The sequence below is a fragment of the Stegostoma tigrinum genome, chromosome 39 (genome assembly GCF_030684315.1).
Source record: "Stegostoma tigrinum isolate sSteTig4 chromosome 39, sSteTig4.hap1, whole genome shotgun sequence".
Taxonomy (NCBI): Eukaryota; Metazoa; Chordata; class Chondrichthyes; order Orectolobiformes; family Stegostomatidae; genus Stegostoma; species Stegostoma tigrinum.
The window spans coordinates 14,686,342-14,743,981 of NC_081392.1; the positions used below are offsets into that span (position 1 = coordinate 14,686,342).

The 57,640-nt window shown below is 44.5% G+C and overlaps 2 protein-coding genes across 5 annotated transcripts; one reads left to right on the plus strand and one right to left on the minus strand.

Annotated features, from left to right (window-relative positions):
• Nucleotides 1–4,072: 4,072 nt before the first annotated feature.
• Nucleotides 4,073–11,075, plus strand: opa3 (outer mitochondrial membrane lipid metabolism regulator OPA3). Its single transcript, XM_048522435.2, has 2 exons — nucleotides 4,073–4,243; nucleotides 8,739–11,075. Exons 1-2 carry the CDS (start codon nucleotides 4,102–4,104, stop codon nucleotides 9,062–9,064), a joined length of 468 nt encoding a protein of 155 aa, XP_048378392.1. The 5' UTR covers nucleotides 4,073–4,101; the 3' UTR covers nucleotides 9,065–11,075.
• On the minus strand, nucleotides 11,007–48,934 carry ccdc61 (coiled-coil domain containing 61). Of its 4 annotated transcripts, none has more exons than XM_048522431.2 (14): nucleotides 48,814–48,934; nucleotides 46,967–47,208; nucleotides 43,885–43,967; nucleotides 41,387–41,547; nucleotides 39,092–39,244; nucleotides 34,513–34,729; nucleotides 31,611–31,693; nucleotides 30,323–30,612; nucleotides 25,524–25,602; nucleotides 24,100–24,236; nucleotides 22,190–22,268; nucleotides 19,861–19,924; nucleotides 17,476–17,548; nucleotides 11,007–14,859 (listed from the first exon to the last, which is right to left on the minus strand). In XM_048522431.2, the coding sequence occupies exons 2-14, from the start codon at nucleotides 47,112–47,114 to the stop codon at nucleotides 14,708–14,710; spliced, it is 1,719 nt and encodes a 572-aa protein (XP_048378388.1). In that variant the 5' UTR covers nucleotides 47,115–47,208; nucleotides 48,814–48,934; the 3' UTR covers nucleotides 11,007–14,707. The 4 variants fall into 4 exon arrangements, with proteins under 4 accessions (XP_048378388.1, XP_048378389.1, XP_048378391.1 ...); XM_048522432.2 differs by having other exon boundaries at nucleotides 48,810–48,934; XM_048522433.2 differs by having other exon boundaries at nucleotides 11,010–14,646.
• Between the last annotated feature and the right edge of the window lie 8,706 nt (nucleotides 48,935–57,640).

Here is a 57,640-nt window from a genome sequence, read left to right on the forward strand (position 1 = left end):
GATCAGGAAGAACGACAAACTGATTGTTCAAAATGGTGTAACACCGCGTGGAGCTGGAGGAACACAGCAGGTCAGGCAGCATCAGAAGAGCAGGAAAGTTGACGTTTTTCTGAAGAAGGATCCTGACCTGAAACGTCAGCTTTCCTGCTCCACTGATGCTACCCGGCCTGCTGTGTTCCTCCAGCTCCATGCACTCTGTTATCTCTGACTCCAGCCTCGGCAGTTCTTATCATCTGTTCAAAATGGTAGCCACTCATTCATCAAACTGCGTCATGCTTTGTGCCCCAACATCTAAATGATAAGGTCGAGCACTAGAGAGGGAAAGGAAATGAAGCAAACCCCACTCTCCAGGCCCCTGCACCTCGTAGGATGTGTTGTCTTATGTTCCCAAATTCCATCAGTCAAGAATCAGACCAAACAGGCAGTAACTCGCAACCTTGGGTAAGAGGTCATTTTCAAACTGAGGGACAGCCGGTGATGAGTCAGAGGATGATGCAGGACAGAAGGAGGCCCTTAGGCCCATCGTGTCTGTATTGGCCCCTCTCCATTGCTGTTTTTTCGTAGTCCTGTGAGATTGACCTTGTCAAATCCCTGGAAGGTTTTTGTGAATTCTAAATGTACTATTTGCATAAACAACAAAAACAGAAATTTCTTATTTATTTATTTGATTGATTGTTCGAAATACAGCGAGAATCTTTGTTTACAAGGAGTACAGGCAGATGATAGTCAGCAAAAACAGATCAAAAAGTTTTAGACAAAGGCATAGAGATTATGTTACATAGGGCATGCGCGAGGGGAGATCAACATTAGCAAGATCAGCGTTATTTGAGGGTAGACGTCCATTCCACAGTCTAATAACGGTCAGGAAGAAGCTGTTCCTGAACCTGCTGGTGCGTGTGTTCAGGCTTTGGTATCTTCTGCGTGATGGAAGAGGGTGGGGGAGGTCATTACCTCTGTGCGATGGGTCTTTGATGATGTTGGCTGCCTTTCTGTGGCAGTGGGTCATGTAAATGGAGTCCATGGATGGAAGGTTGATTTCTGTGATGTTCTCGGCTGTGCACAACACCTTCTGTAGTTTCTTAAGTTCAGAGCAGTTGCCGTACCAGGCTGTTATAGACCCTAACGGTCTGCTTTCAATGGTGCATCTGTAGGAGTCGGTGAGGGTCCTTATGGACGTGTGAAATTTCCTGAGCTGTCTGAGGAAGAAGAGACTACTTGACCGTCACATCCACATGGGAAGACCAGGACAGGTCATCAGGTATCCTCACTTCGAAGAACTTGATACTCTTCGCCCTCCCAACCTCGGTTCCGTTGACGTAGATGGGGTTGTGTTCTCCCTCTTTCTTTCTGAAGTCAATGTCAGTTCTTTAGCTTTGCCGAATTTGAGGGACAAATAGTTTTCATTGCACCACATCACTAAGGCCTCTATCTCCCTTCTGTATTTTGACTAGTCATTGTTAGATATCCATCCCACTACAGTGGTGTCGTCAGCGAACTTGTAGATGGTGTTCATTTGGAATTTGACAACACAGTCATGGGAGTACAGTAGGGGGCTAAAGATGCATCCACAGTCGTTGGGGGTGGGGGGAGGGGGGGTGTTCCAGCATTGAGTGTATTATGAAGGAGGTGCAGTTACCTCTCTTCACTGATTGTGGCCTGTGGTCAGAAAGCTGAGGATTCAATTGCAGAGGGTGAAAGGTTATGGAGTTTTGAGATCGGCCTGGAGGGGCTAATGGTGTTGAAGGTGGAGCTGTAGTCAAGGAAAAGCTCAGCAGGCCTGGCAGCATCTGTGGAGAGAAATTAGAGTTAACGTTTCGGGTAGAGTGTCCTGCCCTCAAAAACTGTTCTGAGGAAAGGTCATTTGTCCTGAAATGTTAACTCTGATTTCTCTCCACAAATACTGCTAGACCTGGGCTGAGATGTTGCAGCAATTTCTGTTTTAGTTTCTGGTTTAGAGCATCTGCGGTTCTTTTGGTTTTTATTTACTGTTTGCGTAGAGACAAACTCATGAGGCAGACACCTTCCATAGACTCTGCATACCTGAAATAACATGTTGTATTTTGTTCTTCTCTTCATCAACACTCTCCTCCCATTCTGTTAAAAATACCTGCACATCTCTCATTATTCAAAATGTGATAACACCAACTTGCTTCAACATAATATATTGAAAAAATTATGGATGCATGATGACCAGTGCGGGCACAGAGTCATACGGCACAGAAACTGAAGGGCCTAGGCCCGAAACGTCAGCCTTTCTGCTCCTCTAATGCTGCTTGGCCTGCTGTGTTTGTCCAGCTCTACACCTTGTTATCTCTCTGGTCCAACCAGTCCATGCCGAACATAATCCCAACTAAACTGGTCCCGCCTGTCTGCTCCTGGCCCGTATCACTCCAAACTTTTCCTATTCATGTACTTATCAAAAATGTTATAGTCATAGAGCTATATATCACTGAAATAGACCCTTCAGTCCAATTCATCCACACCAACCAGTTAAGTCTAATCTCCTTTATTTTCATTCATTCATGGGATGAGGGCATCGCTGACCAGGCAGCATTTATTGTCCATCCCTAATTGTCCAGAGCCAACCCCATTGCTGTGGGTCTGGAGTCACATGTAGGCCAGACCAGGTAAGGATGACAGTTTCCTAAAGGACATTAGTGAACCAGGTGGGTTTTTCCGACAATCAACAATGGATTCACTGTCATCATTAGAGTCTTAATTCCAGATATTTTATTAAATTCAGATTCCACCATCTGCTGTGATGGGATTCGAACCTCGGTCCCCAGAAAGTTATCTGGATCTCTGGATTAACAATCCAGCTATAATACCACCAGATCATCGCACCCCCCCCCCCAGCCTTTTCCCTATATCCTTCCAAATATTTCCTATTCATATATCCAAACAGATGTTTTTTAAATGTTGTAATTGTACCCACATCCACCACTTCCTTGGAAGTTCATTCCATAATCGAATTACCCTCAGTGTAAAAAAATTGCCCCGGTGTCTTTTTTAAATCTCTCTCCTCTCATCTTAAAAATGTGCCCTCTAGTCATAAAATCCTGCATCCTGGGAAAAAGACAACAGTCATTAACTCTACCAATACCCCTCAATATTTTATAAACATCATGTTGGGCTAAAGATAACACGGTGTGAAGCTGGATGAACACAGCAGGCCAAGCAGCATCTCAGGAGCACAAAAGCTGACGTTTCGGGCCTTGACCCTTCATCAGAAAAGGAGGATGGGGAGGGGATTCTGAAATAAATAGGGAGAGAGGGGGAGGCACACTGAAGATGGATAGAGGAGAAGATGGTGGAGAGGAGAGTATAGTGGGGGAGATAGGGAGGGGATAAGTCAGTCTAGGGAGGATGGACAGGCCAAGGAGGCGGGATGAGGTTAGTAGGTAGGAAATGGAGGTGCGGCTTGAGGTGGGAGGACGGGATAGGTGAGAGAAAGAACAGGTTAGGGAGGTGGGCACGAGCTGGGCTGGTTTTGGGATGCAGCGGGGGGAGGGGAGATTTTGAAGCTGGTGAAATCCACATTGATACCATTAGGCTGCAGGGCTCCCAAGCGGAATATGAGTTGCTGTTCCTGCAACCTTCGGGTGGCATCACTGTGGCACTGCAGGAGGCCCAGGATGGACATGTCGTCTAAAGAATGGGAGGGGGATGGAAGGTTTCCTTCCCTAAAGGACATGAGTGAACCAGGTGGGTTTTTACAACAATCGATTGTTGTTTCATGGTCACCATTACACCTCGATATCTTTATTAATTAATATCTCAATTCCTGATATTTGAGTTCAAATTCCAATATACGCTGCTGCAGAATTCGAAATTGAAACTCCAGAACAGTGAGAAATTTGAGTGAGAAATGATCATTTGAGTTAGAGTTAGAATTTAAGCTACAATTATTGAAGCTTATGTTGGCATGTAGCCTGCATTCTTGTAAAGGATGGATTGCTGGGTATGGCCCTTTAAGAGGGTGATACATACACCCTCGGTGACGTCACAGGGGGCTTCCCCAATTGTATCACAAAGGGGCGGTTCCGACAACGTCACCGGGGGGGCGGGACGTTCCTCGCGGAAGTGACGACACCGGTCGCCATGGTGGTCGGCGCCTACCCCATCGCCAAGCTGCTGATGCTTGGGATCCGCCAGGTCAGCCGGCCGCTAGCCAACTCCATCAAGGCCAGCGCCCGGAGGAATCAGTTCTTTAAGCGTTACATCTGCTTGCCCCCGGCGCAGGGTGAGTGAGGCAGCCGCGCCGCCAGAAGCGGATGGGCCCCCGGGGTGGAGGGGACTTCCTGCCGGATGTCCAGCCCTCCCCTGTCGATGACCGACAGCCGCTGCGACCAATGGGACCCACGGGTGTCGGCGTAGTGACCAATCACTCTGTCGCTGGTGCTGATTGACGGGCGGAGGGCGGGGCTTCGCCGGATAGGTTGGTGGCTGAATGTCACTTTGAGGCTGGAGAGAGCACAAGCACAGAATGGTGCGGGAGGCCACTCTGCCCATCGTGTCAGTGCAGGCTCCCTGCCCATTTTCATTCTATGCTAAATTCTTGCCTTTCTGCACGACCCTGAACATTGTTTCTCGTTAATAATACCTTGGATGTGGAGTCACAGGTAGACAGGATAGTAAAGAAGGCGTTTGATATGCTTCCCTTTTATTGGTCAGTGCATGGAGTGTAGGAGCTGAGATGTCATGTTGAGGCTGTACAGGACCTTTTTTTATCTATTCATTTGTGGAATGTGGGTGTCGTTGGCTGGGCCAGCATTTATTGCCCATCCCTGGTTGCCCTTGAGGAGGTGGTGACAAGCTGCCTTCTTGAACCGCTGCAGTCCAGTTTGGCCCAGACTGTCCCTTAGGGAGAGAATTCCAGGATTTTGACCCAGTGACAGCGGATGAACGGTGATATATTTCCAAGTCAGGATGGTGAGTGGCTTGGTGAGGAACTTGGAGTTGGTGGTGCTCCTATATGTCTGCTGCCCTTGTCTTTCTAGATGGAAGTGGTCGTGGGTTTGGAAGATGCTCCCTGAGGATCTTTGGTTAATTTCTGCTGTGCACCTTGTAGATGGTACGTGCTGCTGCTACTGAGCATTGGTGATGGAGGGAGTGGATGCTTGAGGATCGTGCCAGTCAAGCAGGAGCTGCTTTGTCCTGGTTGGTGTCAAGCTTCTTGAGTGTTGTGAGGGCTGCACCCATCCAGGCAAGTGGGGTGTATTCCATCACAATCCTGACTTGTGCCTTGTAGATGGTGGACAGGCTTTGAGGAATTAGGAGGTGAGTTACTCACCGCAGTATTCCTAGCTTCTGGCCTGCCCTTGTAGCCATGGTGAATCCAGTTGAGTTTCTGGTCAATGATTGAATCCCCCAGCATCAGTGATGTTAACACCATTGAATATCAAGATGTGGTGGGTAGATTGACTGTTATTGGTGATGTTTGTAGCTTGGCATTTGTATGGCAAGAATGTCACTTGCTACTTGTCAGCCCAAGTCTGCATATTGTCCAGATCTTTTTGCATTTGACTATGGACTGCCTCAGTATCTGAGGAGTCACGCATGGTGCAGAACACCTGTGCATTTGTTTAGATCACTTTTGGAATATGAGTTCAGTTTTGATCTACCTGCTGTAGGAAGGATGTTGTGAAAATTGAAATGGTTCAGAGCAGATTTACATGGATGTTGCCAGGGTTGGAGGGTTTGAGAGGCTGAATAGGCTGGGGCTATTTTCGCTGAAGCATCAGCGGCTGAGGGAGACCTTACAGAGCCCTATAAAATAATGAGGTACATGGATAGGATGAATAGCCAAGGACTTTTCTCCAGTATAGGGGAGGGCATAGATTGAAGGTGAGAGGGGCAAGATTTAAAAGGGATCTAAGGGGCAACTTTTCCACACAGAGGGTGGTGTGTGTATGGAATGAGCTGCCAGAGGAAGTGGTGGAGGCTGGTACAATTACAGCATTTAAAAGGCATCTGGATGGGGACATGAATAGGAAGGGTTTACAGGGATATGCTGGCAGATGGGACGAGCTCAGTTTAGGATATCTGATGGGAATGGACAAGTTGGACCAAAGGTCTGTTTCCATAATAATGGCTCGATGACTCGATGATACTGAAGGCTATGGAGGCCAAGTCGCTGAAGATACGTTCAAAGGGAAAGGTGAGGGTTTTGGGGAACGGTAATGGATGAGACAGTGCGAGGAAGGGTGGATATGGTTGTGGAGGGGAAGATGGGAATTGGTGCGAGCAGAAGGAAGTAAAGTAGTGCAGGGTATGGGGTAAATAGGGAGGTGAAAGTGAGTAATAGGCAGCATTTGGAAATGTGAATCTGGTCACACAGGAGTGGAGTGCTACTTTTCTCTTTCAGTTTCACTGGATTTGGGCCTTTTATAACATTCTTCCTCCGAAAGCTGTAAATCCAGAAAGGACAGTGAAAGGAGTGAGTCATGCATGCACTCCTTGATTGACTTCAACACCCAAAACACTGAATAATGTTCTCCATAATGAGGCGATGGAGAGTTACAGATTAGCTAGGAAGGATTTAAAGAGAGAGTTAAGAAGAGCAAGGAGGGGACATGAGTGGTCATTAGCAGGTAGAATAAAGGAGAACCCTAAAGCTTTCTATAGGTATGTGAGGAATAAGAGGATGACTAGGGAAAGAATAGGCCCAGTCAAAGACAGAAGTGGGAATTTGTGTGTGAACCCTGTGGAGATTCGAGAGGTGCTAAATGAATATTTCTCATCTTTTCACTCAGGAAAAGGAGAATACTGAGATGTGGGCTATTAGACTTGAAAGGATTGAGGTTAGTAAGGAGGAGGTGTTATCAATTCTAGAAGGTGTGAAGGTCGATAAATCCCCTGGGCTGGATGGGATTTTTCCGAGGATTCTCTGGGAAGCTAGGGAGGAGGTGGCGGAGCCTTTGATCTTTGAGTCGTCATTGTCTACAGGTTTAGTACCAGAGGACTGGAGGATGGCAAATGTTGTCCCGTGTTCAAGAAGGGCAGTAGAGAAGACCTAGGTAATTATAGACCTGTGAGCCTTACGTCTGTTGTAGGAAAAGTTTTGGAAAGGATTATAAGAGATAGGATTTATAATCATCTAGCAAGCGACAATTTGATTGGAGATAGTCAACATGGATTCGTCAAGGCAGGTCCTGTCTCACAAACCTCATTGAGTTTTTTGAGAAGGTGACCAAGCATGTGGATGAGGGTAGGGCAGTTGATGTGGTGTACATGGACTTCAGTAAAGCCTTTGATAAGGTTCCACGTGGTAGGCTATGAAAATATGGAGGCACGGGATTGAGGGAGATTCAGCAGTTTGGATTAGAAACTGGCTTTCTGTAAGAAGGTAGCGAATGGTAGTTGATGGAAAATATTTAGCCTGGAGACAGGTCACTAGTGGTGCGCCTCAAGGATCTGTTTTGGGACCACTGCTGTTTGTGTCATTTTTATAAATGACTTGGACGCAGGCATAGGTGGATGGGTTAGTAAGTTTGCAGATGACACTAAAGTCAGTGGAGTGGTGGACAGTGTGAAAGAATGTTGCAGGTTGCAGGGAGACTTGGATAAACTGCAGAATTGGGCTGAAAGGTGGCAAATGGAGGTCAATGCAGATAAATGAGAGGTGAGTCACTTTGGGAATAATAGGAAGGCAGAATACTGGGTCAATGGAAAGATTCTTTGGTAGTGTGGATGTGCAGAGGGAACTTGGTGTCCTTGTACATAGATCCCTGAAAGTTGCCACCCAGGTTGATAGTGCTGTTAAGAAGGCTTACGGCGTGTCAGGTTTTATTGGTAGAGAGATTGAGTTCCGGAGCCGTGATGTCATGCTGCAACTGTACAAAACGCTAGTGCGGCCTCATTTGAAATATTGCGTGCAGTTCTGGTCGCCCCGTTACAGGAGGGATGTGGAAGCATTGGAAAGGGTGCAGAGGAGATTTACCGGGATGTTGCCTGGTCTGGAGCGAAGGTCTTATGAGGAAAGGCTGAGGGACTTGGGTCTGTTCTCATTGGAGAGAAGGCAGCTCAGAGGGGATTTAATAGAGATATACAAGATGATCAGAAGATTAGATAGGGTGGACAGTGAGAGTCTTTTTCCGAGGATGATGATGTTGGCTTGTACAAGGGGGCATAGCTACAAATTGAGGGGTAATAGATTTAAGGCAAATGTCAGAGGCAGGTTCTTTACTCAGAGAGTGGTAAGGGTGTGGAATGCCCTGCCTGCCAATGTAGTTAACTCAGTCACATTAGGGGCATTTAAACAGTCCTTGGATAAGCATATGGATGATGATGGGATAGTGTAGGGGGATGGGCTTAGATTAGTTCACAAGTCGGAGGAAAATAGAGGGCCGAAGGGCCTGTTCTGTGCTGTATTGTTCTATGTTCTATGTTCCCATCTGCCAGAACTTGCAGAGACTTTTTCCTGGTGCTTTGTTTCAGCACTGGTACTCCAAAAGCTGAGTTTTGAAAGTTGGCTATTTTGTTCAAACAAGGAAGGCACAGATCAACCTTAGAGTCTGCACACCTTCACGCCAGATTGGGGGAAGGGGCACGATTGGACAGTGATCAGGAGCGGAAGCATTAACTGAAGTATGGAATGTCAGTCATGGTGTGTGTAGCCCTGGACGAGAGAGGTGAATTTAGCACAGGCTGGTGATAGAAAATGCACCTTGGCGGAATTCCTGGAATAGACGTTGAGACAGAGACTGCGACCTGACTCGGTGTCCCTTCTGTTGCAGTCTATCACTGGATTGAAATGAAAACCAAGATGAGGATCATGGGGTTCAAAAGTGGCCAGGTGCAACCGTTGAGCGAGGAGGTGGCAGCAGACCTGGGTGCTGAGCTCCTGGGAGAGGGGATTGTGTTCTTTATCGGAGGTGCCTGCATCTTTGCCGAGTACATGAGGCAGTCCGCCAACTCAGCGAGGAAGGAGGAGGAATTGAACAGCACGTTGCAGACCCTGCAGGAGCAGGTCGCCCAGCTCTCCCTGACTGTCGAGGAACTCGACGCCCGCATCCGAGAAAACCATCGCCTTGTCCACTCACTGCCTCAGGCCTCGAAGTAGCAATCTGCTCCGAGTTTCGAGAGACCGTGATGACTGGTTTTTAAAAAAAATCCGTTGACGGGGATGGAAATTAGCCCAATTCAGACAGTTGCTTGGGTTTTAAAAAACTCTTCCAAGTGAGACCTTTTATATTAGGATGCAGGAGCAGAAGAGTTTGAGCACTGAAGACTAATCATTTGCCTCCTGTAAAAACCTCTGATTTTGACACACAAATGTGTGGATGCTGTAAATTCCTTTGTATTTGTACTCTCTCATTTGAATTCATGTCTGTACAAACCATTGTTTGCGCTGTCACTGTGGGTGTGCCTTGAGACCCTGTAACAGTCTGGCAATCATGTGAGCTTAAATTTTGCTGCATTGTGTTGAACCATTCCCTAGGTTAAGTCAGAGTTTCATGCCATGTAAGTTACTGTGCACTGGAGGACCCACGAGTTGGAAGGAGCTAAAGTCTTGCAACACAGTGCCTTGCAGAAACTGCTTTTGAGAACCTGTGTCACCCTGACTTGCCTCGTTTGAATATAGAAAATGTCTCACTCACCCACAATAGTGTCTACTGCTTGGAAAACACTATTGTGTTTGGTAATTTTGATTAAACAGGGTATTTTTCAACACGAAACACTGCCACACTCGAGTTTATATTCCAGGCTGCCTTTTAGTTCTATGCACACTTGGATGTGTTTAAAAAAATTTAAGACAGGCACACATCTTGCACCTTTAGGACGAATTGTCATTTTTCTTTCTTGCAGCCTTTACCAGTATGCTAAATGTGTCCAGTAACAAGGAAGCAGGTAAAATTGTAAGGGGATACCAAATGCCAACTTACGTCAATAATGATAACTTGCACTGATGATGTGGCACCCAAACAGCTTTGGATAGGGAAGAGGATTTGAGCCTAGAATCCCACCTTCTGACCTTGTATTGCAGTTAGTCTCTCCGTATCTTACTGCCTGAGCTAGTAATTTATTTAAAAGTGAAATATGGATCATGTTTCTTCATTTCTGGTGGTTATAAATTTCACCAGTAAAGGGCTGGACTTACTTTCCATTCTGTTAATGGTAGCATTTTTTTTTCCAGTGGGAATGAATATCCCTCTCCTCTCAACCCTTCCACAATGTTAATATTTTGCTAAAGTGCAACTGTGTATAATATCAAGTTGAGTTGTGAAAAATCGCTGGCAGGATAGCCTTTCTGAATCTGTGGATTTAATTCCTTTTGTGGTCACGACAGGTGAGGAAGACTATGCTCGCTCTATTACTTCCTTTTCACAATTACCATGTTTGTATTGAAAATACACTTCAGTATCAGGCATTGGCTTCACTGAGATATTTTCATATCTGGAATAAATTTGAGGTCGTCAAATTGTCACAGTGAAATGGCCGGTTGTGCTGTACCTCCAAATCTCCCCCTCTCAGGCCATCTGTGGCTCAGAGGAAAGCTCTCTTGCCTCTACATTGGGCAGATGTGAGCTCTAGTCCCAATTTAGACAGACTGAAGCATAATACATTTGACTGCCTGTGAAGATGCCACCTTTATGGCAAACAACTGGGTTGTGATTGCGGTGCTAGTAGCATGGGTTCAATTCCTACACCAGCTGAAGTTACCATGAAGGATTCTCCTTCTTAACCTCTCTCCTGACCTGAGCAGTCATGATCCTTCGGGTGAATCACCACGAGTTCTCTCTTCGCTGTGAGTGCATCCCTATGGTTCAGTAGCATGTTACAACTATTTTATTTGAAAAGCAATAGGTACTTGATTCTTACCATTACGGTATTACAATTTTCTCAGCATCCCCATCCAACCCCTTCAGTAATCTCGGCTCATTCCCCAAGATCGCAAAAGATAGGTGTGGAATGTTAGTATGTCTGTAGATACTGAGGCCTGAGAGTGTGTGGGGTCTCAGCACAGTGAATGAGATCTATGCTTTAGTGACTGACATGCTCATTTATCTTCAATAAAAGATTTATTTACAAAACAATTGTAAAATCATAAATAAAATCTATTGATGACAGTGTGATTTGTTTAAAACTTGAATATATAATGAAGCTACAACTGGCAACAGTTGGGTCAACTACAGTACACACTTAAGACAACAGTAAATTGTAGCTGTCTGCCAAGTCCTTGTACCATTCTTTGTGTTGGTGCCATGGCAGGGATGGGTTAAAGGAATAGCTACAGAAATTAATGCCGAGCTTGAAATTAGAAGCAGTTTAGTTACGACTGCAGGCAGGGTCATTAAATCTACAACTAAAATAAACATCTTCCACCTGTCATACTCTAATGTGCCAGCTTTAGACTAACTCTGCACTACTTGCACTCATCAAGTACAAAAGGATCCTTTCTCTAAGGTTAAAGCTGCCTTGGTGAAAATCAGCCAGAACTCCAATTCTGATATCAAAAGGTATCTAAAACCAAATGGTCAAAAGTGTGTCAGCTGCGCTGTCAGTCTTGGAGCCTTTTTGGTTTTTGAATTCGAGACTGGAACTACTGTGCCCCGTTTCAAGCTGTAGGAGAGCGACAGCAAGGAGATGACTGAGTTGTCCATGTGTATAACATGAGTTACAGCTCTCTGTCCAGCTCAGCTCAGCACAGGTAAAACTCAACAGCACAGTATGACAAAAGTCTCCTGCTACCTTAGACAGCAGGTTTTAGCGAATAGTGACCAAAACCAAAGACAACTAACTAGGACTGAGCTCACTTGAACCCAAACCAACAGAAAAATTAAAATAAAAAATGGATCCCTTAAACTAATCAGGAAGAAAGTCTGAAGCATTGCATCGACACAGCAGAATTGACCCACTGGAAGTGGAAAAAGAGGAGCACTAGTGGTGTTTGTCACAAAGATCACAGCATAAGCTGTGGCACTGTTAGAAGTGTTACTCACCCAGGGGTGGCCTCAACACATCCCAGAGAGACAGCAAAGGCCACATCACTGAATTTATTTAAGGCGGACTTAGATGGATTTTTAAAAACATAGATTAGGAGGTAGGCAGGAAAGTGGAACTTAGGACTTTGATAAGATCAGCCACAATCTTACTGTATGGTGGAGCAGGCACAAGGGGCCAAATGGCCTCCTCCTGCTCCCTGAGCTGATAATTCAGAACCAGCTTTCACAAGACACCACCTCTTGAATTACATCCAGTCTGCCACTGCATTTACCTCAAAAATAACTTTTAAAAAATTAATAAAAACACAAGTTTAAAAATAAGACATGAACCAATTAGGTCAAAATCCACAGCAGCTGGTCAGTTTGCAATTCTCCAGTCACCATTACACAAGCAGCACAGGGGACAGTCATCTGAAAGTCACAGACAAAGATAAAAACTGCAAAGATTTCTCAAATGTTGCCATGCAATTGGTTTGATGAAACAGGAAACAGAACCAAAGAGAAAGCTGCATGATCTACAAATACAAAGCATTCAGGCAAATTCGCTTTAGAAATCATGCACCTGATTCTTTTAAGAGTGAAAGGTCTGGGTTGACCAAAAAAATCTTGACCTGTAATCTCAGTGCATCACAAAAGAAAGTTTAAAGGAATAGAAAAGGCTAAATGCCAAATATTACTTAAATTGCAGCTTTAAGGCTGAGATAGATAGATTCTTGATCAGTAGGGGAAATCGAGGGTTATGGGGGTAGGGCAGGAATGTGGTCGTGAGTGTTGCATTAGCCACGATCCTATGGAATGGGGCCAAATGGCTAATCGTGTTCTTATTCCACTCTTAACAGGCATCAGTAGAAACCGCTACAGGTAAATTTTGAAGTGATATTTTGGAATTCTTCAAAAATGAACTTGTAGATGGAGAAGGTAAAATGTTGGAAACATTAAATAATTTGATGCTAAAATAAGGACAAAAAAACTCATTCTGATCAAATGGTCGTAATTTATAAAAGGAGATTGGGCCTGTATTCTTCAGAGCTTAGAGAGGTGACCTCACTGAAACTTACAAAATTCTTAAAGAACTCAACTGTGTGGACGCAGAAAAGGAGTTTCAGTGAGTGCCCTTGTTTGAGACAGGCCCTTAGCTAGTCTCAGAGTAAAAGGAGAAAAGGGGAATTTATTTGCTCACAGGATGGTGAATCTTTGGAATTAGTGACCCCACAGATTGGGGAGGCTTGGACACTTAAGACAGAAATCGATAGATTTCAAGAAACTAATGATATGAAGGCATATGGAGTAATGTGGGAAAATAGCTTTGAGGTATATCAGCCATGATCCAGAATGGCAGGGCAGATTTGAAGGGGTGAACAGCCTACTTTGCTCCTCCCCACATACTTGACAATAACCTTGTTATGTGAATTAACTGAAATCATCATAAAGTTTCCCACTTTCTGTTGTATTTTATGGCACTGTATCCAGACCTTTCAGGAGTGGAATTATGAAATACTTCTGCAGACGAACCGTGACAGGAATGAAAACAAGGTGCTAGAGAAACTCAGCAGGTCTGGTAGCATGTGGAGAGAGAAACAGAGTCAACATTTGAGGGTGGAGTGCGATTCCTCTTCAGAGCAAAAAAGAAGGTAGAAATGCGGTGGGTTTTATGCTGTAGGTAGGCAGTAGGTGAGACTGTAGAACAAACAGAAGGTCAGACAGCAGGAGAGAGAAAATCATGAAATAATAGGCAAAGAAAGTGATAATGATAGTAAGAAGTTTGGAACTCGCTTCCAGAGAACGCAACAAGGGCTGGCTAGATCCATTGTTAATTTTGAATCAAACTTATAGTTTTGTGGATGAAAGGCATGGATATGGGTCAAAGGAAGGCATACGGAGCTCAGTTGCAGATCAGACAAGGTCTTAATGAATGATGAGTCAGGAGCAAGGGGCTAAGTGACTGACTCCCTTTTCCTAGGCAACATCTAATTCATTGAACAGCCATGTGTCTTCTGTCCTGTGATGCTCGATTGTCTGTGCTTGTCTGATATAGGAATTGCAACCAGGGAATCTAGCACTCAGTTATTTCATACTCAGCTCTCTGAATATTGTACAGGATACTGGGGAGAACCATGATCTGTACTCATGTTACAAGTTCTGCTAGCCCATTTCCACCAGCCACTGGTTGTGATCTCCCAAGTGAGGAGCTAGCAGGATAGTCAACTGGCTAGAAGTTGGTTACACCTGATCAAACCCAGCTCCAGACACAAGATAATTTCAGTTAAGCATTCTGTAGTGTTCAGGTTGCCTTTGGCCACGAGGTTTGTCAAATTGTGTAACAGTCACACAAAGGTGGCAACTCTCACCAACTGTCCAGAAACTTATCTCATTTTTAAAAGAAAATCCTATTTACAGCGAACAAATCAAATCATTCAGTTCTTCCATCTAGGCCGGGAAAAGGAAGCCCTGTTTAGCCCATGCAGGTTGGCTGATTCTGACCTGGGCTACATGGGTGGGGCATGTTGTGTCTGTGTCCACACGCTCGTACCCAGACCCCTCCGTCCCCCTCCCGTGCCCTCAGTTTGTCATACAGCACCCGACTGAAGGATCTGCTCCTCGGCTCACTCGGTCCGTGCACCAAGCTTCTCCATGTATTCCTGCAACGCGTTGAGCCTGGCATCGATTTCAGAAAGGTCGCACGAGTCTAGATAATTTTCTGGAGGGAGTGGGGAAGAAAGGCTTTTAGACGATTCCATCTTTGGAAATCCAACTTGGTATCAGAGCTGCGCTAAACACATAAACACTATTTTGTTCCTCTGCTTGCACACTTGCTGAGTCAGGTAGTTTCCACACCACATCTGCACGGCCGACTGCTCCTTCGCCTGGTTCTTCTTTCTCTCCAACAGGAATCTTGCACCCAGCAGTGGGGCTGAAATCAGGGGTTCAGATTATAGCAAGAGGAATGGAATGTAAATGTAGGCATGTTTCGCTACATGTGTACAGGGGGTTGGGGACACCACACCTGGGAGAACTGAGCGAAGCTTCAGCCTCCTTGTTAAAGAAAGGACGTCATTGCAGCTGAGAGAAGGTTCATTCGACTCATTCTTGGCAATGAGGCAGTTAACATATGAGGAAAAGTTGGATTAAGTTGAGCCTGTATCGATCGAGTTAAAGAGAACGTGAGGTGACATTGAGACATGCAAGATCCTGGAGGGATTGGACAGGGCAAAAAAAGGGATTTCCCTTTGGTCGGAGAGACTGGAACTAGGGGGTGCAGTTTAAAAACAAAGGGTGTCCCATTTAACATTGGGATAAGGAGGAACGTTCGCTCCCGGAAGGTCGTGAATCCATGGATGTCACCCCCCCCTTATAATAATGGAGAAGGAAGCGGGTCAAAGGGTATTGGAGGTAGGCAGGAAAGTGAAGCAGAGACCACAATTAGATCAGCCATGATTGTACTGAACAGTGGAGCAGGTTTGAGAGGCTAAGTAGCTGCTACTCCTAATCTGTATGTTATTTGCTACATGCACAAAGCTCTAATTTGAGCTACACAGCACTGCATTGCCAAGCTTAAACTAGGAGATATACCATCACCCAGGCAAGCTCTCCAACTGTGATGCAGGCACTCTGCAAATGCTTTCTCCTTCTGTTCTGTGGCCCGCTGTAATCAATCCTCGATCCCCTCCCATTTCTCATTTACATGCCGTTCCTGGCTAATACACATTTCACACTGACACCAATGGCACTCCAGCTCTACCTCACCATCACCACCTCAACTGTTCCACTTGCTAAAGTATCCCTCATATAAAAAAGTGAAATACTGCAGATGTTGTAAATCTGAAACTAAACACAAATTGACAGAGAAACTCAGCATGTCTGCAGCATATGTGGAGAGTCCAGTGTGAGTCAAACTGATAAGTTCTGAAGAAGAGTCATTCTGGACTTGAAATGTTTCTCTAACCAGAGACATACAACACAGAAACCCACCCCGCGGTCCAACCAGTCCATGTCAGACATTATCCCGAAACTAAGATAATAAAATGTGAGGCTGGATGAACACAGCAGGCCAAGCAGCATCTCAGGAGCACAAAAGCTGACGTTTCGGGCCTAGACCCTTCATCCTGAGATGCTGCTTGGCCTGCTGTGTTCATCCAGCCTCACATTTTATTATCTTGGAATTCTCCAGCATCTGCAGTTCCCATTATCTCTGACATTATCCCGAAACTAAACTGGTTCGACCTGCCTGCACTTGGCCCATATCCGTGCAAACCTTTCCTATTCATGTAGGTATCTAAATGTGTTTTGAATGTAGTAACTGTAGCTGTATCTACCACCTCCTCAAAGTTCATTCCATAAGCAAACCCCTGTGTAAAACTAAACTGCCCCCAAATCTTTTTAAATCTTTCATCTCTCATTTTAAAGATATCGCCCCCTGTTTTGAAATCCCCCACCCCAGGGAAAAGACACCTGCCATTCGCCTTATCTATACCCCCCATGATTTTACAAACCCCTAATAAAGGTCACCTCCCAACCTCCTATGCTCCAGTACGAGAGTGTCCCAGCTTATCGAGCCTCTCCCCATAATTCAAACCGTCCATTCCCAGCAACATCCTTGAAAATCTTTTCAGAACCCTCTCCAGTTTAACAATATCCATCCTACAACTGGGTGACCAGAACTGCACACAGTACTTTAAAAGAGGCCTCAAAGTCACCTACAATGTCCAAGCGTCTATACTCAAGATGTCTAAATGATGAAGGGAAGCATGCTAAAGCTAAGCTGCTGAGTTTCTCTGGCATTTTGTTTTAATTTCTGCTAAAATGATCAGGCTGCTTATCTGACTTCCGGTACGGGAGCAGCAGAAATTTCCTCCACTGGGGAAAGGTTTCTGGGTCCTGCTCCAGACGCTGTTCCCTAGTTAGTGGCTCCATCTCTCTCCCTGGCGATGGAGCGTTCGCAATCTTTGTCACATTGAATCAGAGATGAGCTTCTACTCAAGACTTTTCCCACTCCTGGAACCCCAACTGGCTTTTCCCCTGTTTCAGCTCATCTGCTGCTGAAAGCCTCCTTCATCCCTTTACTTCTAGCTGGACTATTCGGACATGTTCCTGGCTGATCTTGCACATTGCTGTCTAGATCTGAATTCACATCAAATCCCACTCCGAGACCACACCTGTGCTCACCAACCTACACTGGCTCCCAGTAAAGAATTCTGCAGTCCTCACTCAGTCCATGGCCTCAGCTCGATAACCTCCTCCGAGATCTCGGCACACCTTTAACTCCGGTCTCTCGAGATTTTAAAAATCGCTGTGCCACTGGCGGCAGTGCCTTCAGTCACCTGGGCCCCAAACTCTGGAATTCCCTCCCTAAACCCTCTCACTTTGCTTTTCTCCCTAAGATGTTTGTGACCCAATGTTTGATAATATGACATGGTGGACTACTTTGTTCTATATTGAAGAAGTGAAGCAGCTTGGAATGTTGTATTATGTTAAATGCGCTGATGTTCAGTGCAAGTAACTATTTCATGGTATAGAACCATGTGCTTACCTTTGTCAGATGCCTTGTTTTGTTTAGTTGGGGTGCTGGCTAAACGTTTCTTAGCTTTTGGTTTCCTTTGAGGCTGGAAAAACATAAAGAGGTGGCGATTTCATTGAATCACAGCACAAATGGAAGCCAGAGATAGCAAGGCGTAGAGCTGGATGAACACAGCAGGCCAACAGCATCAGAGGAGCAGGAAAGCTGGTGTTTTGGGTCTGGAGAAGAAGGGTCTGATGCTGCTTGGCCTCCTGTGTTCATCCAGCTCTACACCTTGTTATCTCAGATTCTCCAGCATCAGCAGCTCCTACTATCTCTGAAACAAGTGGAAGCTAACTCGGCTTCTCTCTCCAGTTCTATCCAGTTAGCCCCAGTTCCCTTTCCTTTCCAGTCTGCAGATTCATTCCTTTCAAGCACCAGTGCTCTCTTGAAATCTGCCGTCTCAGGACCAAGGCTAAGTCAGACTTTGGATTCCGGCTCAGGTACATTGTGCAGCTAGAGCAAGGAAACTGACTGCTACAATGACAGATTACACGCTGTCTGCCCCACACACCAAACTGAACTGTCCGCTTAACTTTGTTTCAATCGAGTAAAAAATAATTACAAGGGGATGTTCTATGAATGTTCAATTTCAGATAATTTGGACTCACAGACAGCCAGCTTTGAGGGAACACATTTGCATTTATTCACTTCCCCTTTAAACGTTAAAATTGAACCAGTTTCCACCAACCTTCAGGCAGAACACACTCATTCATTTCCCAATCATTAAAACTTGAGGATCAGGACTTGGGTGGTCGGAGATCCCCGGAGTGAGCCCAACGCAGGATGGAGGTACACCCAACATCCGCAGCGATGACAACAGCAGGGAAGATTGAGCTAGTGTGGGAAAAAGTGTGCTAAAATGGAGATTGAGCCCTTGTAGTGAGTGTTGCGCCAGCATGGCATTTAAGAAAAACTGCAATGGTGAACTTTTAGCTTTGTTTTGACTTGATACTAAGAAGGACTGTAACTTTTCTTTCATTCATTTGTGGGACGTGGGTGTCGCTGGCTGGGCCAGCGTTTATTTCTTTCTACCTTGTTCTTAAGTTTTTGTACCAAGATGGAGCAGTGTGGCAACACTGAAAATTTTTCACTGTACTCTTCTACTTGAGTAGAGCCAGATTAGTACAGCAATGAAACAGACCCTTTGGTCCAACTTATCCATGACGACCAAATAGCCTAAATTAACCTAGTCTCGTTTGCCAGCATTTGGCCTATATCTGTCTAAACCCTTCCTATTCACATACCCATCTAGATGCCCTTAAAGTGTGGTAATAGTACCAGACTCCACCACTTCCTCTGGCAGTTCATTCCATACATGCATCACACTCTGCGTGAAAACGTTGCCCCTCAGGTCCCTTTTACATCTTTCCCCTCTCACCTGAAACCTACGCCCCTCTGGTTTTGGACTCCCCTACCCTGGGGAAAAGACCGTGGCTACTCACCGTATCCGTGACCCTCGTGATTATATAAACTTCTATCAAAGTCACCCCTCAACCTCTGACGCTCCAGGGAAATAGCTCCAGCCGATTCAGCCTCTCCCTATAGCTCAAACCTGCCAACCCTGGCAACATCCTTGTAAATCTTTTCTGCAACCTTTCAAGTTTCACAACATCCTTCCTATAGCAGGGAGACCAGAAATGAACACAGTACTCCAAAAGTAGCCTAACCAGTACTTGTGCCAATAAAGTCTAAATCTAAACGTAAAGATAAGAAAGTAATGGCACAGGGATGGAGATCGAATTTACTGCTTGTGGGAGCTTATTGTGAACCTTGTTCCTTACATTATCATCGTGACAGCACTTCCAATGTACCTGATCAGTTGTACAGTTGGAACGTCCTGAGATTGTGAAAGGTGCTATATAACTGCAAACCTCTCTTATCTGCTGTGAAATTTAACCTCTAGAAAAGATATTATCCTAGACAATGAAAGCTGTTTTCAACAGCATACGGTAGCTCAGTAGTTGGCACTGCTGCTTCACTGCACCAGGTTCAATTCCACCCTCGGGTGACTGTCTACGTGGAGTTTGTACGTTCTCCCCGAGTCTGTGTGGGTTCCCTCCGGGTGCTCTGGTTTCCTCCCACAGTCCAAAGATATTCAGCTTTGGTGGATTGGCTGTGCTAAATTACCCACAGTGTCTGGAATAGGAAATGCCTGGATGGGGTAGGGGATGCTCTTTGGAGGGTCGACGTGAACTCGATGGGCTGAATGATCTGCTTCCATACTGTAGGGAGTCTATAATTCTTGGAAGAGGATGGATTGATTGGAGGACAGGATGCAAAGCAAAATTGTGCCAAAAGTTAGTGGGAACACGACTTGTGGAGTTCTGGCTTTCCGTTGATCAGGAATCTACTCACCAAGTTTGGACTGCTCCAGGATGCCAAACCCAATGGCCGTTTAGGTTTTCTGCCTCTCTGCAATCTGTTATTAGAATGGGGAACAAGGAGAAAAATAAAAAGAACATTATTCTCCAAAGCTGGTTACAAACTGCTGCATGCTTTAGCAAAGTCTCAATAAGAGTGAGTGATTAAATCCACCACATCCTTATCTCTGCAGTGTGCAACTTGAATTACACTGTGTGGTCAAATAAATCAGGACCGATAAGTGAACTGTACAAACCTAGCCCAAAAACAGAAATTGCTGAAAAAACAACTCAGCAGGCCTGGCAGCATCTGTGGAGAGAAAGTAGAGTTAACATTTCAGGTCCAGAACAGACAAACCTGGAATCTGACACGAGGCACCTCAAATACAAAGGCTATTAACTAAATTATTGTGCCTGCACTTGCTGACCAAGCAAACATATTAGTTCTATTCGAGATAACAAAGTGTGGAGCTGGATGAACACAGCAGGCCAAGCATCATCTTAGGAGCACAAAAGCTGATGTTTCGGGCCTAGACCCTAAAATGCTGCTTGGCTTGCTGTGTCCATCCAGATCCACACTTTGTTACCTCGGATTCTCCAGCATCTGCAGTTCCCATTATCTCTGATCGCAATGTTAGTTCTATTCTCCTGCTCTTTTGCCCTTGTCCTGCGATTTTGTCATTAAAATACAGATTCAGTTTACACGTACAAGTTTTAGAATCACTTATAGAATTTTAGATCACAGCTCAAATTTTCTTGAGGTTGAAAGAAGTGGAAAGTTACATGTAACAAAGTGAGATGCCTGACAACCGCTGGGATACTGCCGTCTCACTCCAGACTTCTGGTTGTGGTTAATTTTTTAACAATATCTGGGACCACAAATCAAAAGCTGGTCAGTCAGCACAGTGCATCTTTGTAGCTGGAATGCTCCTGTTTACAAGTTGCTAGGTTTAGGAGGTGGTCCCTCCTCTATTTATTTCAGAGCTCCCTTCCTCTTCCAAGGGTCCCAACTGAAATGTCAGCTTTCCTACTCCTCTGATGCTGCCTGGCCTACTGTGTCCCTCCAGTATCACACTGTGTGTTATCTCAGATCCAGCATCGGCAGTTCTTACTATCTGACATGACTAGAAGCGACATCTTTTAGATGAGAGATCGAACGGAGGCCCAGCATGCCTGCTTAGGTAGACACAGGAGATGCCTCTGCCACTATCTGAAGAACAAGTCTTATCCTCACAACATGAGCTGTGCAGAGGTTTTATTTAGACCTTGTACCATTGTCAGAATCGTAACAGGCTGGAACACTATCAAGTTGTGTTAGTATTTGGATGAGAGCTGAACTTATTGAACTCAACAGGCAGATGGAGAGAATGCTTTCTCATGGCAACTATCTACACTTTAGAAGTAAGGAGTCTCCTGTATAAAATGAAAATGGTCCTCTTCTCTCAGGGGGTTGTTAGTTTTGTTTTTAATTCATTCACAGGACAAGGACGTCGCTGGCCAGACCAGCATTTAGTGCCTATCCCCAATTGCCCAGAAGGTGGATGAGAGTCAACCGTATTGCTGTGGACCTGTGGTCACACAGACCAGGTAAGGACAGCAGTTTCCTTCCCTAAAGGACAGTAGGGAACCAGATGGCCTTTTTCCTGACCATCAATGGATTCACGGTCATAACTAGATTCTTAATTCCAGAATTTTATTGAATTCAAATTCCACCATCTGCTGTGGTAAGATTTGAACCCAGGTGCCCAGCACATTCCCTGGGTCTTTGGATTAAAGATGTAGGGATAATACCACCAGGCCATTGCCTTCCCTTTATGGACTCCTCATCTAGAGCAAAGAGAGTTGTGGAGGCTGGATTGACGAATATGGTCTAATTCAGCTCAGACTAATCTCTAACTGAAGACCAACAAAGGACAGGCAGGAAAAGGGAGTTGAGGACACAGTTAGATCTGCCATAATGTTGTTAAATGACAAAGCAAGCTGGAGTGAAGTGGTGAAATGGCCAATCCCTGTTCCTCTTTCTCATGAGTTTGTGACGAAAAGCAATGACAAAAGTACAGATTTGATTTCTACGTTGGCTGAGGTCAGCACGAAGGTTGATTCTTCTTAACTTCGCCCGAGGCATGGTGACCTTGGGTTAAACTCATCCACAACCATCTCTTTCTAATGAGGCAGCACAGCCCCCTGCACAGCGATCTTACACTGATTGCTGGTGGTAGGAACAAATTAATTTGGAGATCTCACAAACAACACACAGAACTTGAAAATCAATTCATTAAACAAAGCCAGTGACAACACTGGCTACTCCAGAGTCAAATATCTACCTGGACTTGGCATGTCCTCTGCTATCTTCAAAATCACTGAGTGAGCTTGCCGAGGAGAATCTGCTCCGGTGAAATTCAGCTATACAAGAGGAGATAGAGCAATGTCAGCGACATCAGAGGAGCCACAACCTATTCCTGAACCGGAGAGGCACAGAAGGGACAACAGTGTCATACAGCACAGAAACAGACCCTTCGGCCCAACTCGTCCATGCCAACCAGGTTTCCTAAACTGAACTATTTCCATTTGCCTGCAAATGGCCCATATTCCTCTCAGCGTTTCCAGTCCAAATGCTTTTTAAAATGTTGTAATTGTAAAAATTCTCTAGCACTTCCTCTGGCAGCTCATTCCATACACACACCACCCTCTGCGTGAAAAAGTTACCCCTCAGGTCCCTTTTAAATCTTTCCCCTCTCACCTTTAACTTCTGCCCTTCTAGTTTTGAACTCCCCTACCCTGGGGAAAAGGCCTTGGCTGTTCACCTCATCAATGCCCCTCATGATTTTTAATCACAGCCCAGCCTTCTATGCACCAGGGAACAACGTCCCAGTCTATCAACTTCTCCTAACTCAAACCCTCCAGTCTCAATAACACCTTTGGAAAAGGGGCAAAAATAATTTACAGTTTAATAACATCCTTCCTATAGCAGGGCAACACAAGACCTGGCAGATTACTGCTCCTTCCTTTGGTTTTGTAGCAATAATCTTGGGTGGTTTTCCTTCAACCAATTTAATATTTCCCCTACATCTATTAGGTGCCTTTAATAGCTCTCGTCAAAGAGTTTAATATTCTCTCATCATCCCTTACATGTTGTCATCTGTGCTCTCAGACTCAGCTGTTATGTTTACTTTAGGGCCATCAGTAACTTCGACAAACTGGTCATCAGATTATTGTCCAAATAATTTATGCTGCAAGCACTGGACTCAGACAAACTTCACAAGTTAGGCTAGAACACAAGAACAGGGCCATACTGCTGAGGCTGTATAAGGCTTGGGTCAGATTGGGTAATGGGGAGAAGTGTTTGGTTAGCGGTGGTGGCCGTTACAAGAACGATCCTGGGGATTGAGGACTCTGTGTCTGGATTCAATAGAGTTTAAAAGGATTTTTGGTTGATGTGCTGGTGCTGGTGGGAGGAATCTCTGATTGAAAATTACAGAATACTGAAGCACCTGGATAGAGTGGACATGGAGAAGTTGTTTCTGCTAGTAAGAGAGAGACAAGGATCTGAGGCACAGCCTCAGAACGAAGTAACAACCCTTTAGAACTGTACTGTAATGAGGCAGAATTTCTTCAGTTAGAGGGTGGAGAATCTGTAGAACCCAGGGCCTGCGCAGCCCTCTGCTGCAAAGTCAGAGTGTATTTAAGACAGAAGTCGATAGGTTTGTGAATAGTAAGGGGATCAAGAGTTACAGGGAGAAGGCAGGAGAATGCGATCAGGTATGATTGAATGGTGGAGGAATCTCAGTGGGCTGAATGGCCTAATTATCCTATATCTTATGGTCCCAAGAGGTTCAGACAAGGATCCTCATGGTACACGCAAGATCTACTTGTATCCCGGATGAAAATTCTAGTAATTTCCAGCCTTTACTATCATTAACCACATGCAGTTTCTCTCCAGTTCTCATTATTATTGATCAATTTGAGGCAGCCTGTTAAAAACGTCATCAAAACTCCATAAGATGAGAACTCTTGGTTTGGGGGGTGGGGGGAAACTCACAGGCGAAGAGATTTCTTAGTCCTTCCAAAATTTTCACACAAGTTAACAGGATTTCTAACATGTTCTTGTCAATTTAGTCCCCTTGAATTTGGTCAAATTGGTTTTAGAAAAATCCCCTGACATTCTGTTCAGTTCAGGCTCATTGTAAGTGAGATTCAACTTCATCTGCTTTTCGAGATCAGCCCATTCCCTTACCCGAAGAGCTCCGTCCACGGCTGTGACTGCCTGTTTGTACTTTGCTGGCGCTGCCTTCACGGGAGCAGTTCTTGGATTTCGGCCTTCCTCGTTCCTCACTGGTCAGGAGGTTCATGCCCCTGTAGATCTTCCTCAAACTGCAGGGGTGAGGGCAAGGCAGAATGAGCATGTGTGTCACAATAGGCATATCTTACTGCATAAGCTTCAGCACACTCACTGCTCAGCCACGAAACTCAGTCCCACAACAGTGACTGCAGCAGGAGATCGAGGCTGACCATTGTTGTACACTGTTAAGGCAGTGCTGCATTGTCAGTGGCACCGTTATTTTTTTGATGAAATGAGAAACCATGTCTTCAATTTCCCTCTCGGTTCAATGTAAAATCTAACACAGTAACTATTTTGAAGAGAAGGGGAGTTCTCACCATTAGCCAAGACAATGTCTATCCTTTCAAACAACATCTCACTTCTGGGAAAACCTGCAAATACTGACCGTTCCTCTGTCTGCACATGGCGCTTGGCCTCCAGTACTTCCCTTTATTTGGGATGCCAGCAATAGAGTGTTTTGCAAGAAAATATGAAGCTGATTTTTCCCAATTTGTCATTAAATTTAGCCCTTAACTTGCTGCAATCCTGACAGGTTGCAGAGGGGATAGAGTTTGATGGTAGACTTGTGCAATAGTGGTAACCACAGACTAAGAAATGCTAAGAACATCCACATTAAAGTTAAGTCCCCTCCCTGGGTTCCTCTCAGAGCCTGAACTAACCTGGCTGGAGGTTTGCAAAGTACATTCATTCAATACCAGTAGCATCACCTTGTTTCTTAATGGGCTTTCTTCACACCCGAGTGCACGTCTCAATAATATCCAGTCATCTAAGTTGATTTCTTCTCCTTCTCTTTTTACCTTCAATTTCTGCTTCAAAAGTTGCCAGGACAAAGCTGTCAGGTTTTCATTCCCAATGTCCACTCATGGCCTCTCCTCGCACCCCCCCCCCCCCCCACCCCCCCCCCAAACCCCGCCACTTTTGATTCCTGAACTTTCATTCTTGATTTAACCCACCAGTCGGTCTTTCTGTCCATTCATCTAATTCAGCGCATCCTTGGCCACATCCAGATTTCAAAAGCTGTTACCTTCCCCTCAACTTCTTTTTACCCAGTCCAACCCTTACAATCCCAGGCACTATACACAACCAACTGCATCACACCATCTTTTTCCAGAGTCACGCTGATGGTACTGGGCATCCACTTCACACAAGCGCAATGAGACAAAAACACAGAATGCATGTATATTTACACATCACTACTGCAGTAAAAGGTGGTTTCAGTCACCCGGACTCTCTGCAAGCTGCAACACAAAGACTAAGTTCACGTTATTCAATGAGCCTCCAATATGTTTATTTTCAAATTTTGTCTTTTAATAACTTACTTTCTCTGTTCTGTCTCCTTCTGCTTCTGTTCCTTGTTGTGTACATATGCAGTGGGATCAAAAAGGGGTTGTCTGGTTCCTGAGGAAAATAAAGCTTGTGAGACCGAAAACAGTTTGACTATAACCTGCTAATTAAATACTGTTCAGGAACAGCATCGAGCATCCAAATGCAGTTATTTTGGAGTTCTTTAGTTGATTCCCCATCTAAATTCTAAAACCACATGGCAACATTGAGACAGTGATGGTGGTACTTTCACTGGGCATGTAAACTAGAGGCCCAGATTAACTGGGTACACTGGTTCAAATCTCACCACAGTAGAACTTCACTTTAATTAATAAAGCTGGAGTTGAAAGCTGGTCTCAGTAACAGTAAACAGAATTAGAAATTGAAATAAAATCCCATCTGGTTCACTAATGTTGGGGAAGGAGATCTGCCATCCTTACCCTATCTGGCTGGCATCTGAATTCAGATCTACAACAATGTGGTGACTTATAACTGCCCTCTGAAATAGCCCTAGCAAGTGACATACTCCAAGATCAATTAGGACGGACAAGTGTTGCCTGTGGTTCCAATGACCAGGTCTGAGCCTTCAGTGGGACCTAGGCTGGGGCAGAATTGCCCTCTTTCCCAAATGGTGATCAAAGCAAGGTCATCCCCATAAACTGGAGAGACAGAATCCACAAGGTTCATGAGTGCAGTGGGCAGGGAAAGAAGGCAGATACAGATCGGGCCGGGGGGTAAAACAGCTGACTGCAAAAAGACAGACAGCAATTTTAATGTGAAGAACAAAGAAATGCTCAACTAACTGAGAGGGAAGAATTTAAAAAGAATCATTGATAATAAAATTCATTGAAAATGAATGTGGAATCTCTCACTTAAGGCTGCAAAAGTTCAGAAGATACTATAATGGGGCAAAAGCAGTGAATGCTATTGTAATGAACAGTTAATTGTTACTTCAAATCTGGGATGCAGCAAATAGGATGGCAACTAGCTGATTAAAATGTTCCAGATCATTGCATATGCAACAGAAATACATTAGCTGTGAACTCACTTTTCTGTGCAAGATAGGTTTAGTGCGATGGATTTTTTGCATTAAAAAGTGTTAGTTATTTTGGAAAGAAACAATTTTTTATTGATAACTTATTCAGCCTGTCGTCTTGTGCCAGTTTGACTACCATGGTTTCTGGTAAAATTATGCTTTCCTTGTATATTGTGGTTTTATGTCTAGTGGAGTGTTGATTGAGGAAAATGGTGTATTCTTCAAATTCTGATGTTGAGAGAGTCCAAATACACCACTGGTTAACTCAAATACATAAGGTGTTGTTACTAAGTGACTGCATAAATGAGTGCTATTCTATTATATTTTAAAGGACACAAAGTGCTTTAAGAAGGCACTGAATGTTAAGGGTGGAGGTGGGATTGGGTATAAAAGGGACCACAAACAGAAGCAGTACCAAGGCCAATGATTTCCCACCCAGCTCTGATCTTACTCTTCTGGAATACTGTGAGAGATAATGGGAACTGGAGATGCTGGAGAATTCCAAGATAATAAAATGTGAGGCTGGATGAACACAGCAGGCCAAGCAGCATCTCAGGAGCACAAAAGCTGACGTTTCGGGCCTAGGCCCTTCATCAGAGAGGAGGATGGGGAGAGGGAACTGGAATAAATAGGGAGAGAGGGGGAGGCGGACCGAAGATGGAGAGTAAAGAAGATAGGTGGAGAGTGTAGGTGGGGAGGTAGGGAGGGGATAGGTCAGTCCAGGGAAGACGGACAGGTCAAGGAGGTGGGATGAGGTTAGTAGGTAGCTGGGGGTGCGGCTTGGGGCGGGAGGAAGGGATGGGGGAGAGGAAGAACCGGTTAGGGAGGCAGAGACAGGTTGGACTGGTTTTGGGATGCAGTGGGTGGGGGGGGAGAAGAGCTGGGCTGGTTGTGTGGTGCAGTGGGGGGAGGGGACGAACTGGGCTGGTTTAGGGATGCAGTAGGGGAAGGGGAGATTTTGAAACTGGTGAACCTCCGCCTCCACCGCATCTGCTCCCACGATAAGACATTCCACTCCCGCACATCCCAGATGTCCAAGTTCTTTAAGGACCGCAACTTTCCCCCGACAGTGATCGAGAACGCCCTTGACCGCGTCTCCCGTATTTCCCGCAACACATCCCTCACACCCCACCCCCGCCACAACCGCCCCAAGAGGATCCCCCTCGTTCTCACACACCACCCTACCAACCTCCGGATACAACGCATTATCCTCCGACACTTCCGCCATTTACAATCCGACCCCACCACCCAAGACATTTTTCCATCCCCTCCCCTGTCTGCTTTCCGGAGAGACCACTCTCTCCGTGACTCCCTTGTTCGCTCCACACTGCCCTCCAACCCCACCACACCCAGCACCTTCCCCTGCAACCGCAGGAAATGCTACACTTGTCCCCACACCTCCTCCCTCACCCCCATCCCAGGCCCCAAGATGACATTCCACATTAAGCAGAGGTTCACCTGCACATCTGCCAATGTGGTATACTGCATCCACTGTACCCGGTGCGGCTTCCTCTACATTGGGGAAACCAAGCGGAGGCTTGGGGACAGCTTTGCAGAACACCTCCGCTCGGTTCGCAACAAACAACTGCACCTCCCAGTCGCCAACCATTTCCACTCCCCCTCCCATTCTCTAGATGACATGTCCATCATGGGCCTCCTGCACTGCCACAATGATGCCACCCGAAGGTTGCAGGAACAGCAACTCATATTCCGCCTGGGAACCCTGCAGCCATATGGTATCAATGTGGACTTCACCAGTTTCAAAATCTCCCCTTCCCCTACTGCATCCCTAAACCAGCCCAGTTCGTCCCCTCCCCCCACTGCACCACACAACCAGCCCAGCTCTTCCCCCCCCCCCCCACCCACTGCATCCCAAAACCAGTCCAACCTGTCTCTGCCTCCCTAACCGGTTCTTCCTCTCACCCATCCCTTCCTCCCACCCCAAGCCGCACCCCCAGCTACCTACTAACCTCATCCCACCTCCTTGACCTGTCCGTCTTCCCTGGACTGACCTATCCCCTCCCTACCTCCCCACCCCCAGCTACCTACTAACCTCATCCCACCTCCTTGACCTGTCCGTCTTCCCTGGACTGACCTATCCCCTCCCTACCTCCCCACCTACACTCTCTCCACCTATCTTCTTTACTCTCCATCTTCGGTCCGCTTCCCCCTCTCTCCCTATTTATTCCAGTTCCCTCTCCCCATCCCCCTCTCTGATGAAGGGTCTAGGCCCGAAACGTCAGCTTTTGTGCTCCTGAGATGCTACTTGGCCAGCTTCTGGAATACTGTGCCCAGTTTAGGTCACCCTGTTATAGGAAAGATATTATTAAGCTGCAGCGAGTTCAGAAAAGATTTACCGGAATGGAGGGTTTGAGTTATGAAAGACTGTATAGGCTTGGACTTTTTTGACTGGCACATAGGAGATTGAGGGGTGACCTTACAGAAGTGTATAAAATCATGAGCGGTATAGATAAGCTGAATGACAGGTGTCTTTTCCCAAGGGTGGGGAAATTCAAGACAGCAGGCATATTTTTAGGATGAGAGGGAAAAGATTTAAAAAGACACAAAGGGTAGCCTCTTCCCACAGCACCACCTCCCCCCCCCCCCACCCCAACACACACTCACAGACACACACACACACGGAGTGGTTTGTGTGTGGAATGAACAGAAATGGTGATGTTGGTACAATTGCAACATTTAAAAGACTTTTGGATAAGTACATGAATCAGAAATACTTACAGGGATGTGGGCAAAGCGCAGGCAGGTGGAACTAGTTTACTTTGGAATTACAGTCAGCAGACTGATTTGATTGACAGGGTGTTTCAGTGCTGTTTGACTCTACATGCCTGGTATCAGGAAATGGGTGATACAGACACAGGGTGCCCAAAATGATACTGGAGGCACCCATGTAAACAATCATAAGCTCAAAGGCTGCCTTGCCAAGACAGGACAAGAAAGATGATAATGCAACACCCAACTAAATAAATAAAAATTCAGAGTGCTGTTAAGGATGAGGCGTTGCATTTATGGGGCAAGACCAGAGAAGGTGGAGATTTCTCTTTTGAGCAAAGAAAGTCAAGAAGGATATTTCTTCAAGACACATGAATTCATGAGTTTAGACTGTGTAAATAAAGGGAAGCAGTTTCTAAAGGCTGAAGAGGGATTGCCAGACAAAGATAACAGATTTAAAGAGAGTGGCTGAGCAAAAGAACCAGAAGCAACTTGACAAAGATTTTTTTTAAAAAAATGATTAGGATATGGAATGTGATGCATTGGATACTGATTCCATAGTAATTTTCAGAAGAACCTGAACAAATATTCGAAAGGAAGGAAGATGGAAAAGGAGGAGCAAAATGAACAGGGTTGCTCTTTGGAAAAGCCAGCACTAACTTACTTGACTCATAACATAGAAGTAGACTATTCAGCCCATTAAATCTGCTCAATCAATCATTCAGCAGACCATGGCCAATAATCTTCGATTCCACTTTTCTTCCTTATCCCCATAACCCTCAATTCTGTAAGTGATGGAAAATCCTGTCTACCTCAGCCTTGAATAAGCTTAATGACCCAGTCTCTGTAATAAAAAATTTTAAATCCACCAAACCCAGAAAATATTCATCCACATCTGTCTGAAATGTGCACCCTTTTACCCTAAGATTATGTCCTCTGGTCCTAGACTGAGTGGTCATGTCCACGCTGCACTATTGAACAGTTCTCACATGAAGTCATAATTGTTTTCTCTTTTGCAAGAAGCTGTACCTGCTGGGGAAGGCGACAGTCTGGGGATACGGCAACGATTTCCTTGCTGGCTCTCTCTAGAGGAAGACCGTTCCCTCTCTCGAAACGATGACCATTGGCGACTTCTCTCTCTGGATGTGGATGTTTCCCTCGGTCGGGATCCTGACCACTGCTTGCTTCTTTCCCGCGAGGCCGAATGACTGTCATTCCGAACTCTGCCGGCTGAGTCTGTCCTCGTCTGAGAACGGCGGCCGGAGCTGAGATTTAAATTTGATCGGTTTTGTGGAGAGGGTCCCACTGGAGTCAAGCGACTAAAAAAATGAGGAAAAAGGCAAGAAAGTTAGATTGGCAAGGTGCGAAGAACTGGGAAAAGGAGGGGAAATATTTTAAACTGTACAATGGGAACACTGAAATCTAACAACAAAAGATCCCAAGGGGTTTTACAGGAGCAGCCACAGGTAGAACTGCACAGTAGAAATTACTGATAAAAGGCTGAGTGGTTACAGGAGAATTCCATCATGAGGATTGGGAGCGTGGATGTCTAAAAACAGATTCCAGTTGAGATGTTATTTACTTAATGTATAAACTAAGATATTATTTCAAATGCGACATTGAAATTCAAGACAGAATGATTTTTCAGATTAGGAAACTGACAATACATATGGAGTATTTAATCCAACCAGTCAAACCAGCTGGGAAAGGAGGGCAGTGCGACTGTGGGGGGCAGGTGTCAGTTCCAGAGTTGCCCAGGAGTTAGAAACAAACCTAACCCTGTTGAACATTTCTTGGGTAACTGTTCAAATAAGTATGTCTGATATAACTGAAATCTTAGGTTAACTCCAGAGTTGGAAACTTTACTCAGAGAGTCAAGGAAGCTGGAGAGTCCTGAATCTCCTGGATTTAAACCTATGCCCCCCGGGTTAAAGTATGGGTCTCTGAATTGTCAATCTAGTGGCATTGCCCACTATTCCAAACATGCACAGGGTTGAGCAGTGCTTTTGCTTGCTAGTTACACATTCATTTCAGTATTACAGCCAAGCATAAGGGAGCCTCCTCACTAACTATAAGAGGCAGCTACTAGGGGAATACTTGCTAGTTTTTTAACCTCTGCTTTGTAATGTGCTTTAATTCATCAGGTTGTCCTCATGCAGTTGCCACAGCACAACAGGGTCATTGGATGGTTTGCCCCTCCTTTGTCTTGAATTTGGAGAATAAATGTCTCAGCAGGTTTGTGTTAATTTGGTGCAGCCTCACAAATGAGCAAGCAGTGATATTCTGCAGGTAGTCGGACATTCTGGCAAGAACTCACCCCCTTTTATACAAATTCAGCTCAGTCGTCAGGTTCTTCACTCGCACCTTCAGTTTCCGTTCTGAAGCCTTTACGTCTTCCAGCTGAAATTTTTTTAAAAGGTAAAGAAAAAAAAATTATTACAAGAGGACTAGAGAAGACTGGGGTTGTTCTCCTTACAGCAGAGAAAGCGAAGACACCATTTGATAGAGCAGGAAGGCTTTGATGAGAATGAAATAGAAAAAACTGATTATAATGACAGCAGGGTCAGTAATAAAAAGTACACCATTGAAGACAATTAGCAAAAAGAACCAGAGGGAGAAAAGAAAATTATGGAGCCAGTTGCTGCTATCTGGAACATGTTGTCTGAATGGTTTAAGCAGTTTTGTTTTTGAAAGTTATTATTATTAAATGAGAACTGGATGAATACTTGAAAGAACACAGGTATGAAACGAAATGGACAGTTTAATCAAAGAGCTGGCAGCAGAGCACAGTTAAATTCTAACTTCCGTAGAATGATAACAACACAGAACTCAACACACTGATCAGACAAGATGTAATACTGAGTAGGAATGGGCAGCAAATCCCTAGCACTAGAAATGAACAAGGCTTTCAGAACAGTACTGCCCTGCTTATCCATCAGTGTCTTTTCTTTTAAAAAGTCTTTGCGTAGTATTACTTAAGTTTTATTCGGTACTGTCTACTTTGGTATTACCTGTATGCATCCAACATCAAAACACACCATTACATGACAACTTACAGTTATACCCTGCTAAATGTCCACCACAGAGGTCAAAATTAGGAGGGGGGCAGGTGTGAAAGAGTTCACAGGTATTCACAAAATTCACTTTTCATTAAAAAAATAGTATTAGAAGCCCCTCTGGCTGACAAGTGTGTCTAAAGCAGAATGGTGCTGTGAATGTATCTACACCCCCACACAGAATGGAGCATTCCAAGGTGATGGATCATCATCTCGGTTGAGGACAATTAGGGATGGGTCGTAAATGTTGGTCTAGCTAGTGTCAACCACATTCCATGATCAAATTCTTTTAAAAGACAATCACCAGCAGGAGTACTGAAAGCAATCATGAGAAGCAAAATTAAGTTGCATGATGTGTAAACAGAGTTTAAATATTGGCTAGCCGATCTGAGCTAACCACTTCCTCACTTGCCAGCACAGCACTCCTTAGGGAGGAACCTGCTGGAGTAAGATTTACCAGCAGACATCTTTCAAGGCATGAGAAAGATGGGAAGTCACCAAGGTCCCTGCGACAAACTTCATCATTCACATGGCTGGCAAGAATGGCCCTTGCTAAAATAGACCAAGGCTCTTCTCACTGGAGCATCAGAAGCTGAGGGTGACCATATAAAAGTTTATAAAATCATGAGGGGCTAGAGTACAGTGAATAGCCAAGGTCTTTTCCCCAGACTAAGGGAGTTCAAAACTGGAGGGCATAGATTTAAGGTGAGAGGGGAAAGATTTAAAATGGACCTAAGAGGGGGAACGTTTTCACACAGAGGGTGTTGTGTGTTTGGAACGAGCTGCCACAGGAAGTGGAGGCTGGTTCAATTACAACATTTAAAAAGGCACCTGGATGGACACATGAATAGGAAGGGCTTAGAGAGATAATGGGCCTAATGCTGGCAAATGGGACTAGATGAATTTAGGATCTCTAATCAGCATAGACGAGTTGGACTGAAGGATCCTTTTCTATGCTGGATGACTTTATGACTCTAGGTTCAAGTCGAGTCAAGGGCTCCTGAGCAGCCAAATCCATCACTAGCATGTCAGTACTAACCTGTTATGCATTTGTGGAGAAAGAAAGAAGACTCCACAATTCCGAGGAGAGACCTGTACAGAGTCATCATTTTAACATCAGCAAAATAATGAGGCCATCACTTGGCTTTGGGGAATATTATTCACTAAATAAGTAGATAATTTGACATGAAACAGTTGCACCAAGATTTTGCTGCATTCTCATTGTAGTAAACGTCACACAAGGCAAATCCTGCTGGGTATTTCTACCTCCCCTGTACAGGTTTGTCAGGCTAGCATGAAACGTAAATCTCCTCCAATGGTCACACAGCACAGAAAGAGACCATTCAGCCCACTGTGTCTGTGCCAGGTCTCTGCAAAAATTCACCACGTGCCTTCTCCCTGTAACCCTGTAAAATATTTCTCCTCAGAAAATGATCCAATTTGCTTTTGAAAGAGATGATCGATTTGGTTTCTACCACATGCTCAAACCGAATCACTTACTGTGTGAAAATGATTTTCCTCAAGACACAATTGCTTTTTTGTCAATCGCTATGAACTGATGCCATGTGATCCTCTATCTTTCTACCACAGGATTAAGAACAGTTTCTCCCTATCTGCTCGGTCCAGACATTTCATGATTTTAGACAAATCCTCTCCCAATCTTCTCCTTTCCAAGAAGTTCAGCCCCACCTTCTCCGATATATCCATGTACCTGCCGTTCCTCATGTCTGGAATTACTCACATGAATCTGTTCTGCACCCTCTCAAAGACCTTCACATCCTTTCTGATGTGTGCTTCCCAGAAGGGGCCACAGCAACTCAGTGTCAAAGCTGACCCAGTGTTTTAGAGAGGTGACTAAGTGATGAGGGGTAATGGTGGCAAACTTTTGCCTCCAGTCCAGGATTCTTCAATCAACTAAAAAATTTAGCAAGTAGTAAATCTCAAATTCTTAGGCGGGTGCCAGTTTGCTTACTTACTGCTAAAATGTGTAATTGTTCTGTACTGCCAAACTGAAACACTGCTAGGTTGTGACCTGAAATTGAAGCTTTCTGTCTTGCTCTCAGGACTGAAACAAAACAAAAAAAACTGAAAAGATTACTGCCACACAGAAGGCTCTGTAACATCAAGATTTAATACGCAAGGCTTGACCATCTCAAACCTCACCTCATCCAAGACTTGCCGGTATTCTTGGTTCCGTTTATTTGCTGCTCTCTGATTTTTTGTTTTCTCCTTCATCAGCTCCTCCTCCAGGCTCTGAATAATCTTTTTGAGTATTTTTACCTCTTTGGCCACAGACACAGTGCCAGACAGTTTCATCTGCTCCTGCAGCTGCAGAATCATGACTTCCAGCTCCTGTTTCTCCTGCAGCAGCTTCTCAAACCTGATGGGAGGCATGCACACAGAGGACAGACCGCATTATTTTCTGCCACGGTGTGTTGTTTCCCCAACGATCGCTGGAGGGGGCACAGGAGCAGGCCATTCAGCCCAAAAAGATACATGCTAGCTGGCACTAAAGGGGGTTGCACAGACATTTTGTGCCGCTTTCCATAACCTCTGGGCCATCCTGAGCCGATTATTTTAAATAAAAATGATCACCTTTACGCTGCAAGAAAGCAGAAGGTAGCCCAATGAGATCCCATAAATAGTAAAGGGATAAACGGCCAATAAATCTGGGTTCTCCTCATGCTGTTTGAGAGATGGATATTGGAAGATCCCACTGCTCTTTTTATAATAATGCGGTGGGATCTTACACATTCACTCTGGTTTAATGCTTCACTCAAAAGATGGCACCTTTTAACAGGTTAGGGAGAGGATAGAAAACTGAATTAAAAGATTGGTCGGACAGGAGGCAGCACAGAGTAGCAGTTAAGAAAGTTTTCTCCAGACTAGTTAAAAGGTTCTTGTGGTGTTCCACAGAGATCTAATGGCACAGTAGGTAGTGTTCCCCAACCTCTGAGCCAGAAGCTCCAGGTTCAATTCCCCACCCAGAACTAGATTACCAAGGAAGACATGTTCCTAACATCAGGTTTATTATCAGCCTGTAGAAACAAAGTAACAGGTGCAGGAGTGACCATTTAGCCCCTCAGGCTTGTTCCAGCATTCTTTATCAGGGCTAATCATCTACTGCAATACCATTTTCCCATGCCATCCTTTGATGTTATTACTACCATCTAGAAATGTATTGCTGTCTAGCTTGAAAATGTGAAATGATTGCACCTCCACAGCCATTCAAGGGCAGAGAATTCCAAAGATTTTCTTATAAAGTAATTGAGCCATGCAGCATGGAAACAGATCCTTAGGTCCAACCAGACCATGCCGACTATAATCCTAAACTAAACTAGCCCCACCTGCCTGCTCCAGGTCCATATCCCTCCAAACGCTTCCTATCCATGTGCTTATCCAAATGTTTTTTAAATGTTGTAATTGTACCCACATCCACCACTTACTCAGGAAGTTCATTCCACACGTGAACCACGCTCTGTTTAAAAAAAAAATTCCCCCTCCCGTGTCTTTTTTAAAATCTGTCTCCTTGAAAATGTGTCCCCTAGTCTTGAAAACCCCCTTCCTAGGGGGATGACCAAAATTAACTCTATCTATATCCCTCATTATTTTGTAAACTTCTATAAGGTCACCTCTCAATCTCCTATGCTCAGGTGAGAGAAGTCCCAGCCTGTCCAGCCTTTCTTTATAACTCAAACCTTCATTACCCAGCAACATCCTGCTAAATCTCTTCTAAGCCCTCTCCAGCTTAATACTATCCTTTCTATAACTATAAAGCGATCAGAACTGGACACAGTGCTCCAGAAGAGGCCTCACTAATGTCCTGCACAACCTCAACTTGTCTTCCCAATTCCTATACTCAACAGGACTGAGCAAAGAAGATAAGCATGCTCAACTCCTTTTTGACCACTCTGTCTATACGTGACACAAACGTCAAAGAATTATATACCAGCACCCACCCCCTCCGTTGCCTCTGTTCTACACTACTAACCAAGGACTTACAATTAATTCTATAAACCCTACACTTGCTCACTGTACCAAAATGCAATACTTTTGAGAGGAGACCTTTCTTCTTTCAGTGCCACATCCTTATTCTGAAACTGATCCCTGGCTGAAGGGCCCCACCCCAGCCAGAGGAAACATCCTTGCTGGATCTACCCTCTCAAGTCCTGTCAGAATGTTATGTTTCAAGGAAATCACTACATATTCTTCTAAACCAGAGAATGCAGATCCACTTTCCTCACAGAACTAGAATTAGATGGCTGAACGTCCACTACACTACCAGTATGGCACAAGATGATGGTGTTGTGTCACTGGACGAGTAATCCAGAGGCCCACGTTGATGTTCTGGGGACATGGGTTCAAATCCCACCAAGGCAGTCAGTGAAATGCAATAAAAACCTTAAATTAAAAGCCAATGTGACAATGGTCACAAAAACACTAATAGCCTTTATGGAAGGAAATCTGCCAGTCTTATCTACACATGACTCCAGACCCACAGTAATAGAGTTCCTAACTGCTGCCTGGACAGGAGTTGTTGGTTGGCTCGCCAAGCCGACTGGTTTCTTTGCAAACATTTCATCCCCCTTCCAGGTGACATCTTCAGTGCTGCCTAACCTCCAAAGCGCTGTTGTTCTGTTCAGTTCTGTTATGGTGGTAGTTCTGTTTCCGTTTTGCTCCATGGTGATACATAGGTGGGTTCTATTTCAACATGTTTGTTTATGGTAACAGTGGTTGAGAACTAGGCTTCCAGGAAATCTCATGCTTGTCCTAGTAGTTACATCGTCCCAGTTAAATTGATATCCTTCTTTGTCGGAGTGAATAGAAACAAGGGAGAATTGGTCTTGCCATTTTGTTGCGAGTTGCTGTTCATGTATCCTGCTGGCGAGTTTCCTGCCTGTCCTATGTATTGCTTCTCGCATTTGCTGCATGGTATTTTGCATATCACATTATGGGTATGGGATCTTTTATCTTTGAGAGTAGCTGGCGAAGCATGACTGTTGGTTTGTGTGCGAAGATAGGGTAGGCCACCTACCAAGTATTAGAAACGTAACAGAATTGCCCACAAGACTTCTATGACCTCTTGGAATAATGATAGTGTGACTGTTGGTTTGTGTGCTATTATTCCAAGAGGTCATAGAAGTCTTGTGGGCAATTCTGTTACGTTTCTAATACATGGTAGGTGGCCTACCCTATCTTCGCACACAAACCAACGGTCATGCTTCGCCAGCTACTCTCCAAGATTAAAGATCCCATACCCATAATGAGCAGGACAAATGTGATATGCAGAATAATGTGCAGCAACTGCGAGGGGCAATACATAGGACAGGCAGGAAACTCGCCACCAGGATACACGAACAGCAACTCGCAGCAAAATGGCAAGACCGATTGTCCCTCGTTTCTACTCACTTGACAAAGAAGGACATCTGTTTAACTGGGATGATGTAACAGTATTAGGACAAGCAAGAGAAATCCTGGAAGCCTGGTTTTCAACCTCTGGTACCATAAACAAACATGTTGAAATAGACCCCACCTACGTACTACTATGGAGCAAAACTGGAAACAGAACTTCCACTATAACATACTGGACCATATAAATTCAGAACAGAACAGAACAACAGTTCTTCAACGGAGGCTAGACAGCACTGAAGACGTCACCTAGAAGGGAGGCAAAACATTTGCACGAAAACCAGTTAGCTTGGCAAACCAACCAACAACTCCAAACACAACCCCAGCTATAGATCTTCCCTAAAAAGGTAAAATGCTGCCTGGACAATTAGGGGCAGGCATCAAATGCTGGTTGAGCCAGTGATGCGCATTTCCCAGGAGTTAATATGAATAAAAGGCAGCTCTGTCGTTCGTGCCTCACAGCACCAGGGACCCGGGTTCGACTCCAGCCTCAGGCAACTGTCTGTGTGGAGTTTACACATTCTCCCTGCGTCTGCATGGGTTTCTGTCAGGTGCTCCGGTTTCCTCCCACAGTCCAAAGATATGCAGATTAGGTGGATCAGCTGCGCTAAATTGCCCCCTAGCGTCCAGGGAAATGCAGGCTAGGTGGATTAGTCATTAGAAATGTAGGGTTAGGGGGATAGGTTGGAGCGGTTGTCTGGTTGGAATTTTCTTTGGAGGGTCAGTGCAGACTTAATGGGCTGAATGGCGTTTTCCCGTCGGGATTATATAAATATTTATAACATGAAAAGATAGGATTAAAATGTAGATGAAAGACTTGAGATGAAGAATTTTAACAGTAATGCAGATTAAAATTATGAAATGACAGGAAACAGTGGAATGATCAGAATGGTAGTTAAGCATTAACAAAAGGTTAAGTACACAAGATTTATAAAAAGAGGGTAGTAGATTTTCTTGTTGTTCTTGGTGCTGGGAATGGGGCAGAAACAAGGCCAGCACTTAATATAATATTGGGTAAGCGGGTGATGACAGAGGTGTTAAAGGAGAATGAGCTCGGCATGTAAATACAGACTGGTTGCACAATGTCCCCATGTTGCAATTTCTACAGTCAAGAGATGCACGCCTCCTGTTAAGGAGGATGCACTTCAGCCAAATCCTGTGCTGTCATTACATCACACAAGTAGCAACTCTGCTGTAAAAGTGGAAAGTGTTAGTTGTATAGTGTCGTTTCTTAGAGCTCAGCAGAAATGATAATGGACAGAGTGGGGCAAGGGGCATGGCGAGGAGGTGGTGGTGGTTGTGGAAAACAAGAGAGGGAAAGGAGGAGACTCACTCTGCTCTCAAGCGTCTGAGCTCTGTGTCACGGAAGTCCTTGCCATGCTTCAATCTCACTGTGGCCAGTTCCTCTTTGAGGCCTCGAATGATCTTCTGGAGAATGACTGGATCTGGCTTTCCTGCGTACGGTAGTGGCAGTGGGTAGTGTATTCTGCAGGCAGCAAAAAGATCAATTATATGAAATTGAAACAGGAGTAGGCTGATCTGGATTGTGGCCTTGACACCATTTTTTTTTGCCTGCTCTCCTAGAAGACTTGATTCCCCCTCATCAAACAAAAATACAGGATAAACTGTTAATTAATCAGCACCTATGGGGCCAGGAGTGTGCCAGTTGATCAAATATTTTGGATAATCAAGAGGTCCACATAATCAATGTAAAAACACACACTAATGTAATAGAAATATAATGAATGGGATATGCACATCACTATCATATGTTATTTACTGCAAAAATAACAAATAATAATGCAACTTTGCCTTAAATGAAAAACTTACTGGGAGACTGCCTTCTCACTCACACCCTCAACTGCCATCATGGCAGACTGCAGTATTTGACTCAAAATTAATCAACTGTTGATATTTTGTGTGGCCAGTTGATTGAATGCAAATACTTATATTGAGGTAAATAAATTTTTTTTAAAAACTATAATAATTGGTCAGAATAGTACATTAAACTTCACAGTAGTTGAAGTATATAACTTTAAGATGAAGTCCTGAGGAAGGGTCGTGTGATCCAAAATATTAATTCTGATTTCCCTCCACAAAGACTGCCAGACTTGCTGAGCTCTTCCAGCAATTTCTGGATTTGTTTCTGATTTCTAGTGTTTTTAAAGTATTTTTTACCGGTTTGTCAAGAGTTCTGGTTCGTAAGATGCCAGTTAAAACAAAGTTTGCTGTATGTCTATTTCAGTCTTCAATATATTCAATAACTCAGGTTCTACTGTTGTGTCTAATGACACTGCAAAAAAAAAGGGTCTTGAACAGGAGACGTCTCTTTTTTAATATTGTGCCTCACAGGTTCAAGGCAAAGGAAACATCCTTTCTACATGTGCTCTTATCAAGTCCCTTCAGAATCTTTTGTTTCAATGAGATAATCTCTCCAAACTCCAACAAGCACAAATGCAACCTGTTTGATGTTTCCTCATGAGATAACCCCTTCATCCCAGGAACCAACCTTCTCTCAACTGCTTCCAAACATAATTATGCCACTTCTTAAATAAGGTTACTTTTCTCAGGGTTGGTAAGGGATTTGCCATAATGCCATTTTTTGTTCCAAATTTTGACAATTAAGAGTCTCTCGAAACACAGACACAAAATTCAAAAGCTTCCTTTTCGCTTGATGCTCAACTATAATCCATGGATCAGGGACACATCTCCCATATACTTGAATCTCATCGAAATCCCCAAACTTCAAGTGAGAACTGGACCCATTTCTGGCTGGGGTTGGAGGTCACCTCATATAGGAAAGACCTACGTTAAAGACACTGTGCGGGCCACAGTAATCTCCCTGGCTAGCTAACTTCACCTAAAAGGAGTGACAGACAGAAATTCAATGAAGATTTACCCTCATTCATGACCTGGTTTTAGGCCTCTCTTGGAAGATCACATGTCTTTTGGTGGGGTGGAGAGTTGCACATTGTGATGCACAATTGTGTGGGAGAGGTTCGACCAAACAGTGGGCCATTTCTTGTCAACTATTTTTCCTGTGTTTTACACACCCACTTTTGTCCTGTTTTGGGTGTTGTGGAACTGGATATTTGGAATTAGTATGATCTGAGGTAGCAATGCACGGTGGTCCAAAAGATCATTTCTGCTTTTTTCTAAGAAAAAAATTCTTTCATATGATGTGGGCACCACTTGTTGCCAATCCCCAATTGCTAGGGCCATTCCAGAAGGCAGTTAAGACTCAAACACATCACTGAGAGACAGAGTCAGATGTGGGACACACACGGGTTCGAGATATTCTCCTGTAAAGGACACCACAAATGAAATAGGTTTTTATGACAATCGACAATACCTTCACAATCACCATTACTGTTAATTCATTAACTGAACTTGCATTCCACCAACACTCATGGTGGGATTTGAACCGATGACCCCACAGCATTGGCCTGGCCCTCGAATACTAGTCCAATGATACTACCGCAGTGTCAGAAACTCTGCTCCTTTGCCTTGCTGAGTCATCTTAAAATGTTAAGAAATGATATACAGATCAGATTTCTACTCATTCTGGCAAGGAGAAAAATTAAAAATTACAGTTTGGTTTCTTTTCAAATAAATGTGGATTTGATACCTGTCAAACTCCACCGAATAAATGAGGATAAGGTAACGTTTAACATTGAGGGCTCCAGATTTCGGTGGTGGTACATGCCTCATTGGAACTCCAGCTTTCCGGTTTCTCAATAACTCCAGGTCAGCGTAGGTCAGCAGGTCAAGAGTCACTGATTCACTGCTCTGAAATCAAATAATTAAACCCAGTGCATCAAAAGATGTGGTCGGTGTTCCTGCCCCAGCCTACACAGTATTGGAAACGACTAGTTCTTCTCAGGGTTTGAGAAGCTTCAGAACTCAGATCTGACGGATGTCTATGTCTCCAAACCACATGATAGCAAATAGGAGCAGGTGGTGGACATTCAGCCCCTTGAGCCAGCTCTGCCATCCAAGTAGATCACAGCCGATCTTCTGAGGGTATTGACAGGTTGGACATTGGGAAGATGTTTTCACTAGTGGGGCAACCTGGGGACATTGTCAGAGAGTAACGAATGACAGGAATTCTCTCCTCAAGAGTTGTGGAGACTAGATCACTGAAAGTATTCAAACCGGAGGTCAAGAGTTTAGAAATATCAGGGAGTTGCTCTTTTGTTGAACTGGTATGAAAGAGGATTTGAAGCCTGGGGCAGATCAGCCACGATCTTGTGGAATAGTAGGGCAAGGTTGAGGGGCCAAATGGCCTGCACCTGCTGCTGCTTTTATTTCTTATGTTCTACCTCAACTCTACATTCCCACACCATCCCCACAGCCCTCAACATCTAGAAATCTATTGATTTGTCTTGACCATAATGACTGAACTTTCCACAGTTCTGAGATAAAGAATTGCACAGATTCACCATTTCAGTCAAAAAATATTTCCTCATCTAGTTTGTAAATGGTTTAATTGTTATTCTGTGACTGGGTCTCCTGGCTCTAAAACCCTCCTTCCCCTCTTAATTCTCTTTAGGGTGGCACACTAGTTAGCACCGCCACCTCACAACACCAGGGGCCTGGGTTCGATTCCACTTTCAGGCAACTGTCTTTGTGGAGTTTGCACATTCTCCCCTTGTCTGCATATGTTTCCTCCGGGTGGTTCTATTTCCTCCCACAGTCCAAAGATGTGCACATTAGGGTGGATTGGCCATGCTAAATTGCCTCCATAATGTCCAGGGATGTGCAGGCTACCCATGGTAAATGCAGGGTTACACAGATAGGGTAGTGGGGTGGGATGCTCATTGGAAGGGTCAGTATGGACTTGATGGGCTGAAGGAGTCTGCTTCCATACTGCAGGGATTCTGTGAGTCTTTGAAACCCCTGGGTTTCAGATTTCCAAATCAGGAATCACTAAAACATGACTGCTTTTATAAAGATCATTACAAACTGTGATAATGTCTTAATTGTGGGCTCTAATCCCCGCACAGGAAACAGAGTTGGCAAAGTATGAGCCATGGCTTAGTGCACAAGGTCAAAGGTCCCCATATCAGGGACCTGAGCACCAAAAATCATAGCGGACATCATTCAGAAACCACAGGCCCATCGCCCTCCAAGTTGGATGGAGAAGATCTTATGGGTCAACAGCAAAGGAGAGCAGGAGACTCCAACCGAGTGTCCTGGACCAATATTAATCCCTCAAATCAACATCAAAAAGTGGATTATCAGGCCATTTTCACTTGGCTGCTTGTAAGAGTGTGCTTACATATGCCCAATATTGCAGCAGGAGCCAAGCTTTCACAGTACTTCACTTTGGAGACAAAGAGAAAATGAAAACTGCAGGCTGCAGATGTTAGAGACCTCTCAACTTTTGGTTTTGGTTCAGTAACGGGAGCGAGGTAATACAGTCATACAGCATAGAAACAGGTCTTCGGTCCACCCTGTCTATGCAGGGCAACAAACACCAAACTAATCTTATTTACCTGCACTTGGTCCACAGCCTACTATTTATTCTCATTTTATCCAGGTGCTTGTTGAATGTATCTGCCATCAGCCTCTCGGGCAGCACATTCCATATTACTACCATCTACTTGGTTAAAAAAAATTCCTTAGATCTCCTCTAAACCACTTCCTATACACTTTAAACTTAAGTCTTTTGGTCTTAGACACATCTGCCATGATGACAATCTACTCCGTCTCTGCCTCTCAATCAGATTTCAATCAGATCTCTCCTCAGCCTCCTCTGCTCCAAGGAAATTAAATCCAGCCAATCCAGTCTGTCCTCCTCCCATGCACATCCTGGTGAATCTCCTCTGCACCCTCCCCAATGCAATCACTTCTTTCAGACAGTGTGATGACTAGAAATGCACAGTATTTCATCTGTGGCCTAAACAATGTTTTAAGAAGTTGTAACAAGGCTTCCTTGCTCCTATATCCAGTGCCCTGGCTAATGAAGGTAGGTACCTCATATGCCTTCTTCACCAAATGGTCTACTTATGTTAACACCTTCAGGGATCTACAGACAGAAGTGTTCAAAATTTTGCCTGGAGCTGGACTAAAGAAAGAACAAACACTAGGTACAAATATTTGCTCCCTCAAACTAGATCATACCTTTGTGATGGCTGACTCCAACATATTGCAAAAGATTGAGAACTGTTTGAAGTTGCCAGTTTTGTGAGTGACGTCTTCAATATCTGGAACAAAGCAGAGACTCAAGTTAAACAGATACACTTGGGTATACTCCTGAAGTCACATTGGACTCAAAACATTAGCTCTGTTCTTTTCTCCAAAGATTGGACTGTACTCGGTGCACTCCCAACACTTTATTTTATTTCAGATTCCAGAATCTTTCATTTTAGCTTCAGTAAGGTTAACAGCTAACCTCTGCTATTCAAGGTTTATCCTCCAACCAGCTTTCATGCTATTGCTTAGCAACAGAACATCATGAATGAGTTGCAGCCATAAAATATCATTATACAGAAATCTACAAATGCTTTCACAAAATCCTTTACAGGTACCCAATGAATTTTTGGGGAAATGTTTGTAAGGACAAAGTCAAAAGGGGCCCAGGAGAAACCAACTGTGTATCAGCAAAGTGGTAGAAAACCAGATGTCAGAGAATTAAAGCAATTGCAAATAAAAAAGACCAAAAAGTAACAAAAGAAAAGACATTCCCCCTGGCAAAAGTTCAGCTAAGGCTCTGTCATGTACAGTTGGACAGGATGGTGGAGGCAGATTCAATTACGGCTTTCAAAAGCAAAATAAACTAGTATATGAAAGTGAAAATATTTATAATAATAGCAGAAAAGGGCAGGGGAGTGTGGCTAACTAAATTGATCTCACAGACCTTGCACAAACTCAACAGGTGAGTGACCTTCTTCACGCATAACCATTCTATCATTCTATTGAGTGTCTAGGCAGTGTTCCAGATTATATGATATCAAAATGACAGAAATGAAACTCACGACCATACAAATGCACTTCCCTAACAGCACAGCATGTCAGGATAGAAATTACAAACAAGAAACTTTCAGAGCCCTTCGCAGCAATTCTGCTATCTCACTACAAAGAGATCAAATGGTTCAGCACAGAAAAGCTCACGAACCCTGCTCGGTACAACACTGTCGCTCAGCATTTAGCCATTAATCAACCCGGAGTTTGTATTCCTTCGGTAATAAGGAGACTGCAGGCGATATCACCCAGCCCACATTTGTAAAACTCAAATCAAAACACCTATCAGAAATGTAATTCCTTGACTGGATAGTGTCTGCTAAACAATCTTGAATGCACTAATTGCTATATTAACAACAAATTTAATATAATCTGCTTAATCCATAAAATGGTTCATTTACACTGGCTAGAAGCAACATATATTCACATCCAGAGACCCATTTTCTGGAAACAAAAAGGAATACATCCGATCCTACTCCCTTTTTGTGAATTACGCAGGAGTCTGTGGAGCCCAGTTGTTCCCATCGCTTTTTCTGCGGCAATGCCTTAGCAAGAATCCACTTGCCAAGTAATTAGCACTGTTATCTCTCCAAGTATAAATTATTGTGACTGTTTGAAATTTGGAATTTTTGCACTTGTCCTGATCAGTGTAATATGATTGACTTGGAGAAATGTGTTAATTCCCAAGCTCAGCTCCTCCCAAGATAGTCTCAAGCATTCATTATTTAACCAAAACACACAAAGTCCCCAGTTTCCCTGTATGCTGGAATCAAGTCCACAGAAGATGCTGACCAGATTGCTGGTACTTATTTGGAAATATAAAAAGGACTGCAGATGGTGGAACTTAGAGGAGAAAAAAAATCAAAATTTGCTGGGAAGACTCAGCAGGTTGTTTTGGGTCTAATCAATTTTTGATTCTGTTATTCACCAAGAACTCCTGTTATCACAACTGCTCTGCCCAGGACTATAAGGAACTACAAGAGTGTTATGAACACAGCCCAGTCCATCAGACAAGCCAACCTTCCATCATTTGACACCATCTATACTTCTCACTATCTCAGGAAGGCAGATAACAAAGATCTCTCCCACTCCAGGTATAATCTTTACTAACCTCTTCCGTCAGGCAGAAGGTACAAAAGCTTAAACACACATGCCAACAGGTTCAAGAGCATCTTCCCCACTTATTAGACTTCGGAAAGGACCTCTCAAATTTCAAATCTAATGTTGATTTTGCTTTTTGTGCACCTTATTTGCAGCTGTAACTTTGTATTTCTCAGTCTGTTCAATGATGTCTGTATGGCATGATCTGCCTGTTCTACGCACAAAACAAAACTTTTCACTGTACCCAGGTACTTGTGACAATAATAAACCAAATCAAGTTATTACCAAAAGTCTAATCCCACTTTAAAAACTCTACATGCATATAGACAGACAAATAAAAAAAAACAAAATATAGGTTTCATGGGTGGAGGGAAAAAAAACTGGAAATCAGTTTTGTCACTGCAGTCCACAGGTTCACTGAGATGATCCTTATAGCCTGTCTGCACTTCTGTTTTTCAGTCTCCTTTCTCTAGGTTCAATTCTTCACAGGAGGCAATTGGTGCACTAAATGCAATTTCTCTACTCATTTGTTCAAGCCAATGACTTACAGCAAATGGAGGAATTAAAACAACTGTCTTTAGCCTTCAAATATTTTTACTGCGTAGAGCTAGCGAGCAAGCAAGTTCACCACACCTAACAGACTGTGGGCTTCTCCAAGCATCATTCACCAGGCAAAGCTACTCAGCTACCCAGGAACAAGACAAATGCTGTCAAGCTGAAGACCTTCACTATTTAAAACTGCTTACAATTACAGAAACCAATCAGCTACTTCTACGTGTCAAATATCACTCTGCACACATTCCAAGATGCCAAGCCACCTACAAACATCTTCTCTCCTTAAAATCGTTTGAACGAAACAAAAGTGGAAACATGTCACTTTTAAAGACAAGTTACTGAAACTCACTGCAACAACTTCTTCCACAATCCCTGGTTTTAAAAAAGTCCTTTATCACTTTGTACATAATCAGAAATATAGAATATAAAATTGTACAGTCTTGAAAAGCATAAAATGAAAAACCTTGGCTATATGTCTCTCTTTCACTCAAAAATTTAAAAAACCTCACCTGAGGCATGGATAGCTTTAGGAGAGTTAGGTTGAACCTTTTACTGATCATACAACAAAGAGTAGCTCTGAACTTACAAACAGCCTCGAATTCTCCTCGCCACTGCTCAGATGTCAATCGGTCCTCGACTTCCACCTCTAACACGTCTCCAGTCACCATCATTGTCACTATATACTCAATGCCCCGGAAAACATGATTAGCTTGCACAGAAGAACCCCCTTCCATGGTGCGGGCAGTCAAAGAGGAAATCTACTTCAGGGCAAGGCAACTGCACACGGTAAACTTCAACAGAACTGATGAGCTGTTGTATTTTTTAAGCCTTAAATAGAAAGTGGAAAAAAAAATCAGAAATGTGATAAAACTGTACAACTACTGTATAACAATTGTACAAACATTTTTTTAGTGGGATGGGCCCAGCTCTCCCTCACAGTACCCAAGTTCACTACATAATATGGTACTTATTCCAATCTATCAGGGTTAGGGGTGGAGGATTGCATTATATCATGCTTAAGTCCTTACACAGTCTAAGAGTATCACACTTCGTATGGTACAGTCACAAATGTACAGTATTCAGTGTTCTAAACCAGAGCAGAAAAGGGAGATCCCAGATCTAAAACATTAAATCTGGTTACACTCTCCATTGATGCGATCAGATTTGAGAAGTACTCTTAGCATTGTGTGTTTCTGTTAAGGATGACTCTTGATCGCCACATCCTAATTGCTTGATGGAGGGAACAGAGTCAGGTTGGGGTTATTACATCTGGTGCAGGTAGGACTTCCACTCAGATTTCAGGAAAACATGCCGGCTAAACCTCTATTTCCCCTTTAAACCCTCTTAAAACACACAGACACAAAAATATTGTTCAAAATGTGAAAGAAAACTGATAATCATAGGTCACAAGAGCCCTTAACTAACCTCTCATATTTTCTAATGAACCTTTTCAGAAATATCATTGCACCGCTCAACTCTGGAAAAGATGAGGCTTAATTGAAACGCAGAATCCCTACAGTGTGGAAGCAAGCCATTTAGCCCAATGAGAGTCCACACCGACCCTCTGAACAGCATTCCAGCCAGACCCATACCCTCACACTTCCACCCTATCCCCATAACCTTACATTTTCCATGACCAATCCACCTAAACTGCATAACTTTGGACACTATGGACAATTTAGTATGACTAATCTACCTGACCCGCACATATTTTTGGACAGTGGGAGGAAACCACAGCAGTTGGAAGAAACCCACACAGACACAGGGAGAATGTGCAAACTCCACACAGACAAGTGCCCAAAGCCGAAACTGAACTCAGATTCCTGGCACCGTGAGGTAGCAGAGCTCATCATTTGAACCTGGTCTTACCGGTCCAGAATTAAGGAGATTACCACTGCACCCAAGACCTCAGTAACATATTAAAAAGATATTTTCTAATCAACCCATTCGGAGATATTGTTACACACCTCTGCAGCAGTTGGGAATTTAACCCAGGCCTCCTGGCTCAGATGTACGGACACTACCACTGCACCATTAGACACTAAACAGTCTTGACGAACAGATATTTTCTAACAAGCCTGTTCCGAGATGTTGCTCCGCACTCTGGAGCAGGTAAAACACGAACACGGTCCTCCTGGTTCAGAGATAGGAACATTACCGCTGCGCCAGAAGCAGCCTTACTTAAAGTGAAATTAAATTCCTCCAGCTACTACGTGGCGATCTGAACTCCTAGCCCTCGCCAAAGCACTGTCCCGGGCCCTTCTGGACTACTGGCCTTGAGACATGACCACGGTGCCACCATCTTCTCAACCAACTCAGCACTGACGCCAAACGTTAATGTGGAAGGAAACGGCGACGCCACCCGCAGCCGACGAGCCCAACCGATTTCAACGCAGAGGTCACCGAGCGCAACGCCCCCGGATACCTACCCACCTTCAACAAACCCGGGGCCCTGTTTACCCCGGTTATCCGCCCTGGACTTCCCGCTTCCTTAAGCACCGTCCGGGCCGCACTCTCTCTCTCGCTCTCTCCGTCTCCCGGCGCCCAGCGCAACCGAACGCCATGGCACGCCCCTATCCGGCTCTGATTCGTCAATCCCTTGGCCATCCCCGTTCGCCATTGGCCAATTCTTCACGTCAATCAGAAAGACGGTTTGGCAGACGGCGTGTCTAGCAACCGGACGTACCATCTTACGAGTAAACAGGGATGTGGGGCAAAGAAGAAAGAATATAATCTCAAAGCCTTAAATTTCTACCGAAATATAGAAATATATTTAATAAATTAAAAACATTCAACTCATATGTTGTGATTGGGTTAGGCTTTTAATTTCTGCATGTTAGTAAAAATGCGCCCGATAATAGATATTACACCCCTATTATGTTGGCAAATGGTTTGGAGGCGTGGTGGGCGCCGCGTGGATGACATAATCAAACCGCGCACCAACGGCAGCCGTCAATCAGTGATAATGGGAACTGCAGATGCTGGAGATTCCTCGATAATAAAGTATGAAGCTGGATGAACACAGCAGGCCAAGCAGCATCTCAGGAGCACAAAAGCTGACGTTTCGGGCCTAGACCCTTCATCAGAGAGGGGGGAGGGGGGCTGGGTTCTGAAATGAATAGGGAGGGGGGGGGGCTGGGTTCTGAAATGAATAGGGAGAGGGGGGGCTGGGTTCTGAAATGAATAGGGAAAGGGGGGGGGCTGGGTTCTGAAATGAATAGGGAGAGGGAGGGGGGGGGCTGGGTTCTGAAATAAATAGGGAAAGGGGGGGGCTGGGTTCTGAAATGAATAGGGAGAGGGAGGGGGGGGGCTGGGTTCTGAAATAAATAGGGAAAGGGGGGGGCTGGGTTCTGAAATGAATAGGGAAAGGGGGGGCTGGGTTCTGAAATGAATAGGGAGGGGGGGGCTGGGTTCTGAAATGAATAGGGAAAGGGGGGGCTGGGTTCTGAAATGAATAGGGAGAGGGGGGGCTGGGTTCTGAAATGAATAGGGAGGGGGGGGCTGGGTTCTGAAATGAATAGGGAAAGGGGGGGCTGGGTTCTGAAATGAATAGGGAGAGGGGGGCTGGGTTCTGAAATGAATAGGGAGAGGGGAGCTGGGTTCTGAAATAAATAGGGAGAGGGGGGCTGGGTTCTGAAATGAATAGGGAGAGGGGGGGCTGGGTTCTGAAATGAATAGGGAGAGGGGGAGCTGGGTTCTGAAATGAATAGGGAGGGGGGGCTGGGTTCTGAAATGAATAGGGAGAGGGGAGCTGGGTTCTGAAATGAATAGGGAGGGGGGGCTGGGTTCTGAAATGAATAGGGAGAGGGGGGGCTGGGTTCTGAAATGAATAGGGAGGGGGGGGCTGGGTTCTGAAATGAATAGGGAGGGGGGGGCTGGGTTCTGAAATGAATAGGGAGAGGGGGGGCTGGGTTCTGAAATGAATAGGGAGAGGGGGAGCTGGGTTCTGAAATGAATAGGGAGGGGGGGGCTGGGTTCTGAAATGAATAGGGAGGGGGGGGCTGGGTTCTGAAATGAATAGGGAGAGGGGGGCTGGGTTCTGAAATGAATAGGGAGAGGGGGAGCTGGGTTCTGAAATGAATAGGGAGGGGGGGCTGGGTTCTGAAATGAATAGGGAGGGGGGGGCTGGGTTCTGAAATGAATAGGGAGAGGGGGTCTGGGTTCTGAAATGAATAGGGAGAGGGGGGGCTGGGTTCTGAAATGAATAGGGAGGGGGGGGCTGGGTTCTGAAATAAATAGGGAGGGGGGGGCTGGGTTCTGAAATGAATAGGGAGAGGGGGGGGCTGGGTTCTGAAATGAATAGGGAGGGGGGGGCTGGGTTCTGAAATGAACAGGGATAGAGGGGGGGCTGGGTTCTGAAATGAACAGGGAGAGGGGGGGGTGGATCGAAGATGGAGAGAAAAGAAGAGAGGTGGAGAGGAGACAGACAAGTTAAAGAGGTGGGAATGGAGCCAGTAAAGGTAAGTGTAGGTGGGGAGGGGATAGGTCAGTCCAGGGCGGACGGACAGGTCAAGGGGGCGGGAAGAGGTCCTATCCCCTCCCCACCTACACTCACTTCTACAGGCTCCATCCCCGCTTCTTTAACTTTCCTGTCTCCTCTCCACCTCTCTTCTTTTCTCTCCGTCTTCGATCTGCCCCCCCTCCCTATTTATTTCAGAACCCAGCCCCCTCTCTCCCTATTCATTTCAGAACCCAGCCCCCCCTCTCTCCCTGTTCATTTCAGAACCCAGCCCCCCCTCTCTCCCTATTCATTTCAGAACCCAGCCCCCCCCCTCTCTCTGATGAAGGGTCTAGGCCTGAAACATCAGCTTTTATGCTCCGAAGATGTTGCTTGGCCTGCTGTCAATCAAAGAGCTGGGTCAGCTGATTGCCCATAGCAACAAGCAGATACTAGAAGCGCACTTATTTTTGAAGGTGCATGGAGCTAAGGGTTCGGATTGAATTAATTATAAATTCTCGATGTTAAATTTCAAATCCTTTTATGCCGCCACTTTTAATTTCTTCCAGCCCCTTAAACCTTCCTCTAATTGCATCTCTCCCATTTTAATCATTCCTAAGCCCCTTTTAAATTTTTCCTCCGCACCTTAAACCTATGCCCCTCTAGTTTTGAACTCCCTTGCCCTGGGGAAAAGACCTTGGCTATTCACCCTATCCATGCCCCGCATGATTTTATAACCTTCTATAAGATTACTCCTCAGCCTCCAACGTTGTAGGGAATATAGGCCTGGCCTCCCATTCCTTAGACGACATGTCCATCCTGGGCCTCCTGCAGTGCCATAATGATGCCACTCGAAGGTTGCAGGAACAGCAACTCATATTTCGCTTGGGAATCCTGCGGGCCGATGATATCAATGTGGATTTCACAAGTTTCAAAATCTCCCCTTCCCCCTACCACATCCCAAAACCATCTTCACACTTTATTATCTTGGATTCTCCAGCATCTGCAGTTCCCATTATCATTGATAACAATGTAGACATAGAATGGATGTATCCCTTTGTGGGACGATCTGGAACGTGAGGTCTTAGTTTTATGGTGACGGGTAGCAGATTTAAAACAAGTGATAAGGATGAATTACTTCTCTCAAAATGTTGTGAGTGTACAGAGTTCACTACCCCAGAGTACAGTAGATGCAAGGATGTTGAGAAAGTTTAAGATGGAACTGGACAGATTTTTAATTACTAATTGGTTAAAGGCTTATGGAGAACGGGCAGGAAAGTGGAGTGAAGTCCAAGATGAGATTCACCACGATTGTATTAGATTTGGATTTTATTATCACGTGTACCCGAGTACAGGAGTGCAGTGAAAAGTGTAAATGGTGGAGCAGGCCCGTGGGGCTGAATTGCTCCTAGTTCTTATGTTCCTCCTGATCTCATTTTCCAACCCTTGACCAATAGCCTTGCATCCTATGGTGCTGCAAGTGCTTATCTAAATACTTCTGAAATGTCTTAAGGGTTCCCACTTCTATCGCCTGTTTTGGTTTACAAGAGTGATTCGAAGAGTGAATCTAGAGTGTTCCCAGAGGCACAAAGCTGAAGTGATTGCCAAAATGACCACAGGTGACGTGAGGTGAGCCCGCTCTGCCATTCTACAAGATCATGGCTGATCTGATTTGGCCTTAAAGCCACTTTTTTGACTGGCCCCATTACACCTGACTTGTTCCTTGTTGATCAAAAATCAGTTTCACTCAGCTTCAAATAAATCAAATAATTATCCCTCTGCTGCTCTGTGGGGTAGAGAATCCTAAACACTAACAGCCTTCACAAAATGAATTCCTCCTCATCACTCTTTTAAACGGGAGAATTCTTGGCTCATAACATTTTTAAAAATTTGATTTATTATTGTCACACGTACCTAGGTACAGTGAGAAGTTTTGTTTTGCGTGTAGTACAAGCAGGTCATACCATACTAAGTGCATTAGGGCAGTAGAACAGAGCGAGGAATACAATGTTGTGGCTGCAGTGAAGGTGCACAAGCAGTGAGACATCTGATATTTGAGAGGTCTGTTCAGAAGCCTAATAACAGCGGGGAAGAATCTGTTCTTGAATCTGTTGGTACGAATGTTTAAGCTTTTGTATCTTCGGTTGGAAGAGATTAGAACCGGGGTGAGAGGAGTCTTTGATTATGTTGGTTACCTTTCCAAGGTAGCGAGAAGTTTAGATGGAGTCAACAGTTAGAAGGTTGTCTTGCGTGATGGTCTGGGCTGTGTTCATAACTCTCTGTAGTTTCTTATGGTCCTGGGCAGAGCAGTTGCCGTACCATGCTGTGATACATCCAGATAGGATGCTTTCTACGGTGCATCTGCATGCGGAATTTCCTTAGCCTCCTGAGGAAGCAGAGACATCGCTGTCCTTTCTTGACTGTTGCATCAACATGGGTGGACCAGGATAGATTGTCGGTAATTGTCACTGCCAGGAACTTGACACTCTCCACCACAGCACCATTGATGCAAGGTGTGACCTCCACCTTGCTTCCCGAAGTCAATGACCAACTGCCTCATTTTGTTGACACTGAGGGAGAGACTGTTACCTTCACACCACACCACCAAGCACTCTACCTCTTTCCTGTATTCCGTCTCGTCATTGTTTGAGATCTGGCCTACAGAGTTAGGACGAAATTTGGCCACACAGTTGGCGCTATTTTGATTCCTAGTTCTAATCCCCCAAGGGAAGAAGCATCCCTCAGCATCTAAAACAACACAAAGAACTATGGATACTGGAACTCTGAAAAAAAAACTTAAATTGCTGGAGAAACTCAGCAGGTTTGGCAGCATCCATGGAGAGAAGGCAGAATTAACATTTTGAGTCTGGTGACCCGTCTTCGGCATCTGACCATGTCAAGCATCCCCTGGTTACCAAGTCATGCAAAACAGTAGCAAGTAACTGGGATAAATTCCATCCCTGCAAACTCTCTCACCTTAAGAAAAGAATTTTGTTTCTATTCTGAATTGTCTCCCCTGTACAGTCTGTGTCTCTTCCTGTTGACAGCAAATGATGAAAAAAAGATCATTTGACGTGCGGCTGTTTCAGAATCTTGCAGCCAGATGGCAGTTACTGAAAGCTTCGAGTGCTTAGAGGTATTAAAGATGAGATTAAAGGGCAGCGGAGATGGTGCTTAAATGATGCTAAGCCCACATTTCAAAAGATATCCTTCGGCTCAACAGAAATAATATTATGCCTGTCCCGCCAACTGTTCTTTCATTCTTTGTATTTGGGCATCACTGGCAAGGCTAGTTGTTGCCCAATTCCCAATTAACCTTCAAAGAGGGAATAGGGCCTCTCAAAGATCAACATGTGTGGAACTACTGGAGATGGGTGAGATGCTAAACAGATATCACCCGTGGGTCTTTAATGTGGAGACAGACGTCAAAGCTAGGGAACCTGGGGAAATAAATAGTGATGTCTTGAAAGCAGTCGCATTACAGAAGAGGAGGTGCTGAAGGTCTTAAAATGCATAAAGGTAGATACGTCCCCAGGACCTGATCACAATCCTAGGACATTGTGGGAAGCTAAGGAAGACATTGCGGGACCAATAGTAGAGACATTTGTATCAACCACAGCCATGGTTGAGGTGACGGAAGACTGGAGGGTGGCTAACGTTGTCCATTTTTTTTAAGGAAAGGCTGCAAGGTAAAGCCCAGAAACTACATGCACCAGTGAGTCTGACATCAGTAGAGGGTAAGTTGTTGGAGGGGACTCTGAAAGACAGGATTTACATGCATTTGGAGAGGCAAGGACTGATTAGGGATAGTCAGCATGACTTTGTCTGTGGAAAATTATAACTCATACACTTGACTGAGTTTTTTGAGGATGTGACCAAGAGGATTTATGAGGGCAGAGAGGTAGGCATTGTTGAAGGCCTTGCTAAAGTCCATGCAGACAAGGTTCTGCATGGTGGACTGGATCGACAGAGAGCTTGCCAATTGGATGCAAAATTAGCAAAACAGTAGGAGGCAGAGGATTGTGGTAGAGGATTGTTTTATGGACTTGAGGCCTGGGACTAGCGTTGTTCCATAGGGATTGGTACTAGGTCCACTGTTGTTTGTCATTTATATAAACGATTTGGATGAGAATATAGGAAGCATGGTGAGTAAGTTTGCGGATGACACCAAAATCGGTGGTATAAGCGAAGAAGGTTATCTAAGAGTATGACGGGATCTTGATTTTGGTGAGTCAAACCAGGGCAAGACTTACATGGTTAATGATAGGACCCTGGGGAGAGTTGTCAAATAGAGATATCTAGAGGCTCAGGTACATAGATCTTTGAAAGTGGTGTCACAGGTAGACAGGATGATGAAGAAGGTGTTTGGTCCTTCATCAGTCAGAGCATTGAGTGTGAGAGTCAGGACATCATATGCGGTTGTACGAGGTATTGGTGAGGCCACCTTTGGAGTACTGCATACAGTTCTGGTCGCCCTGCTATAGAAAGGATATGAATAATTGGAAAGGATGGAGAAAAGATTTATAAGATGTAACCAAGACTGGACTGTTGGAGTTATAAGGAAGGCTGGGTAGGCTGGGACTATTTTTCCCTGGAGCTTAGGAGGCTGAGGGATGACCTGACAGAGGTTTATAACATCTAGCTGAAGTGAATTGCAAAGGTATTTTCCCTTGGATAATTTTAAGGTGAGAGGGGAAAGATTTAAAAGAGACCCGAGGGGCAACATTTTCAAACAGAGAGTAGTGCGATATATGGAGTACACTGCTAGAGAAAGTGGTGGATGCAGGTACAGTTACATTTAAAAGACATTTGGACAGGTACATGGATAGGAAAGGGATATGAGCCAAACGCAGGCAAATCGGACGAGTTTAGGCTGGGAATCCTGATCGGCATGGACAGTTTGGACCAAAGGGCCTGTTTCTGTGCTATATGACTCTAAACTGAGTGGCTTGCTGGGCCATTTCAGAGAGTAGTTAAAAGTCAACCACATTGCTGTGGACCTGGAGTCACATGTTGACCAGGTTGGGTAAAAGAAATAGATGTCCTACTGGTGAAGCAGAAGGGCTTTTAACAGCAATTGACATTGATTACAAAGTTGGTGTTACAATCTTTAATCACAGGCCTTATATTAATTGAATTTAAGTTCCACCAGCTGCCATGGTGGGATGCAAACCCATGACCCCAGCGAATTAGCCTGAGCGTCAGGACTAGTAGTCCAACAGCATTCTCACTAGGCATCGTCTACCCCTAACCAAGCAAGAGAATAATGATATAAATCTGAAGTTCAACTCTTATGTTGACATAACTGCTGTGCTTTTAAACAGCCAGCTGTGACTTTGAAAACCCTTGGACAAGCCAACCCTAGATTATGGATCAGCTCGTCTGTTTCGAATCCCGGACAGGCAGAGTGCTGCTAACAGTCCATCCAATCTTGGAGTGATTTACAATTGAAGTTTCTGCCATGCTGAATGTGTGCATGTTTGTGTGCGGGCTTGAGTATCAGAAACTAGACAGCACTCAGATGAGAAACTAAAAAAGAACCCTGTATTAAATAGATGATCACCTGACTCAATGGGCTGACTGGCCTCCTTCTGCTCCTAAGTCTCTGGCCTTACGGGCCTTGGGATGCAAGCTCAGATAGCACAAGTAGCAGCAGTAAGAAGAAGCCTTCATTGATTGTTCTGTTAAATCTAAATCTATGAATGTTGTACTTTCAGCCTAAGATATGGGAATTACCACTTATGGATTTTGCAGCTATGAATGATGAGGTGCCAGCAAGTACAAAACTGATGTTCCGCGCCAGAACCAGTAGGAACATGTAATTGCTCTGTGACAGGTTTATATATTTGTTTTGAATTGTTTGTTCATGGGATGTGGACATCACCAGCGAGGTTGGTGTTTATTGCCCAAATGTTGCTGTAAGCAAGAAGTCACATGTAGCTCAGAGGCTTAGTAAGTCACATGTAGGTCAGAGACTGTAAGGACAGCAGAGATCCTTACCTAAAGAACATTAGTGAACTGGACAGGTTTTTTACGACAACCAACAGTGTTGCATCGTCTCTGGCTTTTCATTCAGTTGAAATTTCACTATCTGCTGTGGTGGGATTTAAACTTTTGTCTCCAGAGCCTATGTTCCTGGATTACTAGTCCAGTGACATTACCACTACACCACTGCAGCCTCTCCACTTTACTTAACTACAGAATGGAAGAAAAATTGACACAGAATGCACTTAAGCATAAGATTTTTAAAAATATTTTATCGATAAGTTGTTATAAAATGAAATAAACGCCTTGTGATATCTTTTTGTTTGACACACAGAACACAACAGGTAAGAAGTAAAAATGTGGCTTGACAGCACATTCAGAAAACTCTATACATTTAAAAGTATTAAGTGGTATTAAGCCATCTCGAAATTGAGGGCAGCATGTGGCAAGAGGTGGCATTTGGCTTTTCCTGACAGCCATCCTCCTTAAAGGCAGCTTTCCGAACTCTTAGCTGAAACTCTCCAACCATTAATCTGCAAAATACCGAAGGACTCCCAGGATTGGAATTGCGAATGCAAGTCTTAGATTTACATAAAGGCAAGAGTTTGACAGCAATAGTGTGTGTATCTCTCTCTAATGGTCTTACCGTCTCTCTCTCTCTCTCTCTATGCTTCCTTCACTCTTGCTTTTTCCCTCACATGCTGCCTGTCTCAGCCCCTTGTGTTCAGTCTCTCCTCCACTCCCCATCTCATGCTGTATCTCTGTCCTTTTCTCAGGCTCTTCTAATGATCACAGCTGATTGGGATCTAACCTCACCAATATTACCCGGGTGAAATC

Coding starts and splice junctions, on each gene's coding strand:
- opa3 (XM_048522435.2), top strand. CDS start 4,102: ATGGTGGTCGGCGCCTACCCCATCGCCAAGCTGCTGATGCTTGGGATC. Junction 4,244..8,738: donor CTGCTTGCCCCCGGCGCAGG/GTGAGTGAGGCA, acceptor CTTCTGTTGCAG/TCTATCACTGGATTGAAATG.
- ccdc61 (XM_048522431.2), bottom strand. CDS start 47,114: ATGGAAGGGGGTTCTTCTGTGCAAGCTAATCATGTTTTCCGGGGCATT. Junction 34,730..39,091: donor CTCAGACGCTTGAGAGCAGA/GTGAGTCTCCTC, acceptor GCCTCCCATCAG/GTTTGAGAAGCTGCTGCAGG. Junction 25,603..30,322: donor ACTGTCGCCTTCCCCAGCAG/GTACAGCTTCTT, acceptor TATTTTCCTCAG/GAACCAGACAACCCCTTTTT.